General features: G+C 44.2%; 1 protein-coding gene across 2 annotated transcripts; it reads left to right on the plus strand.

The window, feature by feature from the left end:
• The first annotated feature begins 11,121 nt into the window (after positions 1-11,121).
• Positions 11,122-54,452, plus strand: EHF (ETS homologous factor). Of its 2 annotated transcripts, XM_068989379.1 has the most exons (9): positions 11,122-11,224; positions 32,424-32,523; positions 36,190-36,435; positions 39,065-39,127; positions 42,404-42,472; positions 42,592-42,660; positions 48,385-48,447; positions 50,145-50,340; positions 50,444-54,452. In XM_068989379.1, exons 2-9 carry the CDS (start codon positions 32,427-32,429, stop codon positions 50,541-50,543), a joined length of 903 nt encoding a protein of 300 aa, XP_068845480.1. In that variant the 5' UTR covers positions 11,122-11,224; positions 32,424-32,426; the 3' UTR covers positions 50,544-54,452. The 2 variants fall into 2 exon arrangements, with proteins under 2 accessions (XP_068845480.1, XP_068845479.1); XM_068989378.1 differs by lacking the exon at positions 11,122-11,224 and having other exon boundaries at positions 48,388-48,447.
• The last annotated feature ends 17,482 nt before the right edge of the window (positions 54,453-71,934 follow it).

Genomic DNA, 71,934 nt, shown 5'->3' on the forward strand with positions numbered 1-71,934 from the left:
TGGTGCACTGGCGTGCTCCCTAAACATATAATGCCTCTTTAATCCTCTCCAGTGCTGGGGGATGGTATATCTCCATTTGCCAATGGGAGCATGGGGACTCAGAGGTGGTAGGTAAGTGCCCAAGGACCCACAGCTGTTAGAGAAGATCAAACTGGTGGGTTGACCAACCTTCTTGGTTTACCAGAAATTTCCTGGACCGTGGCATTTCCTGGAAGGTGGGACATTCGTTGCTAAAACCAGGGAAGTCTGGCATGAGCTGGGTTCTCTACATGGTGCCTCCCGGACAAGATCAGGCAGTGATTCTGAAAAACTGTCAGACTGAGAAAGAGGAGAGGAGGGTGATGCGGAGAGAGAGCAGCAGGAATAACTTAGCACTGCTTCTTTCTGGGAAGACGGCTGCGGCTACTTCCCCTCCTGACAGTGCTCTCGGGCACCCTCCTCTTTCCTGAGGTCACTACAGAGTCTTGACGCGGGAAGGTGCTCCTTCTGTGGGTTTGATTCCCATAGGGAATTAGAGCTGTCTGTGCCTGGAGGTGCCTCCCCTGAGGCTGGAGGAGAGTGTACAGGACCCAGAGGACCCGCTGGGAACCACGCATGTGACCTCAGACCCCTGGGCACCATGCAGTCACTGAGTGACCTCCAGATAGATGCCAAACCAAGCGGGGAGGTGTATCATTTCAACCATCTTGTATGCATCACACTTCCCAGGGATACTGGGAGCATCTAAGGAGATACACAGAAGAAACAGGTTCTAAAGCACCATAGACACACAGGGTGTGTAGGTTATGCCACTGCTTCTAGACACCCAAGCCCCAGCTTTGGAGTTTCACCGACTCAGCGCCCTGATACTTGAGAGAAGTATGTTAAGCCTTTCTAGGGATAGGCAATGTAGACCCCATCTGCCTGGGTTACCCAGGCTGGCTGGGGAAATGCAGAACCCCAAATGGCCCTACATGGCAGACTAGGAAATGTACTGAAGTCTTGCTTCATTAGCATCTGTGTTCCATGATAGCAGGAATTTTTATCTTTTTTTTTTTTTTTTCTCCTGTGGCTAAATCCCTATTTCCTGATATAGTGTCTGGCCCATGGCAGAAACTTGGCAAACATTTGTTGACTACTGAATGGTTCCAAGTACAAACAAACCATTTGGGAACACAGATTCTAATGAAGCAACTGGGGAAGACTGAGTGGAGAAAATGGGTTGGGTTCCGCTGGGCAAAGATGCAGAAAGGTCCACGTGGTGGGTTGGCAGGAAGCAGAGAAGCACGTGGCACATGTGCAGAAGCCCTGTGGGTCCGTCGTGTCTGGGGTGTATATCAGAGGTGCAGCTGGAGACTGTGGGCCTGAGGACACAGGTGGAGACCAAGTGATGGGGACCAGTAACCGTGTGCCCTCAGAGAGTTGGGGCTGTCTGCCTTTGAGCCTTTATTTTCCAAATTTTAATCACTCCAATTTTATTAACTCTATTTTTCACTATGTCTATGTACCTGTTTATATTATTTGCTTAATAACTTTCATTTTGACCGGTACTGACTCTTTTTTACTTTACTAAGTTAGTTTTCATGTGCCAACATGTAACTGTTAAAGTAGAAATTATGATTTGTGCTTAAAAATCATCTTGTCATCCTTTGAGGGCCACAGCTCCAGGGAATGGGGAAACTGGTAAAGACTTTTTTTTGTCTGCCCTGGGTCTTCACTGCTGTACGTGGGCTTTCTCTAGCTGTGGTGAGCAGGGTCTGTCCTCTAGTTGGGGTGCATGGGCTTCTCACTGTGGAGCATGGGATCCAGGTGGGTGAACTCAGTAGTTGGGATGTCCAGGTTTAGTTGCTCAGTAGAATATGGGATCTTCCCAGGATTGAACCCATGTTCCCTGTGTTGGCAGGCAGATTCTTAACAACTGGATCACCAGGGAAATCCTGGTAAAGATTTTTGAGCAGGAGAATGGTCTAGTTGCTTTTTGAGAAGGCGGCAAACATGAAGAATGGTGGTGCGTAAATACAATTCTGGTTCAGTTGTGACTAGAATGGTAAGGAAAATTACCAAGGTGAGTTTTGGGGGGGCAAGTCAGTTTCTCTAAGGGCTTCACAATGAAGCACACAGTAACTGCTCTTTGTCTCTTTCCTTTTTGGTCTCAGTTTACCCTCTTTCCCAGCAACTCTGCCCTGCCACCTGCTGCTTGCTGCCAACAGGTCTGAGGAGCGGAGACAGGTTAGAACAAAGAGTTGTCTACTGGGGGTCAGGCCATGGGCTGGGCAGGATCCATGCCGGGTCTCGATGCCCAACAATTAAGTCCATGGAAGCTCAGTGCCATGGCTTCTTAGGCTCGTCTTACCTGGTTGTTCAAAGAATGTTACCCCCAGCCAAGGCTCATGTTCATGGAGCCTTGACCCATCCCCTAACAAGCCTATTTTTCCCAGCTGTGCATTTAGCGTCCAAGTTAAGGTGACCTGCCAACTGAAAAGAAAATGGATTGGCAAAAATCAGAAATTTGCCAGGGGCTCCCTTCCTCCAACACAGCCACATACGATTGTGAGAGCTCAGGTTGGGCTCCCTGAGCTTTTCTGCTCTAGTGAGTCTGGCAATTCCTGGAGAACCACAAACAGGTGAACTTGAGGATGATAAACCTTGGTGAGACTTTGAAGTCTTTTGGTGCTGATGGAGAAAGCCCCTGAACCATCTGGTTTTGGGGTTGATGGAGAATGTCTATGGCAAGCTGACCATGCCCTTTTTTGGATGCTCACCTGGTCAGGTTGCTCTGTCCCCCCGTCTTCCATCTCTCATTCTTTCCAGCAGAACAGAGTTCGAGGGCCTCCATACTTTCCACTGTAAGGAAGTGGGCAGACTGTGGCCAGTCTCTTTTGCTTGGGGCTGTCCTCCCGAGAGAAGTTTTCAGATGAACTGACTGCAGATTTTTGGTTCAGTTTACAGAGGAGTTCCTTATTTCAGTTTTACTGTATACCCACCTACACAATTGTCTTTTGGTTCTCAGAATTTCAGAGCTATTAACCTCCAACCTTAAATCAGGATTCTCATAAAACTTTCCTGGCTCACAGTCATAAAAGAAACTAGGTCTCAAAATAGGTATTTGGTATACTGTCCTTCTCCAGGAAGACAAATTGACTAATTCCAAACCCTGTTCTCAACGTGTGGTTGCTAAGAATGGAGTTGGGGGGGGGGGTGAGAAAGGGGAGAAAAATCATACATATGCCATGATACATGTGGGGAGATTTCATTTGGATTTCCCCCAAATATGGAATTATTCATAAATAATTCCAAAGGCTTCTTTCTTGACATTCCACCAACGTGCAGGTGCATATGCTTTGACTGGATTAAATGAATAATTTATTTATGCAAATGAGGCTATTTGTATAGTCCCAGCAGTTGTGCTTGTCAATGATCAGATATCATTTCCAGGAGGTTTGTAGGTGCATTCTTTCCAGAGGCATGAGCAAGTCTAGAATTTCTAGTTTCTATCTGGAAGGCATTTAGGAGCAGAATCTGACTGATTAGTATTTTACGTTTTCTTGAGACACTCTCAGTTGCTTATGAAGAATGGGATGGAGAAACTGATGACAACCCCCACCTCTAATGAAGTTCCACTGCGTCCCTCAATGGTCATTAGTAATGCTTTGATCATCGCTCCAACTCTTGACTATTCTTCTGCCATTTCTGCATCTAGAGGCTGTGGGACTTAGCCTGCCTAGGGCTATTAGGCTGGGTGGGTGGCAGGGTGACCTTTGCGTCAAGAGACTCATGAATTCCCAGGCAAGACCAAGTCACAGCTTTTTCCAGTGGGTTTCCCCTCAATTATTATTCTGGGCATTTGGCTTTTTAAATATTTGGTATGGAAGGACAGGGGTTGAAGACTGTCCTAGAAGATCCAGATCTGTTTGCCTGTCTTATACTTTTTTTTCATTTCAACTTTACAATCTTGCTCTTACAAGAAACAGTCACGTCTCCAATTGCCTTCCAGAATTGAGCTTGGCTTTTCCTATCCCTGTAAGATATTATGGTCTTCCCTAGGAGCTCAGATGGTAAAGAATCCCCCTACAATGCAGGAGACCTGGGTTTGATCCTTTGGTTGGGAAGATCCTTTGTAGAAGGGAATGGCTACCCACTCCAGTATTCTGGCCTGGAGAATTCCATGGACTGTATAATCCATGGGGTCGCAAAGAGCTGGACACTATTGAGAAACTTTCTATAATCCAAAATTCAACATACCGTTGAACTTCTCTTTTTTGAAGATGGTTGTGGTTGACTTGTTTTGGAATGACACTGGCTTTGTCTGAGCTCCAGCAACTTGCTTTGCTGTATGGCCTTGGCCAAGTTACTTCTCATGCTTAGGAGGCTCAGCTCCCTCCTCTGCAAAGTAAGAAGAGAGTTAGTACCTTTCTGATGGAGTTTTGTGAGGATTAAATGAGGTGATGCAAGTTAAATTCTAGTGACTGGGACATGGTTAAAAATGAATAAATGTGAAGAGCCGTTATCATGCTTCCATTTTCCTATAACATGCCCAGTATCACTTCTCCCCTTCCCTACTTTGTCTTTGAAATGAGGAGAATTAGTTCTCTCATCACCCTTATGTTCACTCTTGCCATTTCCTGCTTGACCACATCCAATTTACCTTGATTCATGAACCTAACATTCCGGGTTCCTATGCAGTATGGTTCTTTACAGTATCGGACTTTACTTTCACCACCAGACCCATCCACAACAGAGCATTGTTTTTGCTTTGGCCCAGCAGCTTCGTTCTTTCTGGAGCTATTAGTAATTGCCTTCTGTTCTTTCCCAGCAGCACCTTGGACACCTTTCAGCCTGGGAGGTCCATCCTTTGGTGTCTCATCTTTCTGTCGTTTAACACTGTTGATGGGGTTCTTGTGGTGCGAATACAGGAGTGGTTTGCCATTCCTTCCTCCAGTGGACCAGGTCTTGTCAGAACTCTTCACTATGACCCGTCTGTCTTGGGTGGCCCTGCATGGCATGGCTTTTAGCTTCATTGAGTTACACATGCCCCTTCGCCAGGACAAGCCAGTGATCCATGAAGGGTGGCAGAAGATGAGATGGTTGGATAGCATCACCAATTCAATGGACATGAACTTGGGCAAATTCCGGGAGATGCTGGCAGATGGTGAGGGACAGAGAGGACTGGAGTGTTGCAATCCAAACACAGTCAGACACAACTTAGCGACTGAACAACAGCACCCTTATGTAACTTCATACATTCCTAAGGGGATCTCTTGAGATTTAAGCTCCATACTTTAAGGAGAGAGTAAGCATTTCCTGAGAGCCCAACAAATGCCAGACACTCTGCTAGTGCTCTGTACATTTCTAATTTAAATATCTAGATAGCTCACTGAAAGTATTTATGTACCCAATAAACAGATGGGAAAGCTGAGAGCTAAAGCGTAAGTAACTGTGACAAGGTCATCCTGGTCAGTCTGACTGCAACATCTCTGTCGTTTTCACTTGACCGGCTGCTTCTGAGAAAGCTGTGTTGTCTTTTTCTTTTTTTGAGGATGAGGGAATAGGTTCCGAGTACCCTGATCTTGCAACACCACAGGTTCTCCCCAGTCATTAGACATTTAGATTGTGATTTTACATGGTTTCTACTTGGATCTGAGAGTTTGCTGTCTCTCATGACCCCTGGCTGAAAGAGATTAGGGACTGAGGACTTCACTCAAGTTCAGCCCCATTATAATGAACCTCTTGGACAGTAGGAACCTAGTCTTCTGATTTATCATTAGTGGAATAATACAGGAGCCCACAAAATATAAATAGATGGTGATGAATGCAATATTAATTATTGTCTCTGCTGTCACTCACCTTTTGAGGTGTCAATTTGGTCGGTGTAGGCAGGAGTCCCTGAGTTGTACGGGCGATCCTGATGATGCATTAGGGCAGAGCAAGGATACGTGGGTCAGAAAAGGCTGAGTGCCTGCAGGGGCAGGGATGGGTGACCGATCTGGGCAGGCTGCCGTGCCTCACCTCTTGATGTATCTTCAGCAGCATCTCCTTACTCTGTTTTAAAGTTGGAGTTTCCATGATAGTGGAAAAAGTTCTCACAGTTAAGTAAAACATTAAAATAACCCCTATAATTGTAAGAAGCTCTTGCCCACACAAAAAAGAAAATATAGGCTGCAAGAAGGTGGCCTGGAAGTGGAGAACTTTTGCCTTGTCTGGTCTCCTGTTGTGAGACGGAGAAACGAGCCTTCCTGAAGACCCTGATGGAAATGTTGTTTAGACTCTCAAAGCAGTTTGATTCAAGAAGCAGAGTGCTTATGCCAATAGTGGAGTTGGCATTAAGTCAGGGCACCATGTAAAGTTGTCTGGGAAGAGAGATAAGGCCAGAAAGAGAGTTATAAGATATAGGTGAGGCAGAAGGAATGGGTCAGGAGTGCGTTTAAAAAGGCAAGAATCGCGATGTCTTGGAGAATAATTAAAATATGAGAGGAGAGTTCAGAACACTTACCTTCGGTGCATTGGTGATGCGTCCAGATGCCTGAGGTGTATTTGTGGGTGTGTGTGCACATATGTATACATGCACTGCGTCATTTTTTTTTTTTCCAGAAATGGTGAACTACCCACCCCTACTCCAGCACCAAGTTTATCCCCACCTCAGCAGGCAAGTAGGATGTTCCATTGGCAGAGAATATTCTCAGTGTGTAGGCACAAATGTTACAGCAAAAGTCACGGTCACAAAGTGCTTACATAGCTGTTAAGAGCTGTCAGTGTCAGACCTTCCACATGGAACTCAAGTGCGACCTTCAGAGCCCAGGAAGCTGCTCCCCAGAGGATCTGTAGACCCTTGGGAATTAGATCTAAGAAAGATGGAAAGATTTTGGAAGCACAGCTCTTAGGAGGGAGTAGGGTGTGAGGCCAGATGATATTTATTAACCCTAGTTCCTTATTTAATTCTAGCCAGCCCCCTAGTCAGATAATTCTTTACATCAGCCCCCTCCTCTCACCAGAGTTTCTTGTTCCTGTCAGTTCTAGAGTAATATTCTTGTGTGGCTCTCACTAAATTGCCACATTCTGCCCTGGAGGTAATTCCATGTCATCAAGAAGGGATGATAGACAGAAACATATATAAACACACATTTGCTTTCAAAAATAAATATAGGGCCTCTAGTTAAAAGGTGCTGTGTAAAGTAAGCCAGCATCCTTTTTTTTTTTCACAGCAAGCACAGTGCTCTCATTAACCTTGTAACCACAGCCTGTGTTGGTATTAAGACTCGACCCCTTAGGGCTTGATACTTGGCTCAGAGAGATTCTTTGTCTTGGCCTTGGTGTAGGAATTAAGGTCCCTGGGGTTCATTGATTCTGAGATGTGGATCTCCTGGTAGACATTTCAACTGAACTCAGGGTCCCCAGGTCATTGCACATAATCCGGCTTGGTTTGCTCTGCCCCACTCTTTCTTTTATGGGAACTAGCATTACAACGTGACCCAAGGCCTTGACCTGTGTCTTTGCACAGGTCTGAGACAGTGTTACAGCCTTGAAACCAGGAAGGTTTCTCTTCAGAGTAATTGAGTTTGCAGAGTCGGTTCCAGTTCTCGGTATTATCTCGATCTTAACCTGAGGGCAGGCTGCTTTGCCTCTCTGTTTTATGTCTTCACATCCTTAAAACCTAGGCAGTCAGCTTTGTCTCATCACCTCATTGCCTCCCTTGGTCTTTATCAGTCTCCAAGAGATCCTGGGAGCATAGAGCAAATGGAACCTATACTGGGGTTAGAACTCTGATGGAATAATGAGACTCTTACCTGATTTCTCCTCGAGAAGGTTATGACTTTCGAGAAATTAACAATGTGTTCATAAACAGACTCTGGTATGTTTAATGATTTTGTGGCTAAACTTTTAAACTTACCCATGAATGACGTGCTTGATATGTTTAATGCTCTTGCAATTGAAGGTCTCATCATCAAATCCAGCTTCTGGGATTTTCAGTTAAAAATCAAGTAGATAAGTAAGTGTTAGTCACTCAGTCGTGCCCGACTCTTTGCGACCCCATGGACGGCAGCCCACCAGGCTCCTCTGTCCATGAGATTTTCCAGGCAAGGATACTGGAGTGGGTTGCCATTTCCTTCTCCAGGGGCTCTTCCCAACCCAGGGATCAAACCTGGGTCTCCTGCACTGCAAGCAGATTCTTTACTGAGTGAGTTACAAGGAAAGCCCTTGTAGCTTGATTGTAAAAATCAAGCTTGTCTTGATTGTAAAAATCAAGACTGCCATCCATTCTATCATCTCTATCTATCTAGCTATGCATCAATCTGATATGATATAAGTGCTGTCTCTTTTACCATAGAGTAAAAGACCTCATACTTTAAAGGAATTTCTCTATGGATGTGATATCCGTTGATTCATCTGTCTATCTTTGTAACTACACATCTGTCTAATTTGATGTAAGTGGTGTCATATTGAAGCTAATCGTAGGGTAAAACACCTCATACTCTGAAGGGATTTCTCTATGGATGTAGCAGGCCTAAAAATCTTTTTTTTTTTTTTTGGATGCAGGAGGAAGATGTTTTTGCTTTTAAGGGAGGCTTAGCCAAGTTTCAAGTAAAGAAAAGAAACAATACTTAGTAAGAACCCATTAAGGACCAGACACATTGTTAGGTACTTTGTATATATACATACTGCTAAGTCGTTTTAGTTGTGTCTGACTCTGTGAGACCCCATAGATGGCAGCCCACCAGGCTCCCCCGTCCCTGGGATTCTCCAGGCAAGAACACTGGAGTGGGTTGCCATTTCCTTCTCCAATGCATGAAAGTAAAAAGTGAAAGTGAAGTCGCTCAGTCATGTCCAACTCTTAGCGACCCCATGGACTGCAGCCTACCAGCCTCCTCCATCCATGGGATTTTCCAGGCAAGAGGACTGGAGTGGGGTGCCATTGCCTTCTCGGTAACATATATATATATATATATATATACATAAAGACTCCACAAATAAAGTGGTTTATAAGAATGAGGTGACATCTTTCCTTCCCCTTTCATCATTTCCATCCTCAAATGACTTCTCAGGAGTACCTTAATGGATAGTCCTCTGATAGAAAATGAGCAGGGTAAGAGTGGATGAAGACATTGGAGATGTAACTGGAACTCTTCAGCTAGAAATATTAATAAAAGAGCCTGCAATTAAAGGTGGCTGGGACTGGACCTGAGAATCACATCACTTTTGGAGTTGTTTTTGAAGTTAACCACTTCCTGATCACACCCCCTACCTCCCACATATGCCCCTGGTTAATTTCAGGCAAAACTGTAAAGAAGATCAAGTTTGCTTCCCGGAGTTACACTGGTACTTATAACACCCCACCACCCCTTCCCACACACACACACACACACACACACACACACACACACACACACACACACAGAGCACCCCCCTAAAGTGAGTGGGGCTGCTAGTTCAGATTGTTCCTGAGTCATCCTTTAAGCAAAACCCAGTCTGTTCCCTGAGGGCTCTGCTCTCAGATCTGGAGCTGATAGGCTAATTAGGGCTAATGTGATAATGGGCAATAATGACATTTACTGTGTTTATCAGATATTTGTGTTTTAACAAGGCCTTTGGAAAACATGCAGGTTGAAGGTAGGGAATGGTGGGAATGTTTAGTGAAAGCCAGGGAGATAGAAGTGTTTTTCAGAGCCCCCTTAAATTGTACTTACAAAACCTTCAAAACCTCCAGGTCCTGCCCGAGTTCTGAGACCCTCCTGGACTACCCTCCCACCAAGTCTTTTTCACCTTCCAGAACCTCAGCAAACATGGCGCCCACACTAGGACAACCAGCAAAAAAAGGAGGGCTGCTGTCCACTCACTAGTCCACCTCCTGTTGGGCAATGGCTTACTTTTTGTTCTATTAAGTCGTTGCCCATATACAGACTTTCCTTTTTTTTTTTTTTCTTCAGACTTTCCTCTTTTGCACAAGGAACTTCTTGGTTTTGATCACAAAATCTTTGTCTCTTTGCCAAAACTCAAATTCCCTTTCCCCTCCCATAGAGGGGAGGCCTGGTGAGTTCAAGAAATCCGCTTAAACACTTAGCTCATGCCAGGCCAGTGTCTAAGGAGACCCAAGAGAGAAAGTCCATAGTATTTTTCCTTGCCAGGAGCTGACATTCACCTGAATTGGAGGAAGGGCGTCTGTGAGCCAGTGAAGCAGGCCCCTGGCCAGCGGGGGTGGAAATTGTGCGGATATTTGAAATCCATGGATCCTCCCTCAAATTCCATCTTCTTGCCCAAAGTGTGTTGTATTTCTCATTTCAGCATCTTGGTTTTTCTTTCTCGAGCTCCTATAGGGAGGGTTGATTTATAGTTAAAAAACGAGAGACCATGGAAGTGTCAAGCGGAAGAATCTGGCTAAGCAGACAACCAGATAGTCAGGCCTCTGCGTTGTTGACAGCTGACTCTTCTACTTTGTCAACTCAGGGTAGACTCTCCCTCCCAGGACCCTTCCTTCAAATTTTCCAAAGCTCATTACTGGGACCGGGGAGATTGGCTTTTCAAAGTCCACTGAAATTACCAAGGGTCCATGACAAGGAGGTAATCATGGTGCCTGGAGAGAGAATTATGCTTCCAGCAACCTGGCCGGGAGCCCCATAAAAACCTGGTGTCTGTGTGGCAGGAAAAAGATCTTGATATTGAAGCAGAGTGGACTGAACATAAATTAGTACATGAAGACAGAGGTTTAAGAGAGCCCCTGAATCCCCTATACCACCATCTCCTCCAGATTTGAGCTTCTGCTCACATTGCATTTACATTCTCCCCTCCTGGTGGTGCCTTTGGGGAGCAAGCCTGGTGTTTTTCACCTGAAACAGCCTCTAAGCTGAAAAGAACAGTCACCACCGAATCAATTCCTCATCCATTAACAGGTTGTCTCTCTGTTCTCGAGACACAGGCATAACCTGGTTAGACCTGTTTTGTTTGAACACTAACGTGTGAGTTGGCCAAATGCAAATGAGCAAATGTTTGTAATCCTTTATTTTATTTTTTTAAAGGGCCCGGCAGCCAATCAGAAGAGGGGGAAGTGACTTAGGGAATTCCCGGTTGGTGGCTTATTGCTTAACATCCTACAAAATGATTTAAAATTATTGTCATGTGCATTGATCTTCACTCTGATGAGGGCTCAGACGTGATAACACTCCTGGTTCCCTGTCCCCGTAAGAGCTGGCGTGAATTCTTCCCTCCATTTGCCACAGCTATTGGATTTCCCACCCAGAATCTTTAGGTAGATGAGGTAAGTCCTTATTTTTAAAACTTCTTTGGAGTCTGGAATTCAAATACCTGAGTGGAAAGAGAAACCTGCCTTGAATCAGACAGAGGAAAATAAAAGAGACTCCCGGAGGCAGCTGGCAGGAAGTGAACACGCCCCAGCTGCGTTCATCTCACTGGGTCGTCTTAGGATTTGATTTTGGAGGGCGTCAGGCTGACTCTGAGTGCTATCTGAACTCCCTGGTGGAGTCTGGGCTTCCAATCACTGAATTTAAAAGTCCCCTAGTTTCCCTCTCTTTCTGTGACAAAGCCATTTCCCTGGATTGAATTGTGAAATTCTGAAAGCTGGAACAGGTTCTTCTCAGTGATGAACTGGTTGGCTAAATTGCTGTTGGGGCTCAGAACACACATTCTTATTTTCTAGAGATGTCTTCTGTTGGTGATTTTCCTGACTCATTCCATTATTTGTAGGGAAAGGTAGATTCATCTTCAGTATATTCTGGTGTTGGAAAATGGCTGGAAACAGGCAAAGGTGTATGCATTCAAATTAGAAAAAGTGTTCAGGCAGCGTGGGTAGGCAAGGGTATGAGGGAGCGTTGCACACCTCTGTCCAGAAAACAAAAGCAATTTTGGCAAAGAGTTTTGCCATATCATAAGGAGACAGACCAGCCCTTTGTTCCAAGATGGGATACTGTGACCAGACAGGCAGATGTGAGTCAGCAGCACCAAATGTCTTCTAAGACAGGGGTTCTTTTGATTTTGTTTGGTCACAGTGGAGAAGTATTGGCCTCCATGTGGATAGAACTGGAAACAGTGGGGAGATCATCCTTTTGCTGGTAATGACAATGCCGAGTCAGGAAAGTGACATTTTCACCATCTGTCTTTGCTAAGATTTAGCATACTGCTGGGATTGTGAGAGCATGACCTTGTTAAGATGAAGCGTAAGCTTCTGGGCCTAAGTTCATAGGTGTCTCACCACACTGACCTTAGTAACAGGGATAGAGTGAGTGAGTGTTTGGACTGGAAAACTTTTCAATGGAAGGTCTAATTCAGGAGTTTGTTCTATAGGCATGGTTGTGAGGATGTGTTTAGATAGAGCTTTTCACTGCATAAAAGTATAGTTGGGGCTCATGAGTGGCCATGTGCTAATTCCACTGAAGTCAAGGGAAGAGTTGATTTCCAACAGGAGAGATGAAGTTGTGTTATTAGGAAGAATTTTAGGGGTAAGGGATGCTACCAGGAAAGGCTCTTAAGAGATTTTAAGAACGATTTTATGTAGCCCTATAAAAGTGAATAATCTTTAATTCTAAAAAAAGGAGAATGACTTTAATAGCTGCATTTGGATTTTGTAGAAGGCTCCGTTTAATCTTCTTTTTGAGAACTTGAGTACAGAGGCTATGAAAAAACTCATCAAATTCATCTTTTTATAACCTGAAATCGTGTAGGATTACATTATTTCTGCACCATCACTAATGGCTTATGTGGACAGACTTTAAAAGACAGTGGAACGTGAAATGAGGGTCATTTGAAAATGCGTGATCACATTTGAAAAAATAATAAATATAATGGAGATAATCCTCCATATTTCCAAACTATTTTAGAGTGGCACTTTAGAAGAAAGTAACTTTGAGGGAGCAACTGTGCTTTCAGTTCTCTTGCATTACTGTTCAAATGGTGGCATTCTTTGGGAATTTTTTGGGTGATTGTGGGGAGTGTGATGCCTTAGATCCAGGCCTCGTACATATGAAAAATCTCAAATTCAATTATATTTTTTCTTTTGAGTTAAAAAGCATCTATTTGTTAAATTCAAACAATGCCCTTTTGATTTTTTTTTTCCTTTTAAAAATAAATATACTATGAGTGCCCTTAGATGGAAACGCCTTGGGTCTTTCTGGACCTCTGAGAAGTCTTATGTTCACACTCACGATTCCACATTTGTGCTCCCTTTAATTTACTGACTTTATGCAGATCCTCTTTCAGTACCTTTTTGATGATTTCAAAGGCCGAGACAAAATGGAAACTGAGAGGCTAAAGTATTTACTCCACTGCATTCAGTTAGCTAATCAGAAACTGGAAGGAACTCATATCAGGTCCTAGGCCAGAATGTGAGTACTGTGGGTCAAAGTTCACTTCTAGGAAGTAGAATTTAGTGTTGTGGATTCTTGTAATGTTATATTTCTTCCTCATCCCCACCTACTCCCCGGCCCTAAATGAAGGTTAGCCCTGAATTGTGTTCCTTAGACCATCTTGCTTTTTGAAAGCTCAGTGTAGGAACCCTGTTGAATGTTCAAGCATCAAGCCCAGTCGCAGAGGTTTACACAGATCATTCAAAAGTGATTCAGTCTTTGCCTCGCTTCCTCCAATTAGAGTCCTCCCTAAGTCCTTTGGAACAGATGGGATTTTCAAAGACCTCTGGGAGATGGGGTGGGGTGGATACCAAGAACGCCGTGGTAGAAACTGCTAACACACTTGAGAAGCAATGCCACGGTTTGGAGGAATCAAATACAAAGTGGGAACGTGATTTTCGGTGATACCTTTTTCTGCCGTTTCAGACCATTTCTCTTGTTAAGATCCCTCTCTGGTAGAATTGAAGTGACAATCATTTCTGTTGTGGGAGAGGCCCCAGTTGGGAGGCTTCGGCTCCATGCAGCTTTGGTGTTGGAGACCTGACTTCTCACCCTGGTTGTGTTGCTGGGTAACCAACCGTGCTGAGCTCTTAGCTGGGGTGAGGCACGCCGGCAATGCGCGGGGGATGGTCGTCTGAAGACTGAGGCAGGACGGCAGCCCTGTCTTGGTGGGTTCTCTTAAATCTGTTGCACAATCACTGAAGCGACAGGGAAGATAATAAACTTTGTTTAATATTTTCTTATCTAATTTTTCATAATAGGATTTTAAATCATATGATTTGTTTTGAGGAGCAGCAATTGTGCTCTTATTAGATATATGTGACTATTATGTTTATTTAAATCAGACAGGGCTTTAGAGGTCCAGGCTATTAAGCTGTGCAGGAAATAGAATGCAGTGAGGGAGAATGGGTCATGTTCAGATGGAACATATATTCAAGCCAAGTGGTTTTGACGTCAGGAAGCTAAGATGTGCAGGAGTAGAAGTTTTCATGGATCCCTCAGAGTTATTCGATTAAAGAATTATTGGACTTCAGAAGGAAAAAAAATGTCTTTACGAATTCTTGAAGAATCCCAGACTCATGTTTTGAGTGATGGGAGCACGGTGTAGACAAGGCAGGGTGCAGGACAGTCCCGGACTGGCAGTCAGGAGACCTGGTTTTGTAGTCCCAGCAAAACTATGTGCCCACAGCAGCATACTCCACCTCCCTGGGCTTTTGATCCCTCATTTTGAAACCTGATCATCCTGAAGATACACTTCGGTCCTCAGAATCTGGTGCCTGGGGAAAGCTAGCTACGTCTAGAGGTCAGCAGGTTTAACTTGAGGCTGTGAAAGCTGAGAATGGGATGAGAGATGCCCTCCTAAGGATGAGACAGGAAGGAAGACCAGTCGGAACTCTTAAATGGCTTCCTTGGGGTCTTCAGAACTTTGGCCCAGGGATATGCCTGGCTGAGGTAGTGCAGACTGGATACCGGGAGACTTTCCTAGGGGTGCTGGGATCAGTTCCCATGACAATATCCCGTCTTTCTCAATTGTCTCATTTATTCGAAGTCAGCCTGAGTACAGAAGCAGATGCAGCTGTTTTGTGACCACTGGAAGCCGCTGGCATACCCGGGTAGGCACTCTAATGCCCTCTTCTGTAAAACCCCGAAGCAGCTGGCTGAAAAGTGGATATTCAGGCCCCCATGGAGGCCACTCAGATTGTGTGGTGCTGGTCAGCTCACTTGACTGATTGCCCATGAATTACTGGGTAGATTGGCTGGGTGTGGGCTCACCTCCTATAGAGGAAGACCTGAGGGGTCATCAGAAGAGGAACATGGCTGGCCCAGCCACTGGGCAGCCCACCTAGAGACTCCAGTCTTTACAGAGCCCCTTGGCCTGAGTCTGGAAAAATCAGAGCTTGTAATAGAGTCAAGCAGGATGGCCCATTTAAAGAGGCTCCCAGGGCTTTAATTGGCCTTGTCTTAAAAGAGATACCCTGTAAAATACCCCTTTGAAAACTGATTTCACTAGGACCTAACCACACTCTGTCTTTGGGCTGTTTTACAGGGCTGAGCCCCTTGTTCTGGTTCATTGGATTCTCTTCCAATTTTCCCCAACACCTTGGCCCTGAGAGTTTCCTTCCTGTCCTTTTTCAGCAGCGTCTTCGTTATTATTAAGGGTATCTGTTTATTTATTTTAAATGTGACCAGCGTTTTAAACATTCTTCATACTGTGCCTCTGATGAAAACCAAGTCCCGAATCAAAAGGAGCCCAAAGGCCTACTATAATATTTTGATTGCTAGCCTATTAGACTACCTCATGAACCCCACTATTATAATAACTACTTATTTTTACTTTTGTAGGTCCTTCTCCAGATGCACACTTTTTTTTTTGATGTTGTGATTGTGGTGAATTTAAAAGTTCCTATTTAGCCACGTACCCCTCACTCTGTATCATGGTCACCACACAAACGGCCTTGGGGGCTAGGGCTTTATGGGCGTGATTGTGGCAAGTTTAAAAGTTCCTATTCGGCCACATACCCCTCCCTCTATGTCATAGACACCACATAAAGGGCCTTTGGGGCTAGACCTTTATTGGTCCAATTGTGGATTTGAGACATTTTAGCTCACCTGCCATCCCTTTCTTGACCTGATGCAGACTTCTTCCAAAAGTCTATCAAATCTCTGTTGGAATATGAAAGAGGTCTTCTATTTTTAAATATGACAATGGGACTTGGAGCGTATGACTGTCTCAAAGAGATTTTTGAGGGGGTCCCTTTGAGGAAACTTTAAAAAAATTCTCTCATAACGACTACTGATATATTCTATTGGAGGAGGTAATTGGGGCCTGAAAGGTGAAGATTATTTCAGCCTGTCTCCATGGTAACTACTGACAAGACTTGTTTTCTTCACAACTGGACTTTAGATTTGGCCTCAGTTCAGCCTCTGTCTCAATTATGTCCACTGAGAAAATCAGAGGACACCTAGCTTACCTTTCTAACTCCCTTGACCAGAGGCTTGAGGAACATGGGTGAAGTGTAGACTTTGGCTGCTTGTGTATCTCAAAAGGCAGGAGGCTATGGGTTTTTGTTGCCTGGAAGCAGTTGGAATGTGGTCGAAAAAACACAAGGTTAAAGTCAGAACACCTGGGTTCACGTTCGACTCTGTCACCGAGCAGCTGAGTGACATTGGGTAAATTATCTAAGCTCCAGAATATAAGTTTCCTCATCTGGAAAATGGGGGTAATAACATCTGCACAGGCTGTTATAAGGATTAAATTAGACAAAGAATCTGAAAGCATCCGGACCCATGCTTGTGAGTAAACAATTAGTAATTGTGGAATGGAATCGGAGGATCAGTCCTCAGCCTGGGTGTTTTCAGTGAGTCTCTCTTGAGAAGGAGTGTCTGGATAATTCTGGGATTTTGTTTGTCAAAATGATCGACGTCGGCTCTGCACTGTGACTTTGGGGAAGAAAGGCAGCGGGGTTTTCAGTGGGGAAGGTGGGCAGCAGGGAGGTAGGATGAGCCATGTGAAGGGGGATCTCTTAGTGGAGCCTTGTGTTGAGCTGGCTGCAACCACCACCCACCGGAGCCTCAAGGAAGACCTGAGATAGGTACATAGCACGTTGTTTTTTTATCCTGTCTTGATGCCTGGCATGTATAGGCCTCCAGAAGAAACTGATCTCCTTCCCGGCAGTCCACATGACTAATCACAGCTTTATATATGTTGCCCACCCCTTAAATTCTTGAGTCTCCGGATACTTACTGGCCATGGCAGCTAAGGCATTAATTGCTCTGGATATTCTACAGGCTTTGAAAAAAATTCCTACTTATTTTGGCAAGGCACTATGGGGTCTACCTCCTGTAAATTGTTCAAACGAGGCTTCTGGCCATGTAGAAGTGGTAGCTAGAGGCTCTTTGAATTAAACAAGCAGTCCTTGCCACAAAAACAAGAAAGGTTTCTAACCTGGGATCCAAGGATCTCTTAGTGTCCATGGGGAGAAATCAGAGGCTTTGTGGACTTGGATGTGAAAACAAATAAAAATTTTACTTTCAGTAATTTAAAATTCAATATTCAATGTGAATTCAATTCAGTTTCAGTACAAGTGTGGCATACTAAACTCCTCAGTAGCAATAGCTGTAACTGATTATCACACAGAGAAATTACAGATATTAATATATCACATTGCACTTGTTACAGATGTCTTAAAATATTGATATTCATCACTACTTTGATATCATGGAAGTTATCGAACCTGGACTAGCTATTCTTGTTTAATGTACTAATAAAGAAGCACACGACATCATTGACTCAATGGGCATGAGTTTCAGCATACTCCAGGAGACGGTGAAGGACAGGGAAGCCTGGAATGCTGCAGTCCATCGGGTTGCAAAGAGTCAGACACGACTGAGTGACTAAAGAACAACAAAGAAGCACATACATTTTTATGCTATCACACATTTATTTCTAAAAGTATTTTGAAAATTGTATTTCAATATAAGCTTCCTTTCTAATCTTAGTATTTTACTTTGTCATTTCAAAACTGTTATTTTGAGGAGTCCATAATCCTCAGTGGACTGCCAGATGGGTTCACCGTATAAAGAGAAGGCTAAGAGCCCCTAACTTATAGCATTCTCTCACACACGACTGATGAAATGAACAGCAGTAGCTAATAAATAGTTTCTATCAGAGTGGGGTGTGTTTTCTTCCCATCCATCGTTCTTGTCTATGGGTAGTTTTGGAGTTGTCAAGGGACCTTGGCATCATGAAGATAATAACAATAATAATAATCATGCTAATAATAGCTAACCTTTGTTGAGTGCTGCCATAAGCCAGGTGCTATTACAGGCATGTTCCATGTCATATTTTGTTGGACTCTCCTAACTCCTTTAGGAGCTTTAGACAGTAAAGTGTCTCCCTGCCTTCCATGATGATAGAGCAACGGTGTAGATAAAGGCAAGAGTTGGGACTGACGCCTTGGGACAGGGCTGGGTCAGCGTAATACAGCCACCTCAGTCATGCAGGGTCCGACACTTAGAAAGCACCTGTGCTTGGTTTAACACTCTGTTGTTGCTGTCTTGAAGTTCTTAACACATTTGGGACAAGGGGCTCTGGATTTTCCTTTTGCACTGAGTCCTGCCAGTCACGCAGCTGGGCTCCCTTGGATATGATGAAATTATTCAAATGTGAGACAACTCCTGATGCTGGGAAGCTGCAGGGAGAACCCCGGCTCCTCCTTATCATGCTCATCTAACTGACCTTAGCTATTTTGATTTGATCATTTTGAGTGTCAAAGAAGTCCAATGAAGCAAGGGGAGGAATACCTGAATAATCAGCTGGAAGGAGTTTGATCCCTGGGAAAACCCTTCTGATTGGAAGTCACTTGCCTTGCTAAGGAGTATTTTCATGTGTTATTTTCCAGAGGGCTTACTCTACAGGTCAGGGAGCTAGAGGAAGCAGAATGAAGTGTGTTCTGGAAGAGAAAATGAGACCTGGTATGCCTAGAGTCTATAGGTCTTGCAGCAAGGCTCTAGAAAGGAATACGACTTTCTTGTCTATGGTTGTTTAATGATTGTCTGTACAAAGAGAAAACCCTACTTCTTCTAAAGAGGAGATGCTCTAATGCATGAGAAAATTCATGTATTATTTGTTTCTTAAGTTGCAAAGATGATGCTGGAATGAGTCTAGTGAAGTCTTGTCTGTTTTATGGCGACGTTTTTACAAACATTTGCAGGGTCATGGGTGTGACGGAGGTTGGGGAGAACTTTCCTAGACTTCTCAGAGGGATGGAATGTAGGCTCCCAGAGCCCTCCCCTCATTGGAGTGACGTCCACGACACAGTGGGTCTGACATCAGGACCCGTGTGTATTGGCTTAGTCGTCAGATGCTTTTCAAAAGGAGGCATAATTTCCCCTTAATGTTTCAATTTCCTTGTGATTATTACCACTCTTTTATCGTGGCTAATAAGTCTGAGGTGACTTTAAGCAGCCAAACCCAATCGCTGAGTCAATCTGGGGCTTTCAGCTGGAAGCCAGGCTGAAGTTTTGACAGATGGGTTTGGGTGGACATGAACGGGTGTTTCAGTAGCATCCACACAGATGGACACTAAAATAACTTTCAATTAAGGGCACAAGGATGATTAGTATGCTTCATGCTCACATTTGGGGGAAAAAAATTATACAGCTGTACTTAAAAGGAGCTCAGTTTCCAAAATAAAAGTGTGCAATCCTAAAAGACAATCACCTTGTCTTTGGAAATACAAGAGTGCATTTTCAAAGCTACAAAAAGTTATATGGCACTTTCCCCCTACACCCCAATACATTTATTATAATACATCCAACCATTTACTAGCTTTGTGTCTTTGAGTAAGTCACTCAAGTTCTCTGTGTCTCCTTTTCTGTGAAAATGGAGATATTAGTATCCACGTCTGGGGTTATTGCAAGGAGTGAATGAGACAATTCCTGTAAAGCCTAGTTCAATGCCTAACACATCATAAACACTCAATTAATATAAACTGTCATCCTCGTCATAATTTTAACTGCTGTTTTGTAATTATACCATCTGTGAGATCCCAAATCGGTGGCTGTTGATCTTTCCCTGACTGGGGCATCTCAGTCTTTCTCTGGGAAGAAACTTTAATCTTGACCTGGTCAAATCCATTGTCCCAGTCCATCCCAACCCTCCCTGGCTCCGATTCCATCCTCTTAACCTCCCTCCACCCTTCCCACATTCCTGCTAGTCCTGGGTCTTATTTATTTTTCAGTCAACTGAGGGTGTTGTTAAATCTTTTATTCTTCTGGCCTCCCAATTTGGTTCTGAGGCAGTCCCCTCCCTGTCCTACTCATGACAAGAATGCTTGGGAATGCTCAGCCAGCCATATCCCTCTTCTGTCAGAACACTCTGTTCTTAACGCTCCTTGAGAAGAGGCATTTCGGAGGCTTCCCCCCACTGCTGTGACCTCCCCTCCCCATTAAGCCAATGGTCTGGTGATAATGAAAGCCCAATGGCTGAGAGAAAGCTGCGGGGAGGTGGCAATCTTGGGGAACATCACGCATTGCCTGCACGTCCCAGGTTTTCCGCTCAAGGCTTAAATAAGAGATATTAAGAGGCTTCGCCTGACAGTGTGTGTTGAAGGCTGGGTGATGATGCCACTGCTTAATTAGTGTTGTCATGATCTCCATTTGAGTGATTTGTTTAGCTTTTTGTAGCCCTTTCTGGCTTGAGCACATCATGTGGTATTGACAAACTGTTGGGAAATGAGAGCGCGGTGATGCTTGAATTAACACGGGCATCATACAGTGAACATCTTAGGTCCTTTCGACAGGACACCTGGGATCTCAAGTCACTTGGCAGGACATGAGTGAGTCTACACAGCTTGCCTTGGAGGTAGGTATGGCTAACCTCCTTTCCCCATTGGGAAAGCTATGGTCCAGGGACTGGGGGCTTTCAAATTATGCTCATTGCCCAGGGCTGGATGAAAGAAGCCTTTGGGAGAGCCACGCTGAGTCTCTGCTTGGGGAGGTAACCCAGAGACCACACCTACTCCCCGAACTTACTGACTTTCGGAAATGAACCATTTGGAAGAGCGTGGTTTGGGTTATGATCATGCCGTGGCAGCCCCTTCTCTGGCCTTGTTAATCTGACTCAGGATCTTAACCTGGGCTGGCTGGAGGCTGGCCATGCAATTCTACAGATCTCAGATACTCCTTAGCGCCCTCGTAGAGCCAGCCAATGGAAAAGTACAGTGTCTTCTGGCCCCTGGGCCCTGCCAGCTCTGGCTGGTCTCTTCGATACCACCTTTTCTTCTTAGGGAGTGGGAGGATAGCATTTAAACTGAAAGCGCAGGTTTTTCTTTGGTTTTTATGGGAAAAACAAATTGGCATGAACGCTCTGTCAAACCAGCTCAGGCTGTTTGGGCAGATGCCTTTCTTTGCTTTTTTCTGTTTATTTTCCAACAAATCAATGCTTAACTGCGTTGTTATTGGAGCAGAGCAACAGGTGCAAAAAAATAACTCTGCTGCCAACTCAAATGAAAAAGTAGGGCTTATACCCTCTGGGAGGTATTCAGAAGATAACAGAAGCCCCTGCCAGCAACTGAATTAACAGCTCTGTTTACGGTGGGTTTTATGTTAACCTGCCCCTAACCCTCTGACACATAAACACACTATTGTCTCAGGGAGAGACATGCAGCTATCCAGACAACCAGCTGCTTTATTCTGTCCTGCGTGGAGATTGGTTTTGGCTGAGGCTGCTGTGCGAAACTCATGGCTGCCAACTCCAGGTCTCGGTGAGGGTTTCCTGTGAAGGCAAGGGTTTGGGGTTGTTGGAGAAAGGAGGACCAGTCCTGGCTTTTCTTTTTAATTGATTAATTTATTTATTTTTAATTGGAGGATAATTGCTTTACAATGTTGTGTTGGTTTCTGCTGTACAATGAAGTGAACCAGTTATATGCAGACATACATTCCCGCCCTCTTGAGCCTCCCTCCCAATCCCCTGTCCCTCCCATCTAGGTCGTCACAGAGCACGAAAGCTGTTTATTTTACACACAGTAGTGTATGTATATGTCAACGCCACTCTCTCAATTTGTCCTAGCCTCTCCTTCCTCCACTGTGTCCACAAGTCTCTTCTCTACATCTGCATCTCTATTCCTGCCCTAGTCCTGTTTTTTAAGGGAGCTGAAGTTCTTTCCAAGCTTGGTCATTTCCAAATGCCAAAGCAGGTCACCTGGCTCTCCCTGCTCTTGTCCTACTGTCACTCCAGCAGGAGATGGCCAATGAGGCCAGATGACCCTGGAAAAAGCTACTACAACATTTTCAGAAGTGGTGCCCTTGCTGGACAGTCCAGTTGAGCAGGGCGGCGTCTGTGTTTTTTTCACTCTTATGCCCCCAGCACCTAGTACAGTGCCGACATCTAGTAGCTCATCAATGAATATCTATTAATTGGAAGCGATCAATATACTAGCAGGGCAAACATTTCTTGATGATTGTTTCTCTCCACTGAAGGCTAAGATACCAGGTTTCTTTGGTAGGGTGGTTAATCTTTGGAAGAGCTGTGGTGGGGGTGGGATGGAATAAGGGGTGACTCAGCCAGCTATGAAATCCCCTTGATGAAAATAATCATTACAAAAATCCTCCACAAATGCTGTGTTCTGAGGACTTGGTTTGGCCTTCACAGACTCATACTTGTTAAGTTGCTGAGCACTGTTGCATTGAACAAGGTGGTATTGGATGTTAGGAACTGCTTTACTTCAAGTTAGGCAATAAGACAGGGAGAGAATCTCCGCAGATGAACTGAAGCTTGAGTTCTTCGGATTGAAATGTATCGCCTCTGACTTTACGAGGACTTCCTGGTGTTTGTGGATGTTTATTTTAGGGCCAATAACTGCTGGAGTTCGTTATCTTGTTTTGGGAACTTGAGAGAACTCAAGTAGATGAGTCTTTAACCAGAAGCTCTTAATGGCAAGGGTGCTTAAGGATTGGTGAAGGTGGGGTCTTAAAAGCATAGATTCTGATTCACAGGTCTAGGTGGGACCTCAGGAAACTCCAAGTTTAACTTCTTCTTAGGTGCTGATGATACAAGTGGCCCATAGACCAATCGTGTGGCCTCTTCAGCCAAGTAGGAAAATAAGCATTGTAAAGGTAATCTCCCAGTTTCCATACCTATGCCTTTCCAAACACCTATGGAGACTTCTGTTGTAAAAGTAGGCGGGGTTTTTTTTGGTTTGCTTGTTTTTGCTTTTATTTTTTGCTATCTGTTGCTTATGGCTACTGTGTTTTAGAAGAGAGATCAAGGATTGGTCAGGAAAGAAATACTGAGGTTCAAGGTGGTGGGGTATATGGTGAATTTTTTACTACATTGCCGAACAGAGGTCCAGAATGACTATCCTGGGTGCAGCATGGTCCCTCCTTCAGCTGCTGATGGAGAGGGAGAGGGGAGGCCCTTCCTGCTGCTACTGTGGGAAAACTGTGCAACACTCATGTCAAGAAAGAGCAAGAATAAAAACTCTCAGGGCTTCTCTCAGAGGTCGGGGTAGACTTTCTTCTGACCCTGACTCCACTACAAGTTTTCTTTTCATTTCAGTCCTACATGAGTGCAACAGAGATTTTGATTTAAAGATCCATGGTGTCAATAGATTTGTAGGGGTCAGTCGATGGTCTTTGGAGGGCCTTTTGCACAAAATATGTGCAAAACTTGGTGTGAGTATGCAGTCTGGGGAGGAGAGAGCCATAGTTTCCCTTGAGGTCTGAAAAGACTCCGTGACATTCATGTTTCGAAGCTTGCCCTATTTTTAGTTTGCCATAGCTGAACACGATTGATAAAGGCCCCTGAGGTCATGTAAGGGAATCTTGTTTTTTGATCAATTTTGGTCTCCGGTCAGTGTCTGTTTCTTGTCTGAACTGTCACTAAGACTGATAAAAATCAGCATAAGATGTGTATTTTCAACTGGCTTATAGTTAGTAAAGTGTATCTATAATGAATCGACTCTCGGGCTCCCACTATGGCATCATTGCTCATGGAAACGCTTGAAAGCCCAGGAATAATGCTTCCGATGCTGCCCCTGGGAACATGAAATGTCTCTCTTGAAACATATTATGAGGGTATGAAATTACCTGTGATGTAATCCTGAGAGGATCAAATACATTCCCTGAGCTTGATTCATATTTTGATTCATTTGGAAAACATGAATTATCATCTTTGTTACATTCAGTTAGATTTCACATGTACTTGAATTTTCTCTTCTCCTCACTGGGAGTAGTTCTCTTGAAATGACAGTCATATTGAAACAGGAAGTCAGTAAGCTGTTGCAACATTCTTTGGGCAAATGCTGTGAATTCACCTGCTGGTAACTTTGATTAAGGACTGAGAATGGTCTGGATAGTGCTGTCATTGCAAAAGTGATTATTTAAAGTGCCTAATTGCTCCTTGGGCTTGAGGAGTAAAAATACCCACAGTATTCTGAGGCAGTCTGGGGATGATGTGGTTGAATGAATCAAGGATCTGGAAGAAGGTAGACTGTGGCTTTGACTCTCGGTCCCCGAGGGCTGGGAGCAGGGAATGCAAGCGAAGCCCTGCTTATGATCTGCTCTGTGGCCCTGGCGGCTTCCGGTGTATCTTCACCCTCCCAACAGAAGAAAACACTACTTTTTGAACTAATTCAGTTCTAATCCAGATGAAGCACAAAGCACTGTGGATTGGTTTATTTCTAAAATATAAACTAAAAATCATTTTATTAAATCATACAAGGAATATTCATATGTGTATGCAAATATATTCATATATTTACATGTATAGATTAATATATTTGCATGAATACATAAATACTCCTTTTATGATACCTGGGTTTGATCCCTCGATCGGGGAAGATCCCCTGGAGGAGGGCAGAGCAACCCACTCCAGTATACTTGCCTGGAGAATCCTAGGGACAGAGGAGCCTGGCGGGCTACACTCCATAGGATCACAAAGAGTTGGACACAACTGAAGCAACTTGGCACACATAAATCTATTTTAATGGCTAAAAGTATCATAGATAAAACTGGCCCTAAATATTCCTACCTGAGTATACTGTAGGTATGGAAAAATGATAACGGAATTCTCCCCGTTCATTCTAAAAAGAACTCTTGAATATATTGAGAAGAGAGATGACTTCAGGTTGCTCTGGCAAAAAAGAAACATGTTTCAATCAGGGTCCCTGCATGATTGAATGGACGCAGAGAGCTTTGTAATCCAGGAGAAACCTGGTAAAGGTGTGAGACCCCAGGTGGCACAGGGAGAATGCTGTGACAGTGTGTAGGATGGGGCTGGGGCTGAAGATGAGCTGAGGGCATCTTTCTTTTTTGGCAAAGCACCCCCATCTCAGCAGAAAGTGCCCAGGGTTTGTTGCTAGACACTCGGAGTTTGAATTCTCTGCTAGTTTCAGTTCTTTCAAAACTGTGTGAGCTTGAACAAGTGACACAACCTCTTGGAGCTGCAGATGAACCATCTTCTAAATGACATAATGCCTTACAGAGCAATTGTGAGTATTGACTGAGATAATGGATTTAAAACTATGAGAAAAGAGGCAGCACATTTAAATGTTCAATAAGCCCTAGCTACTATAGTATATAGCTACTATTAGTAGTAGCAGTACAGCACTTGGTCTTAGGTCTCAGTAGCCCCACCACAGAGCAAAAGACACACCTTGCTCTAGATGAGTGAGCCCAAGCTGGACTGTGTTTGTCTATGCTGGCAGGTCCTCTCTGTGTGTTTAAGAGAGACCAGTGGAGCAGGGCTTGGCCTTGTTAGGAGTCCCGAGGCTGGGCAGAGCCTCCTGGGCTCCAGAAGACCTGGCTCTGGTCCTTTGCCAAAGTTCCAAGGGAACCTCCTTTTGCTCACTTTTCTGTCCTTAAGAGGTCAAATCCCAGACCCCTTTCTTCTAGTCATTGAGCAATTCGTGTGCTAAGGGACCCTGTAGGATAGAGATCCGCAGGCTGTCTTCCGCCAGGAGCTCCCGTCTGAGACGAGCTGCTCGCCTGTGCACCTGCAAACCAGCCATGGTGTGTGGGAGCAAAATGCTGGGGTGGTAACCCAGGGCCTGCAGAGGTGTGCCCTCCCACTGCTGCTGGCAGCCTCAGGCAGCGTGTGTCTGGTGGCACGAAGGGGAGCAGGAAGCGGGCAGAGGGGCAGAGCACGGCTTCTGTGAGCAGGGGCTCAGAGATGCTGTCCATCACCCAGCCTAATGGTGTGTCACCCAGCAGAGCAGGATGGGGCTGGGGAGCCCGAGTCCAGCCCTAGGCTAGAGTGTGCCAGCTCACTGGGACTGCTAAACATGATGTAGATGGTAGAAGTTAGAAGCCTTGCTTGAAATGAACTTAACCCTCAATTTCCACCTTGGAGACTCAATGAAATAATAAGTCACAACACAACAAATAAAAGATACTAATAATTAGGGACTTCCCTGGTGGCTCAGATGGTCAAGAATCTTCCTGCAATTCAGGAGACCTGGGTTCAATCCCTGGGTCGGGGAGATCCCCTGGAGAAAGGAATGGCAATCCACTCCAGTATTCTTGCCTGGAGAATTCCATGGACAGAGGAGCCTGGTGGGCTACAGTCCACAGGGTTGCAAAGAGTCAGATACGACTGAGCGACTAACACCAATTAGCTTGTATTCACCAAGTACTTAATACGTATATTGTGATATGTGTAATATGTACCAAGCATTCTACTGGTATCACTTCATTTTGTCTTTCAACAATCGTTTTCATATCATCCCCATTCTATCAACGAGGAAACTGAGACCCAGAGAAGTTGAATCACTTGCCCAAGTGATTAGTCAGTTGGCAAAACCAGGCACTGAACCATGGCCATTTGACTGCACAGCCTGGTGCTTCCCACCATTGCACCATCCTACCTCTGAAGAGTCTACCTCAACCCTAAGAATATTGCCCAGGCCAACCAACACAGTTCAGAGAGAAGCTTCTGGGCAGACCCCACGGTGACAGCTAACATTTCCTGACGTGCTGCGTGAGAATTTTACAAACGTTCTCGTTTGATCCACATGTCAACTCCATTTCTCCCACTTTTTATCATGGGGGAAAGTGAAACTTTAAACAGGATGGTACTTCCCCAGGGTCAACACAGCCTGCCAAGGAGCAGAATCAAGACTTCAATCCTCACCATCTGAGTCACCATGAGAACTGCCCTCCAGAAGCATGGCAACATTGGGCTGGGTTTGAAGCTCCTCACACCTTGAGTATGTCCTTTCAACCCAGATGTTAGTGAGATTCTGTCTCTGTGACTAGTCTCACCCACTCCCAGTTGAGCTGCTGAGCAACAGTTAAAACGTGAGATTCTTAAACTTTAGAGTCAGGCTAGGCATTCTGCTGGCCCCCTCCCTGATCCATTGGTCTTCCCTGTGCATGGTGGTCAAGCTGGTGCTGGAAGGGAATCCACTCTTGATGAAGGTCTGGTGGGGTGGGTACACACGTGGTAGGTCATCTCTATATGTGAGTGGCTCAGAAGTAGTCTGAGTCTGTAGCAACTTGGGGTACTGCGGGTGCTTGTGTTTAATCCCAAGGGGCCCCTTAACCAAGTGGGGAATAAAGAGTGATTCTGGCCACCCCAGCAGAGCACGGTGCTGCCTCTCTGCCAAACTGAGTTCGGATTGGCCAAACCCTAGTGGCCCAGGAAGTTGCTGCCTAGGATAGAAGAGTGTCCGACTGGAAGGCTGGCATGAGGGACCATCTGCTGTAATTGATTGGATCCCATCCATGGTTCCTCCTCTAGAAATAAAGAGCAGACTTCTGTCATCCAAAGTGTCAGTCTTAGAATTGTGGCACAAAGGGTGACATCTTGGGCGAATGTGGAGGAATCAGTGAAGAGAATGCAGATGGAAAAACCTTGTATATCTCAGTGCATTTCAATCTTTCGGTTTGAATTAAAATTTACTTTTTTGTTTTCTGTGATGTGCATTTTTCAATACCCCAAGTAACAATTTATGCTGTGTTCCCAGAATACATACTATGTGAGAATAGACAAAGGGGGGTCCAATACTCAGTGAATTTTCATAAACTTCCACCTAGGAGGCACTTACCAGGTATGGGTATGATGAGGCATTGTGCCAGGGGCGCCATGGTCCTGAATCTCCCTCAGTCCTCCAGCAAGCCTAGGTGGCAGTTTCCCAAGAGAGGATATAGCAGCTCAGAAAGGCTAGTCCAAAGTCGCCGCCCCCGCAAGAACAAAATCTGAGCTGTTGTTTCCATGGGCTCTGATTTGACTGGCGCTCATGACTAGGTGTGATCTGGCTCCGGGGCTTTTTTTCCAGGGTTGGTGCATGAGTGCTGCTAGAATCTAGTGGGAAGAGGCTAGAGATACAGCTGGGCATCCTGTAGTGTACAAGATAGCCCTCCCAACCTGTACCATCCTGGACCAAAATGCCAGTCACGCCAAGGCTGAGAAACCCTGCTTTTCACCCTAGAATTCTCTCTCTAGCTGGAAATGAGGTGAAGCGGATCCTTCTCCAGCTTGCATTTAGCTCAAAGGGTGGAACTGTTTTTCCTTAGGCTCTGAATTTACTGCTTCCAATCTTGGATCTTCCCGACCCAGGGATTGAACCCGGGTCTCCTGCATTGCAGGTGGAGTCTATACCATCTGAGCCACCAGGGAAGCCCAGGGACCTTTAACTTCATAGCATTACTTATCCTTCCAAATAGCCCTTAATCCACGGTTCCCTGACTCCCTCTTTGGAATCAGTAAAGATGCTGAGCTCGGAAGGAGTAACACACTCAAGGTCACATAGCTCAAAGACACAGATGGGGAGTCTGGGTTCCAACCCAGCCCTCAAAGTCTGCAAAGTCTCAACCTCCCATAATTGATACTTTTTTTTTAAGAAAATAAGAAAAGTTATGCTGAAGGTAAAGTAAAAAGATTAACGAGAAGCATTAAATACTTCTAAATTAAAAGGATTGCTTTTCATACTCCATCAGGTAATCACCTGGGCTTCCCTGGTAGCTCAGCTGGTAAAGAATCTGCCTGCGATGCAGGAGAGCCCAGTTCAATTCCTGGGTCAGTCAGGAAGTTCCCCTGGAGAAGGGACGGGCTACTCACCCCAGTATTCTCAGGGTTCCCTGGTGGCTCAGACAGTAAAGAATCCACCTGAACTGTGGGAGACCTGGCTTTGATCCCTGGGTTGGGAAGATCCCCTGGAGGAGGGCATGACAACCCACTCCAGTATTCTTACCTGGATCCCATGGACAGAGGAGCCTGGCGGACTACAGTCCATGGGTCACAAAATGTTGGACACACGACTGAGCAACTAAGCACAGCAGAAGGTAATCACCATGTACCATGGAAAGTCTACATTTGTATACGGGAGTGTGGGTAAGTTGGTTATAATAATAATGCTTTTTCTTTCTTTTACCATTTTCAAGGCAGATTTATTATCTATTATCTCATTTGATCTTCTCAACAATCTTGTGAGGCTGTTGGGGCACAAATGTCCTTATTTCACACTTGAAAAGCTGGGTCTCCAAGGGATTAGAATTTGGTAAAAGGCCTTCAGCCATTCTGGCCCCAGGGGCCTTCCGTGCCCACCCTGAGGGCATGGTCCCTGTCGCCCCAAGCTGGGTTGAGAACACTGACCTTCTCAGCAGCCTGGGTGAGCTCAGTGAACTCTGACTCACTAAGGAATAAGCCACATAAACTCTTTTATGGGTGCTAACCATTTACTGGGCCCTGTAAAAAAGGGCCCCTCGTTGTGCTGGCTGCTTTCCCTTGGAAAGGGGGTGCCAGCAGGGAGTGCGCTCAGCCTCCTGGGGGCCCAGATGGCAATGGGGTAGCTGTGACCTTGTAATCCTCAGTACTTCTCTCTGGCTGAGAGTAGTTCTGGATGCCTCATGGTGAGAAATGATGTCCGTCTGGAGGAGAGGGGCTTGTGGGGCATTTAGTCATAAGAGGAAGTCTGGCCCATGTGTTCCTGCGAAATTTATTGAATTCTTAGTACCCGCTGAGCTCTCTGTGCGCACAAGCTCATTTGATGCCCACAGCCCTTTGAGTTTGGGTTGTTCCCATTTTACAAGTGGGGAAAGTGAGGATCAGAAAGATTCAGGTCAGATAGACTTGAACTTGTTTCAGGGTCACCCACCGGGAGCAGGCGAACTAGGATCTGAGCCCACCTCTCCCCAACTACAAAGATGGGTGCTCAGTCCTCACACAACTCTGCCTTCTAGATTTTGGGGAATTGGTGAAGAGAAGCCCTGAGCCAGCCGGCTGAGGAAGTGGGTCATAGTTGGCCCCAGCAGATCTGACTTCCACTGAAAGAGCCACTTTGAAACAGCCCTACAGGCAAACCCTTGTGAAAGAATTTCAGGGAAGCCTCCCCTGCACACCCCACCCCCACCCCCAGCCTGGAGGGCACATGGACTGGGCTCTGAGCTTCAGCCCTTTCAGGGTTAAACAGTAACCTTTCTACTGCTTGTAGTTGAGCAAATGCTGGCAAGGAACAAGCCTAGCCTTGAGCAAACAGGAGCTGGTGCCATGCCCTCTCCCTCTCCCAGCCACCCCTCTGGGGAACTGGAAGCTTTCTTTTGCCTTCAAGTCCCCCCATCTGATTTCTTAGCTTAGGGCTACTGCTCTAGAAAGTTCAATGGGAAAAGAAAAGAAAGTTTGACTTGGGTTGGTTTTCTCTGAGAGTGAGAATCCAAGACATTTCTGGAACAAAAGGAATTTACTAGCCCTTCAATTTCTGCCCAGGGAAACTGAGGCCCACAGTTGCTTCTGGTTCAGGTTGTTCATAGGCATAGAATGCCTCCTCATCAGAACATACCTGCTATGCAGTTACGTCCTATTTGGTGCCAAGTGCTCGAGGTATGGAGACTCACTTAAGTCCCAACCAATACATACGGTGGCTACAATGGTCTGTATTTTACATACAAGGAAACTGGGGTTCAGAGAGGCTAATAACTTGTTTGACTTAGTACAAACCAGCTAAGAACTTCGCTGGTATTAAGTGGTGGAACTTGGGATAAACTCCAGCTCTTTCTGACATCGAAACTCATCTCTTTGGTACCATCCCTGTGGGCTGTTACAGAGCTCATCATTGCCACCCCATCTTGCCTTCTCCTACCTTCTACTTAGGCTGGATTCAGGCCTAATTATTTGCCAAACAACCAGGATGATGATGTTAACGATCATCATAAATGTTTCTGTTAAGCCTAATTCAACCCTTAATCACTGCTCTGCTCCCTGTTCCTAGAACTGTGCCCAACCCATTGCAAGGCTAATAAATATCTGTTGAAAGAATGAATACATGAATGAATTTTTATGTCTTTTCCAGACCCCTTTTCTCCCCTCTTAAGCCCTACATTGACCCAAAGGAGCAGTAGTTAAATTAGAGGAAGGGGTTTTGAGGGAGTGGAATGGCTCTGGTTGGGCAATTTCCATCCTGGGGATGTTGGTGACACATGAAGATGCAAGTTTTCACCCAAACAGGCAGAGAATTTTCCGTGATCTTCTACTGTAATTCTAGCTTCTCCTCACTCCAACATTTAGAAAGAGCAGGTTACCCTTAGAGGTCCCGGGTAAGGCTCAGTCACCTTCTGGAAACAGACTGTTCATCCTTTGAATGATTGAATGCACTTCTGAGGCTTTGAGTCTGGCATGAGGGTAAGAACATTGTAAGTGCTGGTGGACCGAGGTGAATATTTCTAAAGCATAAAATCTTCGTACAGTTCAAAAAAAATCCAAAAACAGGCTCATGGAAGAAAGGCTCTTCTCCTTGATCCTTTACTGAGAAAACGAGCCCCATACTGAGAAAGTCCCATTCAGGTCCACTGTGAAGCTTGCAGTATCCTCCAGGTGGATGGCATCAGTGACTCAATGGACGTGAGTTTGAGCAAACTCCGGGAGATGGTGAAGGACAGGGAGGCCTGGTGTGCTGCAGTCTATGGTGTTGCAAAGAGTCAGATATTGACTGAGTGACTGAATGGTGATAACTAAAAGGAAAGGGAATGTGAGGATGAACTTTTTACCAAGAAGGAAGCGTCAGTGTCTTATTGGAGAAACCAGCTGATTTATAACGTTATCACAGAGCTAAGTGCTTGAAAAGCTCTAGGGCAAATATGGCTGAGATCCCCTGAGACCAGCCCATCTCTTGGCAGATATCCTCACTGGGGAAATTTGCTGGATGCTGAGGGGCGGGCTGCTCAGGTGTGTCAGGGTTCCCACACAGGTGCTGGGTCTGTTCTGCTACCCATTTGGGATTTTACCGAATGGCAATTCCACCTTAAACAAAATCTCTCTGATATTTTCACTTTTGTAGAAAAAAAGAAAAAGTTGGCTGCTAGCCAGACTCACCCGGTGAGCAGGTATTACATTTTCCTCCTGTTTCATTCCCGATCAGAGATTATTCATGTATGAATGGGTGGCTGTAAAAACTTGCCTCATGCATATGAAAATTGAACCTGGAAATTTTTAATTGCCAGTCAGTTTTGCTTTTACTGAAAGGGCTGTGGCAACATGCTTGGCAGGCAGTGGTCGGGAGGACACGTTCTTTCTTCCTTCCTAAATTTGCTCTATGATCCATACTCTGAAATGACGTTTGTCCCAGAGGCACTGACGGAACGGCCTTTTTGATCCCCTTACAGATCATGATTCTGGAAGGAAGTGGTGTAATGAATCTCAACCCCAGCAACAATCTTCTCCACCAGCAGCCAGCCTGGACAGACAGCTACCCCACGTGCAATGGTAAGGGGGCTGCGTATGTCCCTCCCCATGCAGCTTCTTCCAGCTTCTTCTTTTGCTCTGATTAGACTTTATTCCCCAACTTCATGAAGCTTACACGGGGTCTGGGAGCCAGGAGGCCTGTGGGAAATACAGGGGATGTGGGAGCCAGGGGGACTGGAGAAAACTCTTTAAGCAGGAGATCCCCACAGGTCCCTGGAGCCCCAGCCAGAAGCCCACTCGAGATATTCTGTGGTTTCCTCTCAATATTCAAAGTTCCAGGTTGGCAAGCTGACACAGAGGGTGAGAGAAGAGATACCCCAAAGTAAGGCCATTTTAATAGTGTTGGCTGGGATATGAAGATGGGATAGGAGAGAAAACTCTGTGTGTGTGTGTGTGTGTGTGTGTGTGTGTGTGTGTGTCACGTGGAAGCATGGACATTAAGAAGAGAGAGCAGCTTCATCCTTCTGTTTCATTCTCCAGTGACTTCCCTCTATAAAGGGTGGGTAGATTTGTTAGGAGACCATGTGCCTGCCTGTGGTGCTTTAATCTAAGATTGGTGGATTAGAAGAGGGAGGGCTTAGTCTGGGGCCTACAGAGGGTGGATCCGGCCCTGGCTTACTGTAGAAGCCAGGCTGAATACAGTGGTTGCTAATCAGCGCCGTGCACCTTGTTGTGAAGGCAGTCAGCTGGGGCAAACTCCTATGCACTGGACCGCAGCAGGTGTAAGGAGGTCTGGGCCTTCTCTCACCCTCTGCCTGCTACTAATTTCCTCCCTAGAGACTCTGCTGCTCTTGCTTCCCTTGAACAACAGGGAAGTGGCTCTTGATGAACAATGTCTGGGAGGCAGAAGTGGAATGCCAATGGAAGGTTGCATTCTCCAAGAAGCAGCCGATTTCTGGGCAGCTCCACCTTTCAACTTGGAATCCCCAGCCACACAGCATGGAAAACAGAAAGGGGAGATCTCTTATTTGATCACCCGTCCTCCTGAACTGCTGTCTTTTCTGGGCATGAGCTTCCCTGTGGGGACCTTGAAGGATAATTCTAAACAGGGAAAAGCTCTTCAGGCTGGAAAGTCTTTTGCATCCCAAGCCCTTAGACCCTCCATTATGGCAGCATTCCTCTTGTTTGCTGTGCAGGGAGTAGAATCCACTCATCACTGTTACATTCTCACTTCCAGAAGCTCCTGGTCTTGATTGATGGGACTGGGGAGACCAGTTGAATGCCAGAGAGAAGCTGAACTCATAGGCTTTTCCCCAAACTTCTGCAGGCTAGTGGGGAGTCTGCCCTGTTCAACTTCAGACAAAATTTCTCTGGTTCTGCCAAGTTCTAATAGGCTGCACTATCAGGAACCCTCCTCTCATCTGAATCATGTGACATTGAAAGAATGTACTATAGGCCTGGTGTGGGGTTACTGAGAGTTGTTGTCTCTTGTTTGCAAACTCAGAGTTGCACAGTTAGCAAAACAATTAATTTCAAAATAAAAGAACAGAGGCTTGGGGGAGCTTCAAAAAAATATAGCCCACCCTTCAACAACTGCATTGGTTGGTGAGACACCAAAAAAAGTGGGAGGAATGAGAGACATCCCGTTTAGGCTCAGTATGTTAGTATATTTGGGAATATTTCTATGTAATTAAATTTGGGGACTAGATTCTCCCAATCCTTATCCCTTCCCCCTTCACTGTTGGCTTTGCCTTTAGGACCCCAGCTGAGGGTTCAGGCCTACTTTTGTGTGGTTATGAGGTATGAGGAGTAAGGCACCTAATGTGAGCAGCAGGTATGACCCAGGACAGCACCTTTGTGCCCACGTGATCTTGACTCCCCGTTCTTAGCAATCCTTAAGTCTGGGAGCAGTGGATGAAGTCCAAGAAGGTGAGTAAAAACAGGAGTGGGTTGGAAGCATTCCCCCTTGAGCTTCTCCTCTGGGAGTGTTGAGGGCCAGGCTGTGGGTATTATGGGGATCAGACCTTTTGAAGCTCTGTATCTCTTTGCCATGCAAACTGTGTCCACTGACAAACAAACATCATCATCATCCCCATTCCTGGGACACTCACCAGGAATGCAGAATCTCAGGCCTCATCCCAAGTCTATGGAATCAGAATCTGCATTTGAACAACATTCCCTGGTGATTCATAATCGCTTTAGAGTTTAGAGAAGTACAGATCTAGCAGGACCTTGAAGAAAAAGTTAGGGACCATTTTCTTGTGCTACGTTTTCTTTTATTGGTCCATCCTTGAGTTGGTGGGAATATCTGTGTGTCATGCTCAGTTAGATTTCCCCTTCTTCAGCTTGGTGGGCTATAATAGGGTCTCCCCCTTGTTCCTACCCCTCACCTCTTCCAAGAGAGTGCTCCCTCCCTTGGTCCCTGCTTTAGAAGGGATTGTAAGAGCTCTCAGCCTGGTCACATGCCAACAGAAGCTGGCTCTTTCTTCTCCATCCCTCCAGGACTCTGGGTTGATTTAGTGATGCTCTCTTAAGTGAGTATGAGAGTCACATACATAGATAGTTAGTCCATAGTGAGCTCAATAATATTTATTGACTTGGAGGAACTCCTCTTCACTGGTACTTGAATTAGCCATCCTGTGACTAGATCTCACAGGCTCTTCCAGGTTCCAATGTTATTTATTCTTCAGCAATAAACTTACTGAAGAAGTGGAGAGAAAGTACCTATCATGGCAAAATCTCTAAGTAGTTTTTATGGGAGATACAAGGATGGGTAAGAACGTATATAGGGCTGGGTAAATTGAGCATACAGTTTACAATGAAGAATAGGACTGTAAAGACCCGTCAAAGAAGGCAAAACAGGACAGAAGTCATGAGGAGAAATGGGAAGTATGTTTCCTGGAGATTTAGAGACAGCAGCCCTCAGCAGTCGGTCGGGGGGTCTCTGATGGCTTTATGGGTGGGTGGTCGGAGTCAGTGAGTTGGGCAGGAATTCAGCAGGGAGGGAGCCATAGGTAGACCTCAAACTGGCCTAAAGGACAATACAGAAAAAAGGTCACTTGAGGAATAGTGAAGAGCCTCAGTACCTGGCTTGGAAGTTTTGGACCTAATTTCAGTGGATAAAGGGAAGTTGCTGAAGGTGACTGGGTAGGGAAGTGACATCATAGTGATTGTAACCATCATAGTGGGCAGGGGGACATCAGCACAGCAAGCAGATGAATCATCTGGACCACTCTGGGGAGAAACAAAGGCATCATAAAGAGGAGAACCCGAGTCTCAGGCTTCTGGTGGAAAATGGTTTGAATTGGGGGTATATGTGTATATACAGACAGGTGTGTGAGAGAGAGAGGGAAAAAAAAAAAAACAAAAACCATGGAACTCTGTGGGTGTGGGCAGGAAGCCAACATGTTGCTGAACCTGTAGCAATGCATTAGCTTTCATGGTACTTTGTGAGAGATGGGGAAGAAGCTCATGATCTCAGAGCATTTCAAGTCTTGTGTTCTATCCAGAGCCCAGACGTGAGTATACGAGGAACAATAGGAGGATGTAGGGAGGCTGAATGACTGGCTCCTACCACAACTAGGGAAGGAATTGCATTTCCCAGAGCCTCCTCTCCAAATCCAACCTCTGCTGATGTGTGCACACCTCGGGGGCGATCCCTGTGACTTCTGGCAGTGCACCTCCCTGTCTGGGATCATGCTCAGAAACAAACACGGCTCACTCACAGGGCTGCCTCCTCTTTTGCAGTTTCCAGTGGGTTTTTTGGAGGCCAGTGGCATGAAATCCATCCTCAGTACTGGACCAAGTACCAGGTGTGGGAGTGGCTCCAGCATCTCCTGGACACCAACCAGCTGGACGCCAGCTGCATCCCTTTCCAGGAGTTTGACATCAACGGCGAGCACCTCTGCAGCATGAGTCTGCAGGAGTTCACCCGGGCGGCGGGGACGGCGGGGCAGCTTCTTTACAGCAACCTGCAGCATCTCAAGTGGAATGGTGACTCTCTTTCACTCTCTCTACCCTGTTGGGAGCCAGCTGGGAAGGGCAGAGACTCCATGACTGGCAGGGTTCCTGTTTAGGGACATCTGAGGATGGTCTTACCTCCAAATGACTGTTTTCCAAGACAGGGAAGTAGAAGGGAGGTGAGAGGGAACAGGCTTGAAGCCTAGGGTACAAGGTGTACCAAATCCCATACAAATCTAGGGTAATGTAATTCTCTTCTTATGGTTAATTTCCAAGGAGACAAGGGTTAGCTGGGTAGTCACAGAATACTTGGTGCTCTCAGAAAACCACTTATTTCTTTTACAAATGGGGTTTGATTATTTCATTCCCAATCACTTGCTGGTTAAGATTGCCATGGCTATTTTAAAAAGTGGCTCAGACAGTAAAGCGTCTGTCTACAATGCGGGGGACTTGGGTTTGATCCCTGGGTTGGGAAGATCCGCTGGAGAAGGAAATGGCAATCCACTCCAGTACTATTGCCTGGAAAATCCCATGGACAGAGGAGCCTGATAGGTTACAGTTCATGGGGTCGCAAAGAGTCGGACACGACTGAGTGACCTCACTTCGCTAGGTTCTTACAATGGGACATAAGCATGGTAAAACAAAAAAATAGGTGAAATTACATCTAGTTTGTTTTGGGGGAGGAGAGAAAGCTTATGTTATTACAACAAATTCTTAAAAGGTCCTAAATGAAAAAGGGTTAGAATGAATGGTCTGGACAGGTTTGGTATGTTTCTGCAGTGACTTCTGGGATTGGGGCTATCCTAGAGCCCCAGATGTCTCTTCTGATGCCTCACCCAGCACATAGACAGGAAGCATTCAAAGGCTATCCATCAGTGATAGTTGGTTCACACATGCATGCATGCTACACTGGCTTGGAAGGCTTGGTAGGGGAGATAGCTATCTTGCAGAATGCCCTTGACACCGGCCTGAAGTTCTTCTGATAATGGTTATTTAAAAAACTAGCTTCTCTGAGAACCCTTTTGGGAAGCAGTGATATGTATGAATAGTGGGCTGGCCTGTTTACTTTGGAATGGGCACATCTATCCAAGCAGAACCTGTGTTTGGACGTGGAGCTGGGGTTGTGGGAAGCATGAGCTCCAGGGCTATGGACCAGATTCAGACCCCAACAGCTGCCATCAACACTGAAGAGACCCAATGTCTGGCCACTGAGCTGGCAGCATGGTGGCCGTTTGAGATGACCTCATTCAGCTCCGGGGCACTCCCTGCTTCCTGCCCACCTCAGAAGTGGTTGCTCATTTTTCTTTTACTAGAACCAAACCAAACAAGGCTCTAAAAATAACGCCCAGGAGTCTTCAGAAAGAGCAGACTTATACTTGAAGAATTAAAAATATTTACCTCCCCACCTCCAATTAAATCCACTCCTTTAAAGCTTTGCTCTGATTGAAGCTTAAGACAGGGAGGCGTGGGATGGGATGTGGTCACCCTTGACTTCCCGGCTCTGGCCTTCCATCTTTGGCCTTCCATGACTTGTCTGATTCCACTGCGTATGGCCGGTGTCTCTGACTGCCTCCTGGCCAGATTTCTCACCTAGTTTTTGTCATTTGCCTTTTTGTAAACGTTCTACTAACTTACATTTATTGAGTATTTATTTATACAAGGACTCCAAGTGAATAGATTCATTTGGTGACCTTATGAGAAAATAAACATCGTGCCCATTTGATAGGGGAAGTTTTCATCTGGGAAAACCGAAGGTTAGAGATGTTAAAGCGTGACCTCTGCTCCTGAGATATTTGTAATCTGGCTGGGGAAGACAAACATACAAAATGAATTTACATGTATATATGTGCTTTAATGGGGCTTTCCAAGTGGCGCTAGTGGTAAAGAACCCGCCTGCCAACGCAGGAGACATTAGAGACACGGGTTTGATCCCTGTATCAGGAAGATCCCCCGGAGAAGGGAATGGCAATCCACTCCAGTATTCTGGCCTGGAAAATCCCATGGACAGAGGAGCCTGGTGGGCTACAATCCGTAGGGCTGGACACATCTGAAGCTACTTTGCACACGTGCATGCCTATGCTTTTATGTGTGATACATCTGAAGAGAAGCTGTAAGGCATATGTAGGAGAAGAATCACTGCACGTACTTAGACGTGTCTCACAGATTGGATCTCACCAAAAAGGGTTACGTTTAAGATCAAAAAAGGATGAAGATGGCTTTGTGTTTTTGTTTGCATTTTGTGTCAGATCTTAGTATGGGAAAGCACCTTAGAGGCCATCTAATGACTTTATCTAGTTTAATCCCCTAAATTTACAGTTGAGGAAACCAAGACCGAGAAAGCTGAAGTGACTTGCAGCTATTAGTAGAGAAACTGGTCTTCTAACATCTAAACTTCTAGTTCCCTTATACTGGATATCTTCTCTTTGAAAAGCTAAATAATTCCATTTGAGGTGGGTGCCCCAGCTACTGATTTTCTGGGCCAAGGACCCCAGGCTTGAGATTACAGATGCAGAGAGGGAAGCCCCCTCTCAGATGCAAAGGATAATGATTAGGCAGTGGGCTTAGCAGAAACTCTTCCATGAAGCCAGCTTTGCCCTTAGCCAAGCAACACATTTTGGCTCCGTGTGGGCTCACTCTGACTTTCCCAATCTGCCCTTCACAGGCCAGTGCAGCAGTGACCTGTTCCAGTCCACGCACAATGTCATTGTCAAAACTGAACAAACCGGTGAGTCGTGGTAGATGAAGGGAGCCAACTTGGGAAGCAAAGGCCTGGGGCAGACACAAGTTGGGAGGGAGTGTGAGGGAGAGTGTGGGAGCAGGATGGAGCCGGTGTTTGGGCCGGAAATCCAGGGATTCCTCTTCCCTGACTGTCTCTAATGGGCTACCCACCCTGCCAGGAATCTCATTCCTTGTCCTTGGGACGATGCCTGCCAACTGTTTCTGACTTCTAGACTGGTGGTGAGCCTAATTCCTCCCACACGTCTCTGCTTCCCGTGGTTGGTCAGGGGCGCATCCAGGCTCTGATCCAAGAGCCCAGAAAAATGCAGAGTCTAAGCGCGCATCCTCCTCATTGCAGAGAGTCAGGGGGTTGGACTTAGCCAAGTCAGGAGAAGCAAGAGCAGAGAAGAGGAAGTGTCAGTGTCTCCTCTCCCCCTTCTCCCTTGGAGGGAGTGTGTTTCATTAAGAGCAGGAAGCACCGGCCTGGGTGTCGTAGATTCTACGACAGACAACAAGAGGTATATGAGGTGACCCAACGAGGAGAGAAGGTGTTACCCCAAGAGACTGGGCTTGGGGAGAGATTGAGGACCTTGGAGTTTCTATAAGGATATCCAAAGCAGCTGTGGAACCAACTCTTGCCTTAAGAGCACTTTCAGACAAAAGCTGCTGTTCTGAGCCCCGAGTGGAGTCTGCGGTCCCAGAGCCATTACATTCACTTTGTACTCCTCCTTCTGCCCAATCATCCCTCCTTTCTCTGTCCTGAACTCTCTCTCCTGGGGACTTTCTGTCTCCCCACCTCCCCCCACCAGGGGATCTTCAGAGGACAGTAACTGCCTCCAGAAGTTGTGCCCCAGAGCCTGGTATCAATCAGAGTTTCCTGGCATATTGCCCTTTTATGACCTCTTAGTCTAGGGAGAACTCTGCAAGTTGCCCCAAGTCCGCAGGAACTGCTCCCGCCCCAGGGTCTCTCCCCATGCCCACATCAGCGAGAATGCGGGCCACATGGGCCAACCACAGAGTCTGCCACAGGCCTCCCTGAGGCTTGCGTGCCAGTCACCAAGGACAAAATTTGACCTGGGGTGATTTGTGAGTCACTAGGGGCAGAAACTGGCCCCATGCAGTTATTTACTCTTGTATAAGGGGGCTGGTCTACCATTATTAAAGAAAAAACAATAGCTGCTAAGCATGTTAATTAGGTTTTCCAGCCCTGCCCTTCCCGCCTCCCCCACCCCAGAGACCAGGGCTTGAGTTACCCAGATGGTTTGTGCTTTATGGGCCCGACTACCTTAGAGGCAGGAATAGGACTCGGCCAAGAGGATGGTACACCCTCACCTCTAACCCCCACTATTGGCCAGACAGATAGCCCCAGTGGAAGAGCCAGAAGGTGATACTGGAGGGGTCCCAAGTACTTGACAATTCCTCCTTGACCACCCAGACATTCTCGTGGTGCCTGTTCAGGAAAGCTGAGCTGAAGGGTGGGGAAGAAGGTGCACCCTGGGAGGAGGGGAGAGGAGGCTCATGCAGGGGCCAACACCCCCAAACCTCTTTTGGTTCAGTTTGTTTTCAGAGACAACAACAGGTGTACGAGGCAACCCAACGAGGAGAGAGGGTGTAACCCCAAGAGATTGGGCTTGGGGTGCCTAAGCACGTAGCTATTAGTTCAAATACCAGCTAAATCCCTATGTCGTAAACAAGAGGACTTAGCCAGTGAGTCAGATTTTATACCGTTTATGCTATAAAAACAAAATGAAACTCAGCCAGTGGCTTACCACCCCAGCCCTGAAATTCAGATGCTGGGCAGGAGGGAGCTGAGGACATCTCTATCTGTGAGGAGGGGCATGCAGGTAGTTCTTGGCGGGGATGAGGTGACAGCTCCTGCCAGATCGCTCAGCTCTTGTCCAGCCAGGAAAAAAAGAGATCTTCTGTTGGAGATCAGCCAGATGTGGGGGGTGTGTAGGAGTTGGGTTGCTTTTGGGGTAGGTGGCGGGGAGTTTCCTTTGAGTCTGAAATCTAAAGAGTCAAGAGATGTGCTTACCCAGCACTCTGAAAAAAGAAAGAACTTCTTTTCCAAGATGAAGCAATGAAGCCCTACTCTTTTTTTTTTTTTAACTTTTTATTTGGTATTGGGACAGAACCAATGAACAATGTGATAGTTTCAGGTGGACAGCGAAGGGACTCGGCCACACATACACGTGTCCCTTCTCTCCCAGACCCTATTCCCATCCAGGCTGCAATGCAACACTGAGCAGAGTCCCATGTGCTATACAATAAGTCCTTGTTAACTATCCATTTTAAATACAGCAATGTGTACATGACCATCCCAAACTCTCTAACTATCCCATCTACTCCTGGCAGCCATAAGTTCATTTTCTAAGTTTCTAAGAGTCTCTTTCTGTTTTGTAAGTTCACTTCAGATTCCACATATAAGGGATGTCATACGATATTTCTGCTTCTCTCTCTGACTTACTTCACTCACTATGACACTCTCTAGGACCATCTGTGTTGCTGCGAGTGGCACTGTTTCATTCTTTTTAATGGCTGAGTAATATTCCATTGTATATACGTACTGCGTCTTCTTTATCCATTCGAATGAGGTTCTACTCTTAAAAGCTGTTTATTTGATTCAGATACAATCTCCTCTTCTTCTCTTCAGTTTTATTTTGAAAATTTTATGTCCACCCCTTAAGACTATTGGAGATGTCCTGGAGGGAGGGAGCTGTCACCTAGCTTAAGAGTTTCACTCCGGATTTTAGCAATAAAGATTCTATGATAAGACTGAGCAGACTTTTTACAAAAGAAACATAATTAATTCTCCCAGGAAGATATTACTAGGAAAAGATGCTCATTCATCATGAAATTTTTTTGTCCTTACCATTTTTTTAAAACTAGTATTAAAGTATTCTGGTGACAGTGCAATAGAATGGATGACGATGCCAGGCCCCTGAACTCCCCCACCCCCAAGTGCAGATGACACATCCCCAGGAAAGCGCTGGGCTAGGATAGGATCCCACCGCTGCAACTGCTCTCATGCCCCTCAAAATGCAACAGGCATAGAACACCTGGATGAGGCTGTAACAAAGTCCATCTCCCCCAGGGCGCTGGAAGAAAAACTGGGCTAGCATTATTGTAAATCAACATGTGACTGAAGTAGAATCTGATCTCTTCTCTTTGAAAACCACCTTCTTGTCCCACACCTTTCTGATAATGAACATTGAGTAAGAAAAGGCAAACTCCCCACCTGGGGAAGGTGACTGCTGACATTTCCATTTTCTGTCCTTTGTAGACCCTTCCATCATGAACACCTGGAAAGAAGAAAACTATTTATACGACACCAACTATGGTAGCACAGTAGGTAACTAACTCCCCAACACTTAAGACCCCCGTTACATTCTGATTCTGTTTTTCTAAAAGCCAAAACTTTATGTTGTAAGGAGGGGGATCTCAATGTCCCTTACGTTTTCACTGCCACAGATTTGCTGGACAGCAAAACTTTCTGCCGGGCCCAGATCTCCATGACAACCACTGGTCACCTTCCCATTGGTAAGTTGTCCTGACACCCAAGGCTGAGTGTACCATATACAACTGCTTATTGAGAATTACCAATGTTCTACATTTCCAGCTTTGCCAGAGTCCTTCAAGGACTTCCCCAGCGGCTCAGACAGTAAAGCGTCTGCCTACAGTGTGGGAGACCTGGGTTCAATCCCTGGGTCAGGAAGATCTCCTGGAGAAGGAAATGGCAACCCACTCCAGTACTCTTGCCTGGAAAATCCTATGGACAGAGGAGCCTGGTAGGCTACGGTTCATGGGGTCACAAAGAGTTGAACACGACTGAGTGACTTCATTTTCACTTTCACTTTTCCAATGAAGGTCTGGGAAAAGTTTATAAAAGAACTGCTTTTGAGCCCATATTTATCTATGGAAAATGATCAGCAAAGATGCCTCTAGAAAATGTGTTTTCCTCCTGTAAATCCAAATCACTGTCTTGTGACAAGAAAAACTCTCTTTTCAATAAAAACTTGCTTTTGTGAAATTATCTGATAAAATTATTAATAAGTGGGTATATTAGGGGAGAAGGCTCTATTTAATTTTCAGCAAGCTGTCTTTGGATTTAGAAAAAGAATGTCTCACAGTGGAATCCAGAAGTCAGTGGACTTGGGAAAATGGTCTCTGGGTTGAAGGTGCAGCTGCTGAAAACATCTAGAACCTTGGGAATCATGGGTCAGTCTTAAAGTCTGCACTTGAAGGCTCATCAGGACTCTCTAATTAGTCAGACCACCTGCACATTATGAGTTATGTTCATATTTGTTGTGTTCAAGATTGGATTCGTCTGGAGGCTATCTATCCATGACTCAGTCAAAGTCAAACTGAGTGAGAGGGTTGGTCTGTTGGGAGTCTGGGAGAGGGGCTTTCAGATTATTCCTCTTCATCCACTTACAAATAGGTCCATTGGTAGGAATGAGCACACAAGGAAGGTGAAGAGATGGTTTCATGCCAACTCTTGATCTCATTGGGAACTTGTGGCTCTGTCTGGCTCTGTAAAATAGAGCTTAGACCTGTTACAAGTGACTCTGTCTTTTCCTGGAACTTAATTTGGGGCAGCTTCAGAACTGGGATTTTAAAAGTGTGTTTGTGAAAGGCAAGAGTCAAACAACAACCCCTTCTCTCTTTCTCTCTCTCTCTTTTTTTTTTTTTTTTTTTTTGGCTTTTGTTGAGTGTGTTTTTGAGAACTGAAAAAACGAAAGCTTTCGGTTTGAGGTTTTGTTTAGTTCAAGCCTCTTGAATGAGACAGGGCTGGGAGCCAGGGTAAATGCTTCTGGGATCGAGGTGAAGAGTGAAGGCCAATTCATTTTTTGATTTCCCCCTCCGGAGCCCCGGTGGCCCATCCCATTGTGTGTCACTCTAAATATTTGCTGAAATTAGGGAACTAGATCAAACTCTGAAATGTTCTGCAGTGGATTTACCATTCTGGGGGAATTGAGCCAGTCAGGGTAAAATTTTGTTGCCACTCAGTTAAGACTAAGGTTTTCAGAGCTGAAGAGACCACCCTCGTCACCCTCTGACTTCCTGCCACACTTCCTAAGGTATTACATCCCATGTCCTGAGTCTTTGGCTTAGGGCAGAAGATTGCAACTAAGAATGAAGTTGAACCAACCACTTCCCGAGCCTCAGAGGTGGTTAGATCTCAAGGCACCTGGGAAATCAAAAGCAGTCATCACAGCTCTGCTGCCCTCACGCCAGGCGCCCCTGCTATCTTTTGCATCCTGACTTACCTGCTAGAATCTCAGAATCAATAGGGACCAATGTCTGTTTTCATGTTTGTGGGCATCCCTGGTGGCTCAGGGATAAAGAATTCACCTGCAGTGCAGGAGGTGGAGGAGACATGAGTTCGGTCCCTGGGTAGGGATGATCCCATGGAGGTAATGGGGAACTCACTGCCTTCTGAGTTCACTTACTCAACTTTTGAATAGTCCTTCTTAAAATGAGCTTTATAAATCTACTCTCCTTCACACCCCTTGATTCTTTCTTTTTTTAAATTTTTTAAAGTTGATATGTTGTATTTTCATTTTTATTCAGTTCAAGAAATTTCCTTTCTTTTTTTCTGGTATTGAGCATGTGGGATCTTACTACCTTGACCAGGGATTGAACCCACGTCCCCTGCAGCGGAAGCACAGAGTCATAACCACTGAACCGCCAGGGAAGTCCCTTCATTGATTCTTAATCTCTTTATCCTGGATTCCTATCCTGAAATTGTAACACAGGCTGAAAAAAGAGATAAGCCATTCAGGAGCTCTATCAGAATGATCACTTAATCAATTCAGTGTCTGGGTTGGTAAATTCTTTGGGGTAACAAGCCCTCCAGGTAGAATAGTTAATTATAGCCTTGTAAGGATCAGTCCCTTTCAGAATAGTTTAGTCTCTACTGAATGGGACCAGGACCCCCGAACCTCCACCCCTCACCCTGCCGCAACCCCCCAGCCCTGCCCCAAAGACCTGTTATTCGTCTGAGTCTTCAGATTTCCAGCTCCCATGAAATGGAGGGCAGTTAGGTATCTTTATGTGTTTTAATGCAGGTTACAAGCCACACTGAGGCGAGGCCACACATAAACTGATGCCCTCACTGATAAACACAGGTGGGGAAGCGGGCCGTGTTTTGATTTCTCTGTCATCTGCTCATTTCATAAAATGGCTGCCGCCAGTGTTCCTGATCTGCCCGATAATCCTCAAGCTAATCATGCCAACGCAGGCTTGATGTGTTTATTCACCGACTCGCTGAGCCTAGAGCGAGGGTGGCATGGTCTATTATAACACTGAAATTTGTATATCCCGTAAAGAAATGGCTCACAGCTGAATCATATGCAAATGCTTCTAATCTTTGCTTCTTGCGAAGCAGCTTAGCTGAAGTCATGCTCTGGAGCTCTTCATAAACTTGTGCCTTGGTGCTGCCCCAGTCCGGACTGGACCTTGGCCTGAGGTGTCTGGAAGCACAGCAGGAGAAAACCAAGCTGGACAACTTCCTCAGAGCAAGCTATTATTTTATAAGGATGAGTCACCTAACCACACGGCTAACTTCAAAGGTTCTGACTTTTATTTGAGGGCCAGGGGAAGAGCCAGGGGGAGAGGCCATCATATTAAGGTGAAGTTTCAGATCAAAAGATTTTAGTGCTGAGGCAGGTGGGTGATTCTACAGCTTGCCCCCCATGCACTGGGGACTAGAAGAAGAGGATGGAAGAAATTCGAGTTTTTTTTTTTTGCCTGTGGCTGCATATTCTTCCATATGATGATGGTCACATTTTTACTGAGGGCTTTTTTTTTGGCTGAGGTTCTTCCCTAAGATGGATGGAAGTCTAGCTTGGGTAAATGGTTGACATCTTAAAAAGAACATTTCCTCTTGGTGTAGTAGGTCTGGGGGTTCTTACTCTGGAATCCATGGTCAGCTAATGACTCACAAACTCCTGAAATTGTTACAGAATTTCATGAGTGTACACACACATATGTGCCTTTTTCTGGGGAGAAGGTCCAAGGTTTCCAGTTTATTCATAAAGATACCTTAATCTCCCAAAGTAATTGATTCTTGCATTACATGTGCTTGCAACCCTTAAGTAAGGATTGAGGCCAATAAGCTGAGAAACACTTACACTTGGGTTTTTCTGACTTCAACCCTGGCTCTGAAATAATGGCCCTGCACCACTCCTGGATGCCATTTGAAAATAAGCTTTGCTTGTGGCCTGCTGGGTAAATGGCACTCTTTGTCTGCAGAACAACGTGGCCCTGTCAGCGTGATGCATCACTTGGAAACCGGGGTGGGTGCCAACCTGTCGCAATATTGTCACATCCTGATGGGATGTCGCAACCTCACTGCGAAACCTACAGAGAGAGAGAGAGAGTGGAGTCTCCTTGCATTTTCTGTGAATTTGTTTTTCCGAGTTTTAGAGAAATCTGAGTCAGGTGCAAACCCTCCTGCTGACATTGTTGTATGGGGAGGAAGTGGGAGGGGTAGTGGAGGGTGGTGGTGCATTTAACCACCAGAAAAAGAGGTTTCTCTTCTAACCAGATCTTATTAAAACTCTTTCATCCATCCCACCATGACTTTCAAGCTGCTGGGAGCTCTGAGTTGTGACAATCTGGGTACTCAGATAGGTGAATGTGTCTATGCACGTTGGGAAATACAGAATCATCAAATTGGAATGACTTCTCCCCACTGACTAGAGTGTTGCAGAACTGAACCTGATTCTTGGCAGGGAAGGCATTTATGAAATCTGTTATGCGGCACCATCTTTGTAAATGGCAAAGAACAGTGGTTATGAGTAAAACCTCTGGATCCTGCTAGTACTTTCCTCATAGGGTTATTGTGTGAATCACATAAGGTGCTTCATGTAAAGTACTGACCACAGTGCCTGGTACATAGTAAGTGCTAAAGAAAAAAGAGTTACTCTTTACCATTTGCATTAGGATCTAAAGATATTCAAACCTTATTGAATAATGGACCACTCTTGACAATCTCGAACGCTTGGATCCTCTTCCTTTGCCAGCAGTGTTGGTCTGATTAAAATGCTCTTGAAAGCTACACATGGGTCAGCAAACTCTAAGTAAGGGAACTCTGATGTAATGCTCACAGAAGAGATGTGATATACTGGCCCAATTTCTGATCGGAATTGGCTACCACTTACGAGTAGCTCTGTATTCAAGTTGGCAGATTTTTGATGGTGGGCTTTTTTTTTTTTTTTGTAAGATCTGCTTTAGTTCTCCTGATATTGGATATGCCCACTGATATAAATACACACATACACACACAGAGGCACACACAAACACAGGCATACACACAGACACACACAGAGGCACACACACAGACACACACAGAGGCACACACACAGACACACACAGAGGCACACACACACACACACAGAGGCACACACACACAGACACACACACACAGAGGCACACACACAGACACACACTGCTTAGTCATTTAGTTTTCTTTTTAACAAGTTTTATTTCACAAATTTGCCTCTGTCATTTTCTCTTGTTGATAATCTCAAGGGTCACCATCATGAGTCATTTGTTAAACTAATTTGTGTTTCCACAGTCCACTGTGGCCCTCTGTGCTGAGCTCAGGCCAGTCAATGGCACCTTTGTCTGGCTGATTAAAATGTAACTTTGCATGCCAAAAAAAAGGCACTCCTTTGGCTTAAAAGTCATCTTTCTTTGTTTTAAATGTTTACATTTTGGTATTTCACTGAAAAAAAAAACTGTTTGATGACATAAATCCTTCGATGGCTTCTTATCTCTCACAGAATAAAAACTAAAATCCTCAAAATATCCTATAAGGCCTTAGTGATCTGAACGTCACTGTTTGCCCTCTGCCCCTTGCTCACAGCCACACTGGCTCCCTTCTATTCTGTGCACATCAACCTCAGGGCCTTTGCACTTACTATTCTCAGGCACAGTGGGTTCTTCCACAAGGTCTCTGTGTGGCTGTCTCCTTCACACCCTCTGGTCCCCTTATCAGTTCTTCTGTGACCACCTTATATTTAATCGCAATTTGTTCCCATTCCCACATGTCTACCCTTTTTTTCTTATCCTGAAATATTTTCTCTGGAGCACTTATCATCTCTGCTCTGTTTTGGTCATGACCAACTACATGAACAGTGCCAGGCATGTAGTGGGTGTGCAATAAATCCTGGTGAACTGAATGGATGAACGAAGATAACAATTGTAGGAGACAGGGAAATGAAGCAGTTCTCGTTTTTTTTTTTTTCTCTTTAGCAGAATCACCTGATATGAAAAAGGAGCAAGACCACCCGACAAAGCCCCACACCAAAAAGCACAGTAAGTTGGCTGGCTTTCGTTGCCTCCCGGCCGTTCTTTTCGTTCAAGTGGAGGGTTGCTGGAGGCTACCAGTTCTAAGGCAAACATTGCCTCTTCCTGCTGCCTGCATTTCTTCACCTCAGACTGGGTGGGGTGTGAAAAGAGAGGCATCACTTGCTGGCCAAGCAGCCCCTCTGCAGTGGTTTCTCAAAGTAGAGTTTCAATGGATATTTCCTCCTCACACTGTTCTATTTGTTCTAACACTGAGACCTCTGTGAATGGGAACTTCTTACAGGCATGTGGTGGGCTATCTCCCTTTCTCCAGAAAAAAAAAAAAAAAAAAGGGTGGGGTGAGGAGAAAGGTGGGAAGAGGTATATTCTTTTTTTTTTTCTTTTTTTCTTTTGCTGAGTGTTGGCTTCTTTCTTTTGTTGGGTTACTGTTCCAAGAAATATTGTTTATTCTTAAGCGTCAGCAGTGCTTTTGTGGAGCTATATTTCCCCCCATAATAAAATCTTATGAAAGTGTATGAAATATCAGAGATGTGGAGTTGGTGGGGAAAAGGGATCAAGGTGGTATAATCTGGAAATTGCAGTGGTTGGACATCTTTGCTATCTGCTACTCCATGTCATCCTGAAGGACTGAAGGAACACAGCCTCACTAACTGGGGCTTGGGGAGGGAGTTGTGTGTCACAAATCCAATGGGGATAGAATTGAATTTGGTTGCTAATGTCATTACAGTTGCTGTTTTATTTTCAGATGGACTCCCTCAACCCCCGTGAGACCCCACCGCAATATATTCTAGGCCTAAGAGTTCTAGAACCCTGTGTATTTGGCTGACACACAATTGTTGGGTTGCAGCTGTCGAGTTGGTTGAGATCCTGTTAATAAATAAAAGTGGCTGAGCATTGTTCTCCTGGGAAGTAACAAGTTGAAATGAGTCCCCAGCAATCTGTTAACCATATTTTGAAGATGCTCCCACTAGCCTAGGTGATCTAGGACTGATTTTTTAAATTTGTTTTTTTATTGAAATTTATTTACAATGTTGTGTAATTTCTGCTGTACAGCAAGGTGATTCAGTTATACATATACATATATATATGTACACACACACATTCTTTTTCATTCTTTTATTTATTTTTTACTGCAGGATATTGCTTTATAATATTGTGGTTGTCTCTGCTGTACGTCAACAGGAATCAGTCACGTCTATATCTATATATATATATCCCCTCCCTCTGCATCCTTTTTAAAAATATTTTTTCCATTGTGCTTTTTTAAATAGGATATCTAATATAGTTCCCTGTGCCATACAGTAGGACCTTGTTGTTTATGCATTTTATCTATAACAGCTTACATCTGCTAACCCCAACCTCCCACTCCATCCATCCCCCAACCCCTTCCCCTTGACAACCACAAATCTGTTTTCTAGGTGAGACCTATTGTTTTGTCTTGGCTTTGCCACTAATTTGCTCGTGTGACTTTGGTCAAGGCAGTTAACTTCTCCATGCTTCAGCTTTCTGATTTGTAAAATCAAAAAATTGTGCTACTTCATTCTCAAACTCAATACTGGAGATGCTGTGATGTGGTATCATAGGTGGGTAGCAAGGTATTGAGTATTTCTTACTTGGTGGAAGATGTTTCAACTCTAGGCTTCCGCGAGCTGTTCTTTGCTGTGACTTAAGCTGCGAATAAACTCTTCTTTTCCACTTGGCCTCAGATCCGCGAGGGACCCACTTATGGGAATTCATCCGCGACATCCTGCTAAACCCAGACAAGAATCCAGGGTTAATCAAGTGGGAAGACCGGTCTGAGGGCATCTTCAGGTTCTTGAAATCAGAGGCTGTGGCTCAGCTCTGGGGGAAAAAGAAAAACAACAGCAGCATGACCTACGAAAAACTCAGCCGAGCCATGAGGTTAGGAGTTTCATGTCTCCAAATATGTTAAGACCACACGACCATTTATTCCCCCAGCCATCTTAATAAGACCAGGCCCCTTATGCAATGTCTTTTGTTACAGATATTACTACAAAAGAGAAATTCTGGAACGTGTGGATGGACGAAGACTGGTATATAAATTTGGCAAGAATGCACGTGGATGGAGGGAAAATGAAAACTGAAGCTGCTGACACCTTTGAACACAAAGCTAAATACCCCCCCAAATGATAACCAACCATGAAGTTCCCGGACGTAAATATTTCAAAGACTACTTGTTTTCTGATATTTATGCACCACAAGGGGGAAAAAAATACATCTACTTCTAACAGGAAGAAGGAACATGACAGTTGATAAAATTATTTTGTTACTTTTGAAGTATGTCCTATATGGGGAACAAACGTACACAGTTTTCTGTGAAATATGACGCTGTGTCTGGTTGTGATTTTTGACTCTATTGTGAAGTTCTTTTCTGCCGCAAGAAGGACAGAGTCTTGTGCTTCTTGTTAAGAGAAAGAAAAATAATCAGAGGGCATTAAATGTTTTTATATGCAAAATGATTTAGGAAAAGGTGACGTGTCCTCCACACATAAGCATTCACGTGGCCTCCTCAAGTGAGGTGGATGTGGTCGCCAGGATGAACTTCAGGGTCTCAGATTGATGGGATGAACCAGAAGGATGCTTGGGATGTTTACCCTGACCTTCAGGAGTGAGTGAGTGGAGACTGAGGACTTCCGCAGTCCAGGGTGGACTGTAATCACTGCATAATCACATAAATTTCCTGTTTAAATCAGAGAAGAATAATGGTGCAGGGGGCTTTATACTCATTCAGGAATGATTTACCTGGTGTGAAGTCTATCTTCCCTCCTCCTTCTCAACTCATTGGTGAAAAACTTCAATTGCCACCTCTGCTTACTTTTGGTTGTTTAAGAGAAGGTTTGTCTTTGGTTATTTTTATATTAATTGCTTAAAAAATAAGTGGGAAAAGGAGATGATGAGTTTTCTCTTGTATTCCCATTGTCTGTGGTTTCAAAATTGGCACAATTGACATTTTTGGCTGAATTCTTCTTCATTGTGTATTATTTTGGCTGTAGTGTGTGTTTTGAGATGTTTAGCATATCTATGACCTCTACCTACTATATGCCAATAGCACTGTGGTCGTCAAAGTTGTCACAACCAAAAATGTCTCTAGACATTGCCAAAAGTCCCCCAGGTTGGGTAGGTGGAGAACCACTGGTTTAGCTAGTCAAGATGAAGATGGTGATTTACTCTCAGAACAACAGCAGCAAAAATCCCTGGAGTGAAGACTTTAAAGTCAACCTATTTTTCATTTTTAAAATGTTGGGACAATGGGTTGAAATTGTTAGAGGGACTTCTTTTCAGAATCCCAGATGAGAGCTAGAATCAGATAACTTTACAAGAGCTAACAATGCAACACATTTTCAGTAGAATGACAAAATAGAGAAAAAATGATATTGTGGAAGGAAACACAGAGGCGAGAGAGGGAGACAGACAGACAGAGAGAAGTTAGTGCCAGGGAGGTACATTCGTAGATATTGCTTCTTACAATCTTTCCTCTTTTGGATAACCTTCCTGTCTCATTTTAACTCATTCCAAAGTGAACGCTGTCTTGCCTAGATTTGGATCTAGAGAAATGTTAAACAAACAAACAAACAAACAAACAAAAAGACTAAAGAAAGGAAGGATGGAAGAGAAAAACAGAAAACTCAGTTCAGGAGCTGTGGTCAGGAAGGAGTTATAGACGTTTCTCAGTATCTGTACTTCGACAATGCTGAGTAGCCCCTCTGGAGGTGACCAAGCCAGGCAGAAAGAAAAACAACTCAGTTGTACCTTCAGAAGGTCATTCATCTCACTAAGCTGTGCCCCAAGGTCACTGGCCATCGTGGCTCTTGTTAGAAGCATGATGGGCAGCACAGATCTGAGACATTCCCACGAGAAAGACAAACCTTGCTCTCCAAGCGAGGCTATAGAAACTGAGGCTTTCCCAGCAGTTGACCATACTTTCCGCAGAAGAGATTAAAACTTCCAGATATTTGAATTAATGTAAACACGTGAATGTTTGCATGTCTGTGCGTAGTTATTAAGAGACATCTGCTAATTTGCTCTCTGCTGTCCTCTGGCTTGGCCTGCTCATCGTCTAAGCTGCCTGGATCATTCTCTGAGCTCTCCCTTCTTCAAAACTGTAAGTTTCTTTCTCATGTTCCTCCAAATTGGTCTTGGCTCTTTCTTCACCCTCTCTGTTGAAGAGCAACCCCTGCTAGGTAGTGAGTCTGGGGTGTACTGCCTGGAACACTGCAGATAATTAGCAGATTGTGTTATTTGTTGAAAGTGATGGTTTCTTGGCACCTCGTTCCTACTTAAATAGGTTGGCGTATTAAGTTCTCAGTATATCTCTCTATTGTCTTGGCTTGAGTTTGATGCATTTTCTATGTGCTATTCGTGACTTGGAGAACTCAAGGTAATTGAGCCATGCCAACTTGGGGTGTGAGCAGAATCTTTCCCACCCCATTGTTGCAAGGGAGAGCAAACTCTCAGCAACAAGCCAGCAGCAGGTAAAGCCCCCTTCTTTTGGCAACTCACAGCTTCTCATTTGAGAAGCTCTCATCTGAGCCAACACTCCTATGATCACTACACATGGCCTCCTTAAACCCTTCTTACACTAAAGGCTTGGGCTCTTATTTTATTTTTGCATGGGAACCTGAGGAAGGAAATGTATTGCTAAGACTTTACTAGATTCAGATCATCTGGGGCCTCTAGATAATTGACTTGATGAAACGAGCAAAGCTCTGACCCCCAGCGACATGCCTACAACTTCTGGAAGTTGCTTTCTGAGCAGCACAGACCAGGGCAGTGAGTTTTCCTTTGAAATGTGCTTGTTCTGTTTCAAACTGTTCTCTCATTAGACTGTAAGCTCTGTGCGGGCAGGGATGATATCTTAGCAATACTGTTTTTTTTTCAATACCTACATGAGATAGGTCCTTAATAAACTATATGATGAGTTAATGAATAAATGTCTTCTGGAAGACTCCTCAGATTGGGAGCCCATATCCATAATTGTGATGTAAATTGTTTCTTTACTGGACGAAGAGCACAACAGCCAAAACTTCAAGGACTTATTATCTGTCAGATGAACATTTTACTGTGAGGTTCTTTACTTTGCCTTCCTACCTGCGCTGAAATAAAACCAAGACAGGTTATTTGGTTCTGCAAATCAACCTATGTTGTGTGAGAATTCTGTCACCTCACTGGGAACTGTGAGAATTACCTGGTATATCAGAAGCCAGTCATGAACCTTGAACCTGTCTTAAACGATGAAGATTATGAATGTTTATATGATGTAAATTTCTATTTAAGTGTAAAGCAGTTCTAAGTTTTAGTATTTTGGGGTTGGTTTGTATTTTTTTTTCTTTTTGAAAAATATTGAGGGATCTTTTGATAAGGTTAGTCATGCACATTAGATTTTAGCTTTGCAAGTGTCTTGTTTTTCAAATGTATAAAATATAGGAGAAGTTAAAATAGTAAGAGAAAGAGGCAGTTATATTATTCTTCTATAGTTAAAAAAGAAGTTTGTTGAGTGCCTACCTGTGTGCACAGCATGGAACCATCTTTGGGAGGAGTTTATCTAACTATATGGGGTATAGGAGAAACTCCATAGGAGCCCATGGAATGGCTACTTCCTGTGTGAAAGAAAGTACGTGAGCTGAATTAGCCTCAGCATTGCTTCTCAGGATTCCATTTCTGGAATAAGAGAGAGAACATTGAATAAAAACGTGATGAGACTGGGTGTCGCAAACCACTGAAATGTATAAGCCTTCATGAGTTTAGCTTAATTGGGATTTATCTTTCTGTAACTGTCTGCCTAATTCTTGCTTTTCTTCCCATCTGGCTTCTGGGTTGACATTTTTTGGGGAAGCAACCCTACTGCCGCTATTTTTTTTTAACAATCAGAAACCTTGCCCTTGAAACTGTGTTAAATTCAAACTGAGTATTTCTGTTTTATGAAATAATTATTTTTTTCAAAATACAGGTGTTTTTTTGTTTGTTTGTTTGATGGGTCCCAGAAAACACTAATAAAAACTACAGAGACCAGCCTGTAACTGTGTGTTTCATGCTTCAACAAGCCATCCAAAACTGGGCTTAGAGGAATGCACTTGGTCTGTAGCAACACAATGTAGGCAGTTTCTGCATGTGTTTACTCAATAATCATTTACTGAGCATCTACGCCTACATGCCAGGCATTGTCCTAGGCACTGAATTATGGCAGAGAATGAAAGAGACAAAAAAATTCTGCTCTTGTGACATTTATGCTCTGTTGGATGGAAATAGACAAGAAACAAAATATCGACAAACACAACATGGCATATCAGATGTGTAGTCAAGAGATGTAGAGCAAGGAAGAGTGGAGTATGCTCGAGTATGTAGGGGTGATTGCAAGTTCGGGCAGGGTTAAGAAAGGAACCGTGGAGATAGCTGGGGGGAGGGGATGGTACTCTATTGGAGGCACCACAAATGCAAAGTTCCTGAGGTTCTTGACACCTGTTTCTGAGATGTCCAAAGAAAAGGAGGGTAGTCTGTTTGCAAGATAGACTCGGCAATAGTAGGAAATAATGTTAGAGAGCTTGGAGGCTAGGTCGAAGTCTCTAGTTTGAGTGAGATGGGGAGCCAGAGAGGAATGCTGTGCTCCATTGCTGGTTTGAAAGGATCCTTCTGGCTGTTCTGTTAAGAATATATTGCAGGAAGCCATTCAATGCTGAGTGTACATTCTTAGTGAAGGATGAACAAAGGGAGGCAGAAAAGACTACTGTTACATCCAGCTTTCCAATACCACACTTAAAAATATTTCCAGGCAGGACATGCGTTCTACCAGTTCATAGCATATTTCTCCTGGGGGCGCAGAGTCTTCAGTCCTTCAGTCACTTTAGTTCATAAGTCACAATGAAAATAACTTGGGGAAGAATCAGTTGGTCCCAGGAACTGGGATGTATTCTTTGTATACATGATTGCATTTAACCTACATGAAACCTGTTATATATAAATATTATCTCCAATTCTCAGCTGAAGGAAATGACAGTCAGAAAGGTTAAACGACTTTCTTAAGGTCACACAGTTAGTAGTAATTGGTAGAACTGGCATTGTTCACCCAGCTCTTTTTTTTCCTAAAGTCCACATTCTTTTTTTTTGGCTGCACCAGGCAACTTGCAGGATCTTAGTTCCCTGACCAGGGACTTAACAGGGGCTGTGGCAGTGAAAGCACCGAGTCCTCACCACTGAACCACCAGGGAATTCCCCCAAAGTCCATACTTATAACCCTAACATTTCTCTAGTGCGTCAGAACACTAATGTTTTACACACACACACACACACACACACACACACACACACAGAGTTTCATGGTTAAAGACATTGAAGAAATAGTACTGAGTCAAATGATGTATTACAGAGTTATTTACTGTAGGATTTTCCAGAGCCTTTGTGTTATGACGTGCATTGTGAATCTGTAAGAGAGGTAAAAAAGCATTCCCAATTCTCCAAGCCTATTTGGCAATGGAACTTTTTCATCAAAGAAGACTTCATGAAATCAGCACCCTTTGGAACACTGTTAGGGAAATGATCTTTTGAGATTACCTCTCTGAGCTACAGGAAGCAGTATTTTCATTTTCAGGCCATATTAGTACGCTGATAATATTCAAGCACATCAAACTCAGCCCACTTTATATAAATTCCATTTTTTTCCAAGGAGGAGAAATTCCCTCATTGCCTTAGGGATTATTTGCACTGACATATTTCTCAGTAATCATGAAGAGCTTGCAGAGTGTATCCTCTTTGGGAAACAGGAACTCTCCTGAATTTTAACTCTTTAGAAATATCTGTCTGTCCAAAACCATAGGTGCTAGGCACATGTGGTGATTAACATTTAAGTTCATTAAAATTATATAAATGAAAATGTAGCTGGTTAATTAAACTACCATATGTATAGTCACATATGGTTAAAGGTTTCTCTATTGGATAAACAGATATAGAACATTTCTATAATCAAAGAAAGTCCCAATGGGCAGCACTGCTCTAGAATCTGACTTGGGAAGATGGGATAAGGGTGGAAAGGGGAAAGGGCAGTAAGCAAAAATAATCAACAGTGAAATAAGATCCACTAAGCCTTAGAAACCAGAGGTGACCCTGAATTCTAGAGAACAAAAAATTAATAAAGATCCAAAGCAAATATCTCTGTGTTTGCTGGAATGGTGACAGTTATCTACGAGTGCAAACAAGTTCCATGCTGTCAGTGGAGTCTTGGAGTGGGAGGAATAGAGTATGCTTATCTCCAAATCCCACAAATACTTTATAGTTCAGTTCAGTTCAGTCCAGTCGCTCAGTTGTGTCCAGCTCTTCGCTACCCCCATGAACCGCAGCACGCCAGGCCTCCCTGTCCATCACCAAGTCCCGGAGTCCACCCAAACCCACGTCCATCGAGTCGGTGATGCCATACAATCATCTCATCCTCTGTCATCCCCTTCTCCTCCTGCCTTCAATCTCTCCCAACATCAGGGTCATTTCAAATGAGTCAGCTCTTTGCATCTGGTGGCCAAAGTATTGGAGTTGCAGCTTCAACATCAGTCCTTTCAATGAACACCCAGGACTGATCTCCTTTAGGATGGACTGGTTGGATCTCCTTGCAGTCCAAGGCACTCTCAAGAGTCTTCTCCAACACCACAGTTCAAAAGCATCAATTCTTCAGCACTCTGCTTTCTTTATAGTCCAACTCTCATATCCATACATGACCACTGGAAAAACCATAGCCTTGACTAGATGGACCTTTGTTGGCAAAGTAATGTCTCTGCTTTTTAATATGCTGTCTGGATTGGTCATAACTTTCCTTCCAAGGAGTAAGCGTCTTTTAATTTCATGGCTGCAATCACCATCTGCAGTGATTTTGGAGCCCAGAAAAATAAAGTCAGCCACTGTTCCCACTGTTTCCCCATCTATAATGTGAATGTTCCAAGAATGTGGCTCTTTGGTTGAAAATTTTGATATTGAGGACATATCACTGAAATGGGAAGGGAAATGAAACATCCCAAACAGGAATAGCTGGTATTGCCCACTGTCAGCTATAAATGCCATGAATGCCACTTTCTTCCTACTTTTCAAGACCAACTCCTTGAGTGAGTAGTTGACCAATGGTGGTGGTCACTAAGTTGTGACCCCATGGACTATAGCCCACCAGGCTCCTCTGTCCATAGGATTTCCCAGGCAAGAATACTAGAGTGGGTTGCCATTTCCTTCTCCAGGGGATCTTCCTGACCCAGAGATTGAACCTGTGTTTCTTGCCTTAGCAGGGGGATTCTTAACTGTTGAGCCACTAGGGAAGCCCAGTTGACCTATAGACTCTCTATTTCCTTATGTCTCAATTCTCTTCTGTTAACCCATAATCTGGCCTCTGTTCATATCAAGACACTGAAAATGCCCCCTGAAGGTCATAGTCAAACTCATCCATACCTCTGGGACTTGATTTCAGTTGTTCCCTTCACCTAAAATACACTTTTTATGGTCTTGTGGTTGGAAGATTCCTAAAGCCACCTTTGTTAATCACTTGAGCTTCAGCTCCTTACCCACCTTCTCCATGACTTGCTATTGTACTATCCTCATTTTATCTTCTTTTTAGAACTATCACTGCTTGAAATTACATTTTTAGGACATTAGGTTACTCTTACAGTATTTATATTCCCTGCTAGAATGGGAGCTTCAAGAGAGCAGGTATCTTGTCCACCACGTTCACCAACATATTCCTAGCGTTAGGATGTGCCGAACATATGTAGCTGGCTCAATGAATATTTGTTGAGTAAATGAAGGACTTTTTTTGCTTTCAAATTCCAAGAACTTTCTTTTGACTTCATGATTTTTGACATTGCTGACCCCCCTCTCTACTTTGGAAAAGATCCGTTTCCTTTCCTGCACCAGCTTTCTTCTCCTGCTTTCCTCAATCTTAAGTTCTTACTCTTCCCATCCTTCTAATGACATGTGTTCCCCAAGATAAAATCCTTAGCCTTTACCCTCGTCTCTTTACATTCTCACCCTCAAAGCTTAGGCTCTCGAAAGCTCAGTTTAGAGACTTTGTGAGGATATGAGGGATGAACAGGCTATTTCCTTCCTGGTCCTGGCTTCAACTCTAACTGGCTGGAGACTGCGGTCATGTCAGTTAACTTCTCCGTTCTTTAGTTTCTTAGTCTCCTAAACGGAAATACACACTAAATTCCCAGCAGCGCTGTGGGAATGGAGTGGACGGAATCTAATATTTATGGAGGGTTTATACAGATAGGCACTTTGCTAAACATTTTGCATTTGTTTATTTGTTTCTTTAAATCTTTGTCCAGGAGATAGACTCACTGTTATTTCCATCTTGTAGTTGAGGAAACTGAGGCTTAGAGAGGCAAAGAATCTTACCTGACTTCACCCTGCTGGTGTGTGGCAGAGCTGAGATTTGAACCTCTACCTGAGTGGTAAAGAACCCACCTGCTAATGCAGGCAGATGTAAGAGATGCCAGTTTGATCCCTGAGTCAGAAAGATCCCCTGGAGTAGGAAATGGCAATCCACTCCAGTTTTCCTGCCTGGGAATCCCATGGACAGAAGAACCTGGCATGCTGCAGTTCATAGGGTCGTGAAGAGTGGGACAGAGCTGAAGCCACTTAGCTTGCAAGCACACACTGGCTGAGTCCAGAGTTGGTGTCTCAATCCTGATGCTCTATTGTCTGTCTTGGAGAGTGCTATGGAAAGAATGAACCACTAAACAATGTAAAAGAATTATTACTAAATTTGTGACAACTCTAAGAGAGGTATTTAAGGTCTTTAGTCTGGGAACCCAATGATCTCTAACCAACATGGTTGTTTTCAAGCCAGTTTACCTTGTGTTAAAGTCATACTTGATCATCCCTAGCCAGAGATGATGATTCAAAGAGTATTCAGTGTCTGATCTGACTTAATATCTCAGTCCCAGAGATGCTTGGAGCTGGAAGATCATTTGGTTTAAAATGCCATCAGAAACCCCAGAGGAGGAAATGGCAACCCACTGCAGTATTCTTGCCTAGAAAATCCCATGGAAAAAGGAGCCTGGCAGGCTACAGTCCATGGGGTTGCAAAGTATAGGACATGACAGAGCAACTGAGCATGCAAGCACACACACCATAATAAAAGTGCAGAGAACTTAATATACAGACCCAAGGTGGTCACCCAGGCTCTTAACTAAGAGCAGAAGCCAGTTTTCCAGTTTTCCTGTTCACGAATCTTTTCATGCAAATATGAGCTTTCCTGATTGCGGATTCCACCATCCCCCGCAACATGGAGATATCCTTTACAAAGTTTTTTTCTCCTGACCTTCATGGTGATGCCATGTGACCTTCTTATGCTGACCCTTTGAATCTTATACTGGTTCTTCAACATCACCTCCCCTCTGGGTCCCAGACGGTTCAGTAGGACAAACTGCACATCTTGGATGTCAGTAGAAGAGCAGATGTGGAACCAGAGGAACCAAGTTAGAGCTGCTAAAATGTGATGAATGCAGAGATCCCTAGCACTGGGAAGGAAGGAATATAAGAGATTATGAAATCTGGTAAAAATTCCATTAATCACCAGCTCTCTGACGTCGCACCTTGGCATCACTGTGTGTGTGTGTGTGTGTGCGTGCTGAGGCACGTGTGGGCACGTATTTGAGCCTACCCTCCTCTCTCTCATTCTCTGTATCGCTTTCAGAGTCCCTGTTTCTTTCCCATACCTTCCCTTCCTCTTGCTCACCAATCTTTTTCAGACTCCTTCCCTCTCCAAACCTGTCTTTCCAGGTTGCTGAAAGATGGAGAGCTGACAAGAGGACAGTTCCAGTCCAGGGCCCGGAATGGTGCCATCTCTCTGAAAGCCTCAGTGGTGACAATAACAAATGGTATTTACCTAAGAGTTATTAACACATCAACTGTTCTCCCTTTGACTATTTAGTCTTGTCATTCAGCACTAATGGACTTTTCCAATGGCAAACAGAGAGACAAAAAGGAAAACAAACAGGGTATTCACACTTGATAGAGCTGGTGATCCTTGCTGAAGCTGTGGAAACAGAGGCGATCTCTTCATTTTGACCTGAGGACACGCCTCACCTGAGTAGGGAGGGAGACGCAGGATTCCGGGCTTGTGATGGACTCTCCGCTGAGGTGTCCTGTGAGAGGGAAAACAAGAAGTAAAGAATGTGGCCATGTGGTACTGGGGGAAAAAGGCTTCCCACAGTCAACAATTTTCAGCTCCATATGGATCTCCATGGCATCCCAGGTGCCATGCACTGCCCCAGAGGCTGCCACAGTCTTGCTGCTCAAGACACAGTACAAGGCAAGGTCAAAGGACTGGTCCAAGCTCACACAGCAGGTTAGTGTCTGAGCCCACTTGACTTCCTGTTCTACACCACTGTTCTGTATCCGCCATTGATGTTCATTCTTTCTTGAGAAAGGAGATATCTTTAAGTCACTGAGACTAGAAAACAGGCTAGTAGAATAAAAAATACAGGCTTCTGAACGGGAACAATCCAAGTTCCAAATCTCATACCTTCGCTGACCAGCTGGGTGACCTCGGTGACCGATGACTTAACCTCTAAACCTCAGCTTTCTCATGAACAAGCAGGTGTTCTAAGCTGGTGCTTATACTTTCTGGGGGAGACAGCCAATTAACCAGCATATTACATGGCAAAGCAATCCATAATAGGGACTTGCAGGAAGATGGGACCTGGGTTCCAGGCATGGCTCCATTACTAACTAGCCATGGGCCTTTAGGCAAGTTTCTTCAAAGCTCTTGCTTTGGTTTCTTCATTCGTAAGTCAACAAGTTGGACTAGATCATGTCTGAGGTTGTCCCAGATAGAAAGTTTCAAGAATTTATGAAAGTAAGTTTGAATGTAGTCTGAAATATATTTAAATATTTATGATTCTGCCCTGGAAAGCATTGGTGAACTAAGGTAAATGTGAAATTATCTTTGATGATTTTGTAAGGTTGTGAAAGTGGGAGGGGAGTCGAGACAAAAGCCGCAGAGCCTGGATCCTTGGACATATGTGGTCAACTCCAGGGAAAGCTGCCCTTCAGGATCTAAGAAGTATATCTCCACCTGGGAAAGCAGCTCCTGGGAATATGACTCAAGGGTAACGGTGAGGGCTAATATTTATGGAGTGCTTACTCTGATAGGGAGAGTACCATGCACTTTACTTATATGATCTCATTTAACTCTATGAAGTAGGTAAATAGCATTGTTACCATCTTTCCCTTGGGAGGAGGAAATGGAGACTTAGTATGATTACACAATTTGCCCAGGTAGCAGAATTGGGACTTGAAGGCAGCTCCCAAGCAATGACATTTCTATTGCATGAACCCTTAAGCTGCTAGAGGAAGAACATCCTAAAATTTAAACAGCTGAGCAAAGTCCCTTCTTTTGTTGAGTAGGCTTTCTTAGAAACAGGAGGTCAAATTTTGCCAAAAATGCAAATATAAACAGCTTCCTGGGGCACTGAGTGTAATTTGAAACTCAAAACTCATGATAGATATCATCTTTTCTTGAGGTTGATTGGTCCTTGTAATGCTTACAGTAGAAAATTCTCAAAGAGATGGGAATACCAGACCACCTGACCTGCCTCTTGAGAAACCTGTATGCAGGTCAGGAAGCAACAGTTAGAACAGGACATGGAGCAACAGACTGGTTCCAAATTGGGAAAGGAGTACATCAAGGCTGTATGTTGTCACCCTGCTTATTTAACTTCTATGCAGAGTACATCATGAGAAATGCCAGGCTGGAATCAAGATTGCCAGGAGAAATATCAGTAACCTCAGATATGCAGATGACACCACTTTTATGGCAGAAAGTGAAGAAAAACTAAAGAGCCTCTTGATGAAACTGAAAGAGAGTGAAAAAGTTGGCTTAAAGCTCAACATTCAGAAAACGAAGATCATGGCATCTGGTCCCATCACTTCATGCAAATAGATGGGGAAACAGTGGAAACAGTGTCAGACTTTATTTTTGGGGGCTCCAAAATCACTGCAGATGGTGACTGCAGCCATGAAATTAAAAGACGCTTACTCCTTGGAAGGAAAGTTATGACCAACCTAGACAGCTTATTAAAAAGCAGAAACATTACCTTGTCAACAAAGGTCCGTCTAGTCAAGGCTATGGTTTTTCCAGTGGTCCTGTATGGATGTGAGAGTTGGACTGTGAAGAAAGCAGAGTGCTGAAGAATTGATGCTTTTGAACTGTGGTGTTGGAGAAGACTCTTGAGAGTGCCTTGGACTGCAAGGAGATCCGACCAGTCCATCCTGAAGGAAACCAGTCCTGGGTGTTTATTGGAAGGACTGATGTTGAAGCTGAAACTCCAATATTTTGGCCACCTGATGTGAAGAGCTGACTCATTTGAGAAGACCCTGATGCTGGGAGGGATTGGGGGCAGGAGGAGAAGGGGATGACAGAGGATGAGGTGGTTAGATGGAATCACTGACTCAATGAACATGAGTTTGGGTAAACTCCAGGAGTTGGTGATGGATAGGGAGACCTGGTGTGCTGCGGTTCATGGGGTCACAGAGTTGGACACAACTGAGTGACTAAACTGAACTGAACTCAGTGCTAATGGTGGAACCACAGATTGGACTTCCAGGGAGCTGCTACAGCAGGAATGCATTGCATGTCTACAAATAGCATTGGTCTCAGAGAGTATGTATATGATGTGCGCGTGCTGCAGAGTAAGCGATATGGATGATGGAGAAGAAAGAAGTAATTTCTGGTCCTCACAGTCAGCAAAGTCTTCACAGAACAGTGGGATTTAAATTATATCTGATCACTATTTGTAAAAAGAAGTATGGAAAAACATGGAGAAAAAAAAAACCCAACTCAAATCCTACCACTCCAAATAATCATGTACACATTTGGTGGATGTCATTCCAGGCTTCTAGACTAATAAAAAGATAGATGAATTAAGGGCTGGGACTTGGGAGGTTGGAGGATCTTGTTGAAAGCGTGATTTCTCACTGTAAAACCTTACATATAAGCTTTATTAATGGATGAGCTATTCAGTAAAAAAAAAAAAAAAAGAATAGATAGGTTATATAGATGGAATTATTTTATATTATTTTTATAATTTTAGTTATTTTTGGCTACACCAAGACAAATACTGAAAGGAATTCTTCGGGGACAAAAAAAATTATTTCAGTCGGGAAAGAGCTGAAAAGTCTAGTCCTTTGCTCTGTCTCTGGGAACACAAAACTCTTTGCTTTCAAGTAGTTTGGAGCCCAAAGATAATCCATGTAGTGTCTGCACGTTGCATAGAGTGAGCACTCAACAAATGCAACGAAGAGTTGCATGGTCACTATATTTTATCTATATTTACCTCTCTGGTCTCACTGGACAAAAAATAGTAGAAAAATGCCTTTGTTCTGGTACATAAAGTCTTGGAATTCTACCATATCTAAGTTGGGAGGGTGATGGTCTGGTTCACTGCTTTGGTGTTTTTCCTGCTCTGACAAGAACCAGAGGAGGGATTCCCAGGATTCAGGACTTCAAGCTGCTGCACTGTCATCATCTGCCACACTGGGACGAGTTTGGAAATTTTTCCTCTGTGTGTGTGTGTGTGTGTGTAGCTGTACTCACACTGGACTGTAAGATCTGGGGCAGACGCGAGTCATATTCCTTGTTCCATCTTGGTACCACACAGTTCTGGGCACGTGGGAAGTGTTGAATGAAGGCAAGGATGTGGGTTTTAAACATATTATTTATTTCTTTATTCGGCTGCACTGGGTCTTAGAGGTGGGACACTGGGTCTTCGATCTCCGTTGAGGCATGCCGGGTTTTTAGTTGAGGCATGCCGGGTTTTTAGTTGAGGCGTTCTGGATCTCTCAGCTGTAGCATGCAGATCTCTTGGTGCAACACCCAGAATCTAGTTTCCTGACAAAGAATCGAACCTGGGTGCCCTGTGTTGGGAAGTCTTGGCCACTGGACCACTAGGGGAGTCTCAGGATGTGCATTTTTTTTTTCAGGTTTTGTGATTATATATGCTTTTTTAAAGGTATATTTTCTTTATTCATTTTAACCCATAAAAATGTCTTCTTCCTTTCATGAAAAATAAAAGAAGCAAAACCTCAGATTGGTGATCTAAGAGCTAACAGTTGTTTCCTTTCTTTTCTGTGTCTTTTACTGTTTGAGGCCATTTTCACCGATTATTCCATTTTCTCTCAACAACCTTCTCAGATTGGGATCAGGGCTCCATTTTCCATGGGACAAAACATGCTCAGAAGGATGATTTCCCTTGCTTAAATCAGACATAGGTTAAAGAAGAGAGATGTGATGAGAACCTAGGTCTATCTGATTTCAAAGCCCCATGTACACTGCACTACCCATATTGTCTCCATCCACGTGCAGAGGGCATGGTCCTTTGTCCCCAGATGCATGGCCTCCTTTCTTACATTAAGAGGTGCATATGTCAGAGTTACTTGGAGGAGGTGAGGCTCTGGCCCTTCCATTCATTTTCAACAGAGTGGTTTCACTTTTGTTGACTTCACTCTTCAGACTTTCCTATAAAATTTCATTTGAGCAAAGTGTTCCAAAGCAAAATCAAACCAAATCAAACTGGAACAGACAAACCAGTCTACTGACCTTGAGATCAGGAAACCTCTAAGGTTTCTCCTATAAAAACCCAGTTCAGTTCTCTCCTTCTGAGCCACCAGTCTTTAGTCTCAGAGAGGCTCCTGCAATGCAGAGGAGGGAGCCAGCTGGCCAGGCATTTGCTGCCCTCCTGCTGTGCTGTTTAGGGCTCAGCACAATTTCCCCTGGGAAAGAGGGAACTCTGACAACATTACACTGAGACTATCCCGTGACTCACAACTTTCACTAGCTGACCTATGAGCGACTATGTCCTAATGGTTCAAAGCACAGGCTTTGGACTCAGATATATCGACTTTAAATCCTGATTTCTACTGATGGTCAGCTTTTTGTCTGTGACCTAGTTCCTTTATCCACTAAGCCTAAATATCCTCAATGGTAGCGTTAGTCACTCAGTCATGTCTGACTCATTGCAATCCCATAGACTGTAGCCCACAAGGCTCCTCTGTCCATGGAATTTTCCAGGCAAGAATGCAGGAGTGGATTGCCATTCCCTTCTCCAGGGGATCTTCCCCAGGGATCATACCTGAATCTCCCACATTGCAAGCAGATTCTTTACTGTCTGAGCCACCAGGAAAGCCCAGAGACTTTGATAATAAGCAATTTATAAAGTCATTGGAAAGATGAAAGGGGCTTGTATATAAAGTGCCCAAAGCTACCATTAATTGAACACTTACTATAGACCACTTGCTCTGGCCAGTGTTGTAGACAGTACCTTATTGCATCTTCACAACAGCCTTGAGAAGGGACATGTTTGGCCTGTGACTGGCTCCACGGGAAGTAGTGAGTAAGTGGGAGCTGTCATTGTATGGTTGTTGCTGTTACAGTGAGAGGGTCCTGGGTCAGCAGTGCCAGGTGACTGCAGGGAGCAGCCACATGTGACGATGCTGGACTGGACGCTCCCATGTGCTGCCTCTGCCTGGTTCACTGGCTGCCAAGGATGACAGAAGCACAGAACTAAGGGCTTTTTCAGTGAGCTCTGCCTGTCAGATTTTTTTCCCCTCTCGGCCCTAAGAATGTGTGTTCCCCCTCCTCAACTTCGGTTCTGACTAGGCCTCCATCAGTTGGCATTGATTGGCAAGAGCAAAAAGAATTTTCAGAAAAATGCATTTGATTTTATTTTTGTAAGTAATTTTCTTTTACTTTAATTATTTTCCACATTGCGTGGCATCTGGGATTGTAGTTCCCCAACCAGGGATCAAACCCAAACCCCCTGCATTAGAAACACAGAGTTTCAACCACTAGACCACCAGGGAAATTCCTCGATTTTAAAACAGGCAACTAACTAGACTCGAGTCCCAGTTCTCCCACTTTCCAGACAGAAAATAGAGGTCTGTCATTCATTCACCATTGATGTGGGAGACCTTTGGCAAATCACAGAATCTCTCCTAGCCTTTCCACACTTGAATACACTGGAAAGAGAATGGATAAGGAATGAAACCTTCACTGAGCACTTCCTATACACCAGGAGATTCATGGAAACTCTCTGAATTATCTCAGCACCCTGGAATTACTGCCACCAGCTTGCAGATGACAAAACTGACACTCAGGGAAACTAAGAGACTCACCCAAGATCATACCATCATTAGGCGAGAGAAGCAGAACTTGAATGCAGGCTTTCTGAAACCAAGTCACAAGTTTTCTCTGCCATACCAACCAACAATTCCAAAGGCCATCCAAGAACCCCCTCTCTGGGCACACCAAAGACAATATCTCTGCTTCAGTCTTTTCATAGGGAAACATCTGTCTGCCAGCTACCCAAGACACCTGGGGACAGGTGCCTGCAGCCTTTCAGTAGAATTTCAAGAGCTGTCTTATCTCCACCTGCAGGCCGCCTATCACTCTGCCTTTTGCAGGTAATTTGGAATAATCTGAGCCTCTGGTTTTTTCCTGAGATTTTTTTTCTTCTCTGAATCTACAGGCTTGGAACAAATGTAGCTTTGGTCCCTGTGAACAAACAGTGACACAGCTATATGACTCACATACCAGTCATTTCCAGTGGCTTTCCACAGCGTGGGCATGGCATGGCCCTGACCACCTGTTCTCATCTGCTGGGAAACTGGCTCCAGGACACGTCTGGGAGGACTAGTCTAGTTCACGCATCAGGCAGAGTGGGCTGTGCCATCCTGGTAGAAGAGGTCTGAAGAGGTGAGGCACAAAGTCTGAGAGTGAGGGGAAATTTATGGCTTTGCTAGGGAGGGAAGAGGTCTATCTTTTTGCTGGAAGAAATTGATCACTGGGCAACCAATTGATTTAACATCTGCCAAGAGCCAGGTGCCTGGAATATAAAAAGGGATGAGTTGACAGGATCTTAGAGGTAAAACCAAGGTTGGAGTACAATGCCTGACCAGCACAAGTGGTAGAACATTCAATAGTAGGACTGCTTAGGAAAATCTGACATCCTGCCAGAGGTTTACAGACATGAAACTCTGCTGGTAAACCTATGGTCTTTTGGTAAAAGAAAATGAAGGTGTTGCAGTTGAAAGGAACTTCTTTCCAAATCTCCTTTCCCAAAAATTGGCCTCCTAAAATTCCACCTTGATTTTTTTCATTTTTGTCTTTAGCCTGAAGTTTTGATATAGTGATCAAATATGTTAATAGTTAATGCATAAATATCCTGGGGACGAATAATGCATGAGACCAAAGATAAGCTTTACCAGTTTGTGCTATTTCAAACTATTTTGATTAGAAGGAAAGAGCTGGACTATTGTTTTAAAGATTGTAAACATCAGGTATTACTAGAATTCAGGGTGAGAATCACAGAAGGCTTTGTTTAATTAGCAATGTCCTCAGGCTAGAATAAGAAGTGGTAGGACTGATGCTTTGTAGCCACATTGAGGGTACATTTGTTTCCTCATTCAATGGTGGTACCCAAGTATGAAAAAAGCACCTAGGAATAAATCATAAAAGTAGTCAAATACCTTTTTCCCATTAACATTAATTTTATAGAGAAGTTAGGAAGCCAGGAAAATACAAAAAGAAAAAAAAAGAAAAAACAATCCATAGTTTTACCTTCCAAATGTGTATTATATATGTTAACACATCTGTGAAAATTTTGACATATTTCTTTGCAGTATTTTTCCTATACATTACTTAAAAAAAATATGGTTGAGATTATAGTAATGTTATCTCTTGCTTTTTCATTACATCTTACCATGAACACATACTATATTATTACCAACTTTTGGGGATTCCCTGGTGGCTCAGATTGTAAAGAATTTGCCAGCAATGCAGGAGATCCGAGTTCGATCCCTGGGTCAGGAAGATCCTCTGGAGAAGGCAACCTATTCCAGTATTCTTGCTGAAGAATTCCATGGACAGAAGAGCCTGGCTGGCTATAGTCCATGGCGTCACAAAGAATCAGACATGACTGAGCATGCTAACTCTGGGAGCACATTCTAAATTCTTACAAACTTTCCATTCATCCTAAAATTTCTAATATATTTTAAGCATCAATGGCCTGTATGTACTAGTTCATTTCAGTTCAGTTGCTTGTCGTGTCCTACTCTTTGCAACCCCATGAACTGCAGCACCCTAGGTTTTCCTGTCCTTCACCAACTCCCAGAACTTGCTCAAATTCATGTCCATTGAGTTGGTGATGCGATCCAACCATCTCATCCTCTGTTGTCCCCTTCTCCTCCTGCCTTCAATCTTTCCCAGCAACAGGGTCTTTTCAAATGAGTCAGTTCTTTGCATGAGGTGACCAAAGTACTGGAGCTTCAGCTTCAGCATCAGTCCTTCCAATGAATATTCAGGACTGACTTCCTTTAGGATTGACTGGTTGGATCTCCTTGCTGTCCAAGGGACTCTCAAGAGTCTTCTCTAACACCACAGTTCAAAAGCATCAATTCTTTGGCACTCAGCTTTCTTTATAGTCCGACTCTCACATCCATACATGACTACTGGAAAAACCATAGCCTTGACCAATAGACGGACCTTTGTTGACGAAGTAATATCTCTGCTTTTTATGCTGTCTAGGTTTGTCATAGCTTGTCTTCCAAGGAGCAAGCAACAATTTCATGGCTGCAGCCACCATCTATAGTGATTTTGGAGCCCAAGAAAGTAAAGTCTGTCACTATTTCCATTGTTTCCCCATCTATTTGCCATGAAGTGATGGGACCAGATGCCATGATCTTAGTTTTCTGAATGTTGAGTTTGAAGTCAGCTTTTTCACTCTCTTCTTTCACTTCCTCTTTTAGTTCCTCTTTGCTTTTTTACATAAGGGTGGTGTCTTCTGCATGTCTGAGGTTATTGATATTTCTCCCAGCAATCTTGATTCCAGCTTGTGCTTCATCCAGCCCAGCATTTCTCATGATGTACTCTGCGTATAAGTTAAATAAGCTGGGTGACAATATACAGCCTTGATGTACTCCTTTCTCAATTTGTAACCATTCCATTGTTTCATTATGTTCTAGACACCATGCTAAACACTGTGTTTTCTTCTCGTTTAATCTCTACACAGAATTCTCAGTGGATCCTATTACTGTTTTCTTATTACAAATGCTGACACTGAGGCTTAGAGAGGTTAGTTCATGTGTTCACAGATGCATAGCTAGAAGTAGAAGGGTTGGGACATACACCCCAGCTTTCCAGACTGCTGTATTGTTTTTTTTAGGACTCTATTATGTCATAGCTAAATTGACAGTGTTTTTCTTACTTAATGATACATAAAATAATGGAGTACCTTACACTCAATTAACACAGATGAAATTAAGTAGTGCTATGCCAGAATTACTTATGATGCCTCTACAAATCTCTATGCCCTCGTCCACCCAATCAGTTTTGAAAAAATATTTTTTCCTGCATGACCTCCCACTGTCAGCAAAAACCATTCTGAATTCCTAAAGAATTGGTAGAAGTGTGGAATTTGTTAAATAATGCTTGCAATGCAGATGAGACAAATCACCAGAGGTTCCAGCCAGAACAACTTATGGGGAGAAACTGAGCTCTGTTCATGGACTTGTGTTTCCAGCCACAATGCATCAACCCCTCCTTAGTGCTCATTCTTCCTCTTCTACTTTAATATAATTTTCATGAGTCTATAATAGTCTTTCAAACGGGAACCATATTGGCTTAGCTATTCTCCTATTTTGGGGGTGTTTTAGTTATTTCAACCTTTTTACCGTTTAAATAAGGTTGTTATTGTTTAGTCACTAAGTCATGTCTAACTCTTTTCAAACCCATGGACTGCAGCATGCCAGGCTCCTCTGTCCTTCTCTATCTCCTAGAGTTTGCTCACATTCATGTCGTTGAGTTGATGATGCTATGTAACCATCTCATCCTCTGCTGTCTCCCTCTCCTTTTGCCTTGAATCTTCCCTATCATCAAGGTCTTTCCCAATGATTCAGCTCTTCACAGTATGTGTCCAAATTATCAGAGCTTCAACTTCAGCAACAGCCTTCCAATGAATATTCAGGGTTGATTTCCTTTAGGATTGTGAATGAAGTGAGTGAAGTGAAAATCACCCAGTTGTGTCCAGCTCTTTGTGACCCCACAGGTTATAGCCCACCAAGCTCCTCTGTCCAAGGAATTCTCTGGGCAAGAATACTTAAGTGGGCAGCCATTCTCTTCTCTAGGGGATCTTCCCGCTCAAGAGTTTGAACCTGGGTCTCCTGTACTCCCGGCAGATTTTTTAGTGTCTGAGCTTCCAAGGAAGCCCAGCAAATCTTTAAGATTATTCTTATTTAATTAAAGTAGGAAAAGTATTAGAAGATGATGGGGGAGAAATTCTAGAGATGGGAGAGAAAAGAGCATAAAGGAAAGGTTCATTTTCTTTGTTGTGCTTTTTTCTTCTACAAAATCATAAAATCTAAAAACTTAGATAAATGTAAGTAATATACCATTTATCGATACTGCAAAAGATAGATAGGCTCACATTTCTGTCACTTATTATCCAAAGTGCTGATGAACATGGCAATACCCTAATGCATTTCCATCAATTCCCACACATGCATCTGTGATGTATTGCCTCAGGTAATTTGTGCTTAGATTTTTATTGAATAAACAGTTCCATTAATATACTTCGAGAAGAAGACACCTAGGATCTTTTGTCCATAAAAAAAAAAAAAAAAGATGTTAGTCACTCAGCCAGTAAAGAATCTGCCTGCAGTGCAGGAGACCCAGGTTTTATCCCTGGGTTGGGAAGATCCCCTGGAGAAGGAAATGGCAGCCCACTTCCATATCCTTGCCTGGAAAATCTCATGGACAGAGGAGCCTGGTGGGCTACAGTCCGTGGGGTTGCAAAGAGTCAGGCATGACTGAACGACTAAAACTTACTTACTTACTTACACTCTGTATTATGCTGTAATACATCCCATGTGATGGCTTTTATTACGATCTGCCTGGCTTAAATAGGAGCATCTGTATAATGAGTATCTCTTCTTTGCCAGATGGCACGTGAATTCATTAATACATATGCAATTTCTTTAATGTTTGTAGTATCTTTTTCCATATGAGACTATGAGCATTTACAGGGCAAGTGTATCTTCAGTTGCAGAGTTAATCACACTCTTCAGTTTATGGGACATAATTTTTAGTGGCCCCTCAAGGGTTTCTTTTTTACTTGACTTACTTATTTATTGTCTTTTTTTTTCATACCCATTTCCATGAACAACCATTCTATTCTATGTGTTTTTTGTGGTGTTTCACATTCACGTTTTTTTAAAAATACGTGTTCTTCAAATATATATTGTATGTGTACTATTTCAATTTTATGTAAATCATGTTTAATTATATAGTAAAGCTTCCCTGGTGTCTCAAACGGTGAAGAATCTGCCCACAGTGTGGAACACCTGGGTTCAATCCTTAGGTTGGGAAGATCCCCTGGAGGAGATGGCAACTCACTTTAGTATCCTTGAGAAGTCCATGGACAGAGGCTACCGTCTATGGGATCGTAGTCAGACACA

This window comes from Capricornis sumatraensis, chromosome 16 (assembly GCF_032405125.1).
Source record: "Capricornis sumatraensis isolate serow.1 chromosome 16, serow.2, whole genome shotgun sequence".
NCBI classification, from domain to species: domain Eukaryota; kingdom Metazoa; phylum Chordata; class Mammalia; order Artiodactyla; family Bovidae; genus Capricornis; species Capricornis sumatraensis.

Bases quoted from the DNA above. Each gene is read 5' to 3' on its own strand.
- EHF (XM_068989379.1), top strand. From the start codon at position 32,427: ATGATTCTGGAAGGAAGTGGTGTAATGAATCTCAACCCCAGCAACAAT. The intron at 39,128-42,403 runs GTGAGTCGTGGT...TGTCCTTTGTAG, and splicing joins TGTCAAAACTGAACAAACCG to ACCCTTCCATCATGAACACC. The intron at 42,661-48,384 runs GTAAGTTGTCCT...TTTTCTCTTTAG, and splicing joins CACTGGTCACCTTCCCATTG to CAGAATCACCTGATATGAAA.